This window comes from Mytilus galloprovincialis, chromosome 2 (genome assembly GCF_965363235.1).
Source record: "Mytilus galloprovincialis chromosome 2, xbMytGall1.hap1.1, whole genome shotgun sequence".
In the NCBI taxonomy this organism is placed as follows: Eukaryota; Metazoa; Mollusca; class Bivalvia; order Mytilida; family Mytilidae; genus Mytilus; species Mytilus galloprovincialis.
The window spans coordinates 51,612,539-51,684,627 of record NC_134839.1 but is presented as its reverse complement, the minus strand read 5'-3'; the positions used below and the strand labels follow the sequence as shown (position 1 = coordinate 51,684,627).

The following is a 72,089-nucleotide window of genomic DNA, read 5'->3' as shown; positions in this document are numbered from 1 at the left end:
GCGGGGAAAAATTTAGGCTTAATTCATGCTAAATTGTGACTTTATACTTGCTAAAATAATAAATTTGATTTAGTCGCATGAAAAAATATAAAGCGTTCCCTTCTAAGGTTTCTACATAACGCGCAATCTTCTTTTCCAAGGGGTAGCCAATAAAGTATCAATGTATAACGGAACCAAGTCTTTGTGTCAAAATGTCTATATTGGTTGCTAAGGACAATAAACAACAAAACTAACATATATTGTCATACTAAAGGTTGTTTCTCCCTTAGAATTGTATCTATAACATAAATATCAATAGTTTTGTGGTATGTTTGTCTAAAAAAAAGCAATTATTTGCTTTGTCAAATGCCATAAGGATTAACATTTTTTTTCCCAATTCCACTTTAAATGGTTTTCTGTTTTCTACTATTTAAAACGAGCATTTTCGCCTGCTAGTTTTGAAAATCGGTTCAGAAATAAATATTTTATGAAGGTTAGCAGTTGACACTGAAATGCAACAAAAAAGTGATTTTATGAAACATGCCATGTCAAAGTGCATTTTCTCCTTTTTTAGTCAATTTTCTAAAACTATACCTTCTAACCCTGTCTTTTCTTGTTTAAAAACTTAAATTAACCTTAACAGTAGACAACATTTACAAGTTAAAGCTATTTTAAAGCTCTAGAATGTCAATTTTGTTGTGTATTACCATACCAAAGCCTTGGTTAAAATTTAGTAAATACTGAATTTATTGATAACAGCGGGGAAAAATTTAGGCTTAATTCATGCTAAATTGTGACTTTATACTTGCTAAAATAATAAATTTGATTTAGTCGCATGAAAAAATATAAAGCGTTCCCTTCTAAGGTTTCTACATAACGCGCAATCTTCTTTTCCAAGGGGTAGCCAATAAAGTATCAATGTATAACGGAACCAAGTCTTTGTGTCAAAATGTCTATATTGGTTGCTAAGGACAATAAACAACAAAACTAACATATATTGTCATACTAAAGGTTGTTTCTCCCTTAGAATTGTATCTATAACATAAATATCAATAGTTTTGTGGTATGTTTGTCTAAAAAAAAGCAATTATTTGCTTTGTCAAATGCCATAAGGATTAACATTTTTTTTCCCAATTCCACTTTAAATGGTTTTCTGTTTTCTACTATTTAAAACGAGCATTTTCGCCTGCTAGTTTTGAAAATCGGTTCAGAAATAAATATTTTATGAAGGTTAGCAGTTGACACTGAAATGCAACAAAAAAGTGATTTTATGAAACATGCCATGTCAAAGTGCATTTTCTCCTTTTTTAGTCAATTTTCTAAAACTATACCTTCTAACCCTGTCTTTTCTTGTTTAAAAACTTAAATTAACCTTAACAGTAGACAACATTTACAAGTTAAAGCTATTTTAAAGCTCTAGAATGTCAATTTTGTTGTGTATTACCATACCAAAGCCTTGGTTAAAATTTAGTAAATACTGAATTTATTGATAACAGCGGGGAAAAATTTAGGCTTAATTCATGCTAAATTGTGACTTTATACTTGCTAAAATAATAAATTTGATTTAGTCGCATGAAAAAATATAAAGCGTTCCCTTCTAAGGTTTCTACATAACGCGCAATCTTCTTTTCCAAGGGGTAGCCAATAAAGTATCAATGTATAACGGAACCAAGTCTTTGTGTCAAAATGTCTATATTGGTTGCTAAGGACAATAAACAACAAAACTAACATATATTGTCATACTAAAGGTTGTTTCTCCCTTAGAATTGTATCTATAACATAAATATCAATATTTTTGTGGTATGTTTGTCTAAAAAAAAGCAATTATTTGCTTTGTCAAATGCCATAAGGTAGCAATACACAGTTAGGAAAAAAACTTAAAATTGACACTCATAATTTTTAAACACCCTCTTTCCCCTCCTGTCTTACAAAGAAGGCTTTATATGTGTGTTATGCATGTATATACTTGCAGAAAGAAAATCTTCCATAGATTTGATTTCTTATGGTCATAAAGGTGAAATATAATCCCTTTTGGGTGTAACCATGGCAACAATCTGCATTTCTTAGATACAAAATAAAGCAAAAAAGGGGGGTGAACATGTCACAAAAGTCTCCAAAATTTGGTCTAAAGGAAAATTTCAATGAATTACAGTCACTGTGATACCTTTTCTGAATCCATAGGTTTATATTGATCAAGTGGTCCAAAAAAAATCATATGCTTTCCTGCTCGTTTTTCCATAAAATTGAATTGAAAAGATCGAGCGCAAAATCTTTGTTGATAAACACTACAATAATTTATGGACCTATGAACGGTACGGATAGGAAAATACGGACTGTCAATCATAGAAATGGCCTATAAAACATGTTAAAATCAATCTAAATGTTCATATAAACCCACTAAGAAGGCTATATTATTCTTCAATTATCTAAAAATCAATTTTATTGTACAAAAACTTTCATATTTAAAAAATTCACAGGGACCATAATGCGAAACTTAACTTCTAACTGTGTATTGCTACCTTAAGGATTAACACTTTTTTTCCCAATTCCACTTTAAATGGTTTTCTGTTTTCTACTAGTTAAAACGAGCATTTTCGCCTGCTAGTTTTGAAAATCGGTTCAGAAATAAATATTTTATGAAGGTTAGCAGTTGACACTGAAATGCAACAAAAAAGTGATTTTATGAAACATGCCATGTCAAAGTGCATTTTCTCCTTTTTTAGTCAATTTTCTAAAACTATACCTTCTAACCCTGTCTTTTCTTGTTTAAAAACTTAAATTAACCTTAACAGTAGACAACATTTACAAGTTAAAGCTATTTTAAAGCTCTAGAATGTCAATTTTGTTGTGTATTACCATACCAAAGCCTTGGTTAAAATTTAGTAAATACTGAATTTATTGATAACAGCGGGGAAAAATTTAGGCTTAATTCATGCTAAATTGTGACTTTATACTTGCTAAAATAATAAATTTGATTTAGTCGCATGAAAAAATATAAAGCGTTCCCTTCTAAGGTTTCTACATAACGCGCAATCTTCTTTTCCAAGGGGTAGCCAATAAAGTATCAATGTATAACGGAACCAAGTCTTTGTGTCAAAATGTCTATATTGGTTGCTAAGGACAATAAACAACAAAACTAACATATATTGTCATACTAAAGGTTGTTTCTCCCTTAGAATTGTATCTATAACATAAATATCAATAGTTTTGTGGTATGTTTGTCTAAAAAAAAGCAATTATTTGCTTTGTCAAATGCCATAAGGTAGCAATACACAGTTAGGAAAAAAACTTAAAATTGACACTCATAATTTTTAAACACCCTCTTTCCCCTCCTGTCTTACAAAGAAGGCTTTATATGTGTGTTATGCATGTATATACTTGCAGAAAGAAAATCTTCCATAGATTTGATTTCTTATGGTCATAAAGGTGAAATATAATCCCTTTTGGGTGTAACCATGGCAACAATCTGCATTTCTTAGATACAAAATATAGCAAAAAAGGGGGGTGAACATGTCACAAAAGTCTCCAAAATTTGGTCTAAAGGAAAATTTCAATGAATTACAGTGATACCTTTTCTGAATCCATAGGTTTATATTGATCAAGTGGTCCAAAAAAAATCATATGCTTTCCTGCTCGTTTTTCCATAAAATTGAATTGAAAAGATCGAGCGCAAAATCTTTGTTGATAAACACTACAATAATTTATGGACCTATGAACGGTACGGATAGGAAAATACGGACTGTCAATCATAGAAATGGCCTATAAAACATGTTAAAATCAATCTAAATGTTCATATAAACCCACTAAGAAGGCTATATTATTCTTCAATTATCTAAAAATCAATTTTATTGTACAAAAACTTTCATATTTAAAAAATTCACAGGGACCATAATGCGAAACTTAACTTCTAACTGTGTATTGCTACCTTAAGGATTAACACTTTTTTTCCCAATTCCACTTTAAATGGTTTTCTGTTTTCTACTAGTTAAAACGAGCATTTTCGCCTGCTAGTTTTGAAAATCGGTTCAGAAATAAATATTTTATGAAGGTTAGCAGTTGACACTGAAATGCAACAAAAAAGTGATTTTATGAAACATGCCATGTCAAAGTGCATTTTCTCCTTTTTTAGTCAATTTTCTAAAACTATACCTTCTAACCCTGTCTTTTCTTGTTTAAAAACTTAAATTAACCTTAACAGTAGACAACATTTACAAGTTAAAGCTATTTTAAAGCTCTAGAATGTCAATTTTGTTGTGTATTACCATACCAAAGCCTTGGTTAAAATTTAGTAAATACTGAATTTATTGATAACAGCGGGGAAAAATTTAGGCTTAATTCATGCTAAATTGTGACTTTATACTTGCTAAAATAATAAATTTGATTTAGTCGCATGAAAAAATATAAAGCGTTCCCTTCTAAGGTTTCTACATAACGCGCAATCTTCTTTTCCAAGGGGTAGCCAATAAAGTATCAATGTATAACGGAACCAAGTCTTTGTGTCAAAATGTCTATATTGGTTGCTAAGGACAATAAACAACAAAACTAACATATATTGTCATACTAAAGGTTGTTTCTCCCTTAGAATTGTATCTATAACATAAATATCAATAGTTTTGTGGTATGTTTGTCTAAAAAAAGCAATTATTTGCTTTGTCAAATGCCATAAGGTAGCAATACACAGTTAGGAAAAAAACTTAAAATTGACACTCATAATTTTTAAACACCCTCTTTCCCCTCCTGTCTTACAAAGAAGGCTTTATATGTGTGTTATGCATGTATATACTTGCAGAAAGAAAATCTTCCATAGATTTGATTTCTTATGGTCATAAAGGTGAAATATAATCCCTTTTGGGTGTAACCATGGCAACAATCTGCATTTCTTAGATACAAAATATAGCAAAAAAGGGGGGTGAACATGTCACAAAAGTCTCCAAAATTTGGTCTAAAGGAAAATTTCAATGAATTACAGTGATACCTTTTCTGAATCCATAGGTTTATATTGATCAAGTGGTCCAAAAAAAATCATATGCTTTCCTGCTCGTTTTTCCATAAAATTGAATTGAAAAGATCGAGCGCAAAATCTTTGTTGATAAACACTACAATAATTTATGGACCTATGAACGGTACGGATAGGAAAATACGGACTGTCAATCATAGAAATGGCCTATAAAACATGTTAAAATCAATCTAAATGTTCATATAAACCCACTAAGAAGGCTATATTATTCTTCAATTATCTAAAAATCAATTTTATTGTACAAAAACTTTCATATTTAAAAAATTCACAGGGACCATAATGCGAAACTTAACTTCTAACTGTGTATTGCTACCTTAAGGATTAACACTTTTTTTCCCAATTCCACTTTAAATGGTTTTCTGTTTTCTACTAGTTAAAACGAGCATTTTCGCCTGCTAGTTTTGAAAATCGGTTCAGAAATAAATATTTTATGAAGGTTAGCAGTTGACACTGAAATGCAACAAAAAAGTGATTTTATGAAACATGCCATGTCAAAGTGCATTTTCTCCTTTTTTAGTCAATTTTCTAAAACTATACCTTCTAACCCTGTCTTTTCTTGTTTAAAAACTTAAATTAACCTTAACAGTAGACAACATTTACAAGTTAAAGCTATTTTAAAGCTCTAGAATGTCAATTTTGTTGTGTATTACCATACCAAAGCCTTGGTTAAAATTTAGTAAATACTGAATTTATTGATAACAGCGGGGAAAAATTTAGGCTTAATTCATGCTAAATTGTGACTTTATACTTGCTAAAATAATAAATTTGATTTAGTCGCATGAAAAAATATAAAGCGTTCCCTTCTAAGGTTTCTACATAACGCGCAATCTTCTTTTCCAACAGGGTAGCCAATAAAGTATCAATGTATAACGGAACCAAGTCTTTGTGTCAAAATGTCTATATTGGTTGCTAAGGACAATAAACAACAAAACTAACATATATTGTCATACTAAAGGTTGTTTCTCCCTTAGAATTGTATCTATAACATAAATATCAATAGTTTTGTGGTATGTTTGTCTAAAAAAAAGCAATTATTTGCTTTGTCAAATGCCTAAGGATTAACACTTTTTTTCCCAATTCCACTTTAAATGGTTTTCTGTTTTCTACTAGTTAAAACGAGCATTTTCGCCTGCTAGTTTTGAAAATCGGTTCAGAAATAAATATTTTATGAAGGTTAGCAGTTGACACTGAAATGCAACAAAAAAGTGATTTTATGAAACATGCCATGTCAAAGTGCATTTTCTCCTTTTTCAGTCAATTTTCTAAAACTATACCTTCTAACCCTGTCTTTTCTTGTTTAAAAACTTAAATTAACCTTAACAGTAGACAACATTTACAAGTTAAAGCTATTTTAAAGCTCTAGAATGTCAATTTTGTTGTGTATTACCATACCAAAGCCTTGGTTAAAATTTAGTAAATACTGAATTTATTGATAACAGCGGGGAAAAATTTAGGCTTAATTCATGCTAAATTGTGACTTTATACTTGCTAAAATAATAAATTTGATTTAGTCGCATGAAAAAATATAAAGCGTTCCCTTCTAAGGTTTCTACATAACGCGCAATCTTCTTTTCCAAGGGGTAGCCAATAAAGTATCAATGTATAACGGAACCAAGTCTTTGTGTCAAAATGTCTATATTGGTTGCTAAGGACAATAAACAACAAAACTAACATATATTGTCATACTAAAGGTTGTTTCTCCCTTAGAATTGTATCTATAACATAAATATCAATAGTTTTGTGGTATGTTTGTCTAAAAAAAAGCAATTATTTGCTTTGTCGAATGCCTAAGGATTAACACTTTTTTTCCCAATTCCACTTTAAATGGTTTTCTGTTTTCTACTAGTTAAAACGAGCATTTTCGCCTGCTAGTTTTGAAAATCGGTTCAGAAATAAATATTTTATGAAGGTTAGCAGTTGACACTGAAATGCAACAAAAAAGTGATTTTATGAAACATGCCATGTCAAAGTGCATTTTCTCCTTTTTCAGTCAATTTTCTAAAACTATACCTTCTAACCCTGTCTTTTCTTGTTTAAAAACTTAAATTAACCTTAACAGTAGACAACATTTACAAGTTAAAGCTATTTTAAAGCTCTAGAATGTCAATTTTGTTGTGTATTACCATACCAAAGCCTTGGTTAAAATTTAGTAAATACTGAATTTATTGATAACAGCGGGGAAAAATTTAGGCTTAATTCATGCTAAATTGTGACTTTATACTTGCTAAAATAATAAATTTGATTTAGTCGCATGAAAAAATATAAAGCGTTCCCTTCTAAGGTTTCTACATAACGCGCAATCTTCTTTTCCAAGGGGTAGCCAATAAAGTATCAATGTATAACGGAACCAAGTCTTTGTGTCAAAATGTCTATATTGGTTGCTAAGGACAATAAACAACAAAACTAACATATATTGTCATACTAAAGGTTGTTTCTCCCTTAGAATTGTATCTATAACATAAATATCAATAGTTTTGTGGTATGTTTGTCTAAAAAAAAGCAATTATTTGCTTTGTCAAATGCCATAAGGTAGCAATACACAGTTAGGAAAAAAACTTAAAATTGACACTCATAATTTTTAAACACCCTCTTTCCCCTCCTGTCTTACAAAGAAGGCTTTATATGTGTGTTATGCATGTATATACTTGCAGAAAGAAAATCTTCCATAGATTTGATTTCTTATGGTCATAAAGGTGAAATATAATCCCTTTTGGGTGTAACCATGGCAACAATCTGCATTTCTTAGATACAAAATATAGCAAAAAAGGGGGGTGAACATGTCACAAAAGTCTCCAAAATTTGGTCTAAAGGAAAATTTCAATGAATTACAGTGATACCTTTTCTGAATCCATAGGTTTATATTGATCAAGTGGTCCAAAAAAAATCATATGCTTTCCTGCTCGTTTTTCCATAAAATTGAATTGAAAAGATCGAGCGCAAAATCTTTGTTGATAAACACTACAATAATTTATGGACCTATGAACGGTACGGATAGGAAAATACGGACTGTCAATCATAGAAATGGCCTATAAAACATGTTAAAATCAATCTAAATGTTCATATAAACCCACTAAGAAGGCTATATTATTCTTCAATTATCTAAAAATCAATTTTATTGTACAAAAACTTTCATATTTAAAAAATTCACAGGGACCATAATGCGAAACTTAACTTCTAACTGTGTATTGCTACCTTAAGGATTAACACTTTTTTTCCCAATTCCACTTTAAATGGTTTTCTGTTTTCTACTAGTTAAAACGAGCATTTTCGCCTGCTAGTTTTGAAAATCGGTTCAGAAATAAATATTTTATGAAGGTTAGCAGTTGACACTGAAATGCAACAAAAAAGTGATTTTATGAAACATGCCATGTCAAAGTGCATTTTCTCCTTTTTTAGTCAATTTTCTAAAACTATACCTTCTAACCCTGTCTTTTCTTGTTTAAAAACTTAAATTAACCTTAACAGTAGACAACATTTACAAGTTAAAGCTATTTTAAAGCTCTAGAATGTCAATTTTGTTGTGTATTACCATACCAAAGCCTTGGTTAAAATTTAGTAAATACTGAATTTATTGATAACAGCGGGGAAAAATTTAGGCTTAATTCATGCTAAATTGTGACTTTATACTTGCTAAAATAATAAATTTGATTTAGTCGCATGAAAAAATATAAAGCGTTCCCTTCTAAGGTTTCTACATAACGCGCAATCTTCTTTTCCAAGGGGTAGCCAATAAAGTATCAATGTATAACGGAACCAAGTCTTTGTGTCAAAATGTCTATATTGGTTGCTAAGGACAATAAACAACAAAACTAACATATATTGTCATACTAAAGGTTGTTTCTCCCTTAGAATTGTATCTATAACATAAATATCAATAGTTTTGTGGTATGTTTGTCTAAAAAAAGCAATTATTTGCTTTGTCAAATGCCATAAGGATTAACACTTTTTTTCCCAATTCCACTTTAAATGGTTTTCTGTTTTCTACTAGTTAAAACGAGCGTTTTCGCCTGCTAGTTTTGAAAATCGGTTCAGAAATAAATATTTTATGAAGGTTAGCAGTTGACACTGAAATGCAACAAAAAAGTGATTTTATGAAACATGCCATGTCAAAGTGCATTTTCTCCTTTTTTAGTCAATTTTCTAAAACTATACCTTCTAACCCTGTCTTTTCTTGTTTAAAAACTTAAATTAACCTTAACAGTAGACAACATTTACAAGTTAAAGCTATTTTAAAGCTCTAGAATGTCAATTTTGTTGTGTATTACCATACCAAAGCCTTGGTTAAAATTTAGTAAATACTGAATTTATTGATAACAGCGGGGAAAAATTTAGGCTTAATTCATGCTAAATTGTGACTTTATACTTGCTAAAATAATAAATTTGATTTAGTCGCATGAAAAAATATAAAGCGTTCCCTTCTAAGGTTTCTACATAACGCGCAATCTTCTTTTCCAAGGGGTAGCCAATAAAGTATCAATGTATAACGGAACCAAGTCTTTGTGTCAAAATGTCTATATTGGTTGCTAAGGACAATAAACAACAAAACTAACATATATTGTCATACTAAAGGTTGTTTCTCCCTTAGAATTGTATCTATAACATAAATATCAATAGTTTTGTGGTATGTTTGTCTAAAAAAAAGCAATTATTTGCTTTGTCAAATGCCTAAGGATTAACACTTTTTTTCCCAATTCCACTTTAAATGGTTTTCTGTTTTCTACTAGTTAAAACGAGCATTTTCGCCTGCTAGTTTTGAAAATCGGTTCAGAAATAAATATTTTATGAAGGTTAGCAGTTGACACTGAAATGCAACAAAAAAGTGATTTTATGAAACATGCCATGTCAAAGTGCATTTTCTCCTTTTTTAGTCAATTTTCTAAAACTATACCTTCTAACCCTGTCTTTTCTTGTTTAAAAACTTAAATTAACCTTAACAGTACACAACATTTACAAGTTAAAGCTATTTTAAAGCTCTAGAATGTCAATTTTGTTGTGTATTACCATACCAAAGCCTTGGTTAAAATTTAGTAAATACTGAATTTATTGATAACAGCGGGGAAAAAATTAGGCTTAATTCATGCTAAATTGTGACTTTATACTTGCTAAAATAATAAATTTGATTTAGTCGCATGAAAAAATATAAAGCGTTCCCTTCTAAGGTTTCTACATAACGCGCAATCTTCTTTTCCAAGGGGTAGCCAATAAAGTATCAATGTATAACGGAACCAAGTCTTTGTGTCAAAATGTCTATATTGGTTGCTAAGGACAATAAACAACAAAACTAACATATATTGTCATACTAAAGGTTGTTTCTCCCTTAGAATTGTATCTATAACATAAATATCAATAGTTTTGTGGTATGTTTGTCTAAAAAAAAGCAATTATTTGCTTTGTCAAATGCCATAAGGTAGCAATACACAGTTAGGAAAAAAACTTAAAATTGACACTCATAATTTTTAAACACCCTCTTTCCCCTCCTGTCTTACAAAGAAGGCTTTATATGTGTGTTATGCATGTATATACTTGCAGAAAGAAAATCTTCCATAGATTTGATTTCTTATGGTCATAAAGGTGAAATATAATCCCTTTTGGGTGTAACCATGGCAACAATCTGCATTTCTTAGATACAAAATATAGCAAAAAAGGGGGGTGAACATGTCACAAAAGTCTCCAAAATTTGGTCTAAAGGAAAATTTCAATGAATTACAGTGATACCTTTTCTGAATCCATAGGTTTATATTGATCAAGTGGTCCAAAAAAAATCATATGCTTTCCTGCTCGTTTTTCCATAAAATTGAATTGAAAAGATCGAGCGCAAAATCTTTGTTGATAAACACTACAATAATTTATGGACCTATGAACGGTACGGATAGGAAAATACGGACTGTCAATCATAGAAATGGCCTATAAAACATGTTAAAATCAATCTAAATGTTCATATAAACCCACTAAGAAGGCTATATTATTCTTCAATTATCTAAAAATCAATTTTATTGTACAAAAACTTTCATATTTAAAAAATTCACAGGGACCATAATGCGAAACTTAACTTCTAACTGTGTATTGCTACCTTAAGGATTAACACTTTTTTTCCCAATTCCACTTTAAATGGTTTTCTGTTTTCTACTAGTTAAAACGAGCATTTTCGCCTGCTAGTTTTGAAAATCGGTTCAGAAATAAATATTTTATGAAGGTTAGCAGTTGACACTGAAATGCAACAAAAAAGTGATTTTATGAAACATGCCATGTCAAAGTGCATTTACTCCTTTTTTAGTCAATTTTCTAAAACTATACCTTCTAACCCTGTCTTTTCTTGTTTAAAAACTTAAATTAACCTTAACAGTAGACAACATTTACAAGTTAAAGCTATTTTAAAGCTCTAGAATGTCAATTTTGTTGTGTATTACCATACCAAAGCCTTGGTTAAAATTTAGTAAATACTGAATTTATTGATAACAGCGGGGAAAAATTTAGGCTTAATTCATGCTAAATTGTGACTTTATACTTGCTAAAATAATAAATTTGATTTAGTCGCATGAAAAAATATAAAGCGTTCCCTTCTAAGGTTTCTACATAACGCGCAATCTTCTTTTCCAAGGGGTAGCCAATAAAGTATCAATGTATAACGGAACCAAGTCTTTGTGTCAAAATGTCTATATTGGTTGCTAAGGACAATAAACAACAAAACTAACATATATTGTCATACTAAAGGTTGTTTCTCCCTTAGAATTGTATCTATAACATAAATATCAATAGTTTTGTGGTATGTTTGTCTAAAAAAAAAAGCAATTATTTGCTTTGTCAAATGCCATAAGGTAGCAATACACAGTTAGGAAAAAAACTTAAAATTGACACTCATAATTTTTAAACACCCTCTTTCCCCTCCTGTCTTACAAAGAAGGCTTTATATGTGTGTTATGCATGTATATACTTGCAGAAAGAAAATCTTCCATAGATTTGATTTCTTATGGTCATAAAGGTGAAATATAATCCCTTTTGGGTGTAACCATGGCAACAATCTGCATTTCTTAGATACAAAATATAGCAAAAAAGGGGGGTGAACATGTCACAAAAGTCTCCAAAATTTGGTCTAAAGGAAAATTTCAATGAATTACAGTGATACCTTTTCTGAATCCATAGGTTTATATTGATCAAGTGGTCCAAAAAAAATCATATGCTTTCCTGCTCGTTTTTCCATAAAATTGAATTGAAAAGATCGAGCGCAAAATCTTTGTTGATAAACACTACAATAATTTATGGACCTATGAACGGTACGGATAGGAAAATACGGACTGTCAATCATAGAAATGGCCTATAAAACATGTTAAAATCAATCTAAATGTTCATATAAACCCACTAAGAAGGCTATATTATTCTTCAATTATCTAAAAATCAATTTTATTGTACAAAAACTTTCATATTTAAAAAATTCACAGGGACCATAATGCGAAACTTAACTTCTAACTGTGTATTGCTACCTTAAGGATTAACACTTTTTTTCCCAATTCCACTTTAAATGGTTTTCTGTTTTCTACTAGTTAAAACGAGCATTTTCGCCTGCTAGTTTTGAAAATCGGTTCAGAAATAAATATTTTATGAAGGTTAGCAGTTGACACTGAAATGCAACAAAAAAGTGATTTTATGAAACATGCCATGTCAAAGTGCATTTTCTCCTTTTTTAGTCAATTTTCTAAAACTATACCTTCTAACCCTGTCTTTTCTTGTTTAAAAACTTAAATCAACCTTAACAGTAGACAACATTTACAAGTTAAAGCTATTTTAAAGCTCTAGAATGTCAATTTTGTTGTGTATTACCATACCAAAGCCTTGGTTAAAATTTAGTAAATACTGAATTTATTGATAACAGCGGGGAAAAATTTAGGCTTAATTCATGCTAAATTGTGACTTTATACTTGCTAAAATAATAAATTTGATTTAGTCGCATGAAAAAATATAAAGCGTTCCCTTCTAAGGTTTCTACATAACGCGCAATCTTCTTTTCCAAGGGGTAGCCAATAAAGTATCAATGTATAACGGAACCAAGTCTTTGTGTCAAAATGTCTATATTGGTTGCTAAGGACAATAAACAACAAAACTAACATATATTGTCATACTAAAGGTTGTTTCTCCCTTAGAATTGTATCTATAACATAAATATCAATAGTTTTGTGGTATGTTTGTCTAAAAAAAAGCAATTATTTGCTTTGTCAAATGCCTAAGGATTAACACTTTTTTTCCCAATTCCACTTTAAATGGTTTTCTGTTTTCTACTAGTTAAAACGAGCATTTTCGCCTGCTAGTTTTGAAAATCGGTTCAGAAATAAATATTTTATGAAGGTTAGCAGTTGACACTGAAATGCAACAAAAAAGTGATTTTATGAAACATGCCATGTCAAAGTGCATTTTCTCCTTTTTCAGTCAATTTTCTAAAACTATACCTTCTAACCCTGTCTTTTCTTGTTTAAAAACTTAAATTAACCTTAACAGTAGACAACATTTACAAGTTAAAGCTATTTTAAAGCTCTAGAATGTCAATTTTGTTGTGTATTACCATACCAAAGCCTTGGTTAAAATTTAGTAAATACTGAATTTATTGATAACAGCGGGGAAAAATTTAGGCTTAATTCATGCTAAATTGTGACTTTATACTTGCTAAAATAATAAATTTGATTTAGTCGCATGAAAAAATATAAAGCGTTCCCTTCTAAGGTTTCTACATAACGCGCAATCTTCTTTTCCAAGGGGTAGCCAATAAAGTATCAATGTATAACGGAACCAAGTCTTTGTGTCAAAATGTCTATATTGGTTGCTAAGGACAATAAACAACAAAACTAACATATATTGTCATACTAAAGGTTGTTTCTCCCTTAGAATTGTATCTATAACATAAATATCAATAGTTTTGTGGTATGTTTGTCTAAAAAAAAGCAATTATTTGCTTTGTCAAATGCCATAAGGTAGCAATACACAGTTAGGAAAAAAACTTAAAATTGACACTCATAATTTTTAAACACCCTCTTTCCCCTCCTGTCTTACAAAGAAGGCTTTATATGTGTGTTATGCATGTATATACTTGCAGAAAGAAAATCTTCCATAGATTTGATTTCTTATGGTCATAAAGGTGAAATATAATCCCTTTTGGGTGTAACCATGGCAACAATCTGCATTTCTTAGATACAAAATATAGCAAAAAAGGGGGGTGAACATGTCACAAAAGTCTCCAAAATTTGGTCTAAAGGAAAATTTCAATGAATTACAGTGATACCTTTTCTGAATCCATAGGTTTATATTGATCAAGTGGTCCAAAAAAAATCATATGCTTTCCTGCTCGTTTTTCCATAAAATTGAATTGAAAAGATCGAGCGCAAAATCTTTGTTGATAAACACTACAATAATTTATGGACCTATGAACGGTACGGATAGGAAAATACGGACTGTCAATCATAGAAATGGCCTATAAAACATGTTAAAATCAATCTAAATGTTCATATAAACCCACTAAGAAGGCTATATTATTCTTCAATTATCTAAAAATCAATTTTATTGTACAAAAACTTTCATATTTAAAAAATTCACAGGGACCATAATGCGAAACTTAACTTCTAACTGTGTATTGCTACCTTAAGGATTAACACTTTTTTTCCCAATTCCACTTTAAATGGTTTTCTGTTTTCTACTAGTTAAAACGAGCATTTTCGCCTGCTAGTTTTGAAAATCGGTTCAGAAATAAATATTTTATGAAGGTTAGCAGTTGACACTGAAATGCAACAAAAAAGTGATTTTATGAAACATGCCATGTCAAAGTGCATTTTCTCCTTTTTTAGTCAATTTTCTAAAACTATACCTTCTAACCCTGTCTTTTCTTGTTTAAAAACTTAAATTAACCTTAACAGTAGACAACATTTACAAGTTAAAGCTATTTTAAAGCTCTAGAATGTCAATTTTGTTGTGTATTACCATACCAAAGCCTTGGTTAAAATTTAGTAAATACTGAATTTATTGATAACAGCGGGGAAAAATTTAGGCTTAATTCATGCTAAATTGTGACTTTATACTTGCTAAAATAATAAATTTGATTTAGTCGCATGAAAAAATATAAAGCGTTCCCTTCTAAGGTTTCTACATAACGCGCAATCTTCTTTTCCAAGGGGTAGCCAATAAAGTATCAATGTATAACGGAACCAAGTCTTTGTGTCAAAATGTCTATATTGGTTGCTAAGGACAATAAACAACAAAACTAACATATATTGTCATACTAAAGGTTGTTTCTCCCTTAGAATTGTATCTATAACATAAATATCAATAGTTTTGTGGTATGTTTGTCTAAAAAAAGCAATTATTTGCTTTGTCAAATGCCATAAGGTAGCAATACACAGTTAGGAAAAAAACTTAAAATTGACACTCATAATTTTTAAACACCCTCTTTCCCCTCCTGTCTTACAAAGAAAGCTTTATATGTGTGTTATGCATGTATATACTTGCAGAAAGAAAATCTTCCATAGATTTGATTTCTTATGGTCATAAAGGTGAAATATAATCCCTTTTGGGTGTAACCATGGCAACAATCTGCATTTCTTAGATACAAAATATAGCAAAAAAGGGGGGTGAACATGTCACAAAAGTCTCCAAAATTTGGTCTAAAGGAAAATTTCAATGAATTACAGTGATACCTTTTCTGAATCCATAGGTTTATATTGATCAAGTGGTCCAAAAAAAATCATATGCTTTCCTGCTCGTTTTTCCATAAAATTGAATTGAAAAGATCGAGCGCAAAATCTTTGTTGATAAACACTACAATAATTTATGGACCTATGAACGGTACGGATAGGAAAATACGGACTGTCAATCATAGAAATGGCCTATAAAACATGTTAAAATCAATCTAAATGTTCATATAAACCCACTAAGAAGGCTATATTATTCTTCAATTATCTAAAAATCAATTTTATTGTACAAAAACTTTCATATTTAAAAAATTCACAGGGACCATAATGCGAAACTTAACTTCTAACTGTGTATTGCTACCTTAAGGATTAACACTTTTTTTCCCAATTCCACTTTAAATGGTTTTCTGTTTTCTACTAGTTAAAACGAGCGTTTTCGCCTGCTAGTTTTGAAAATCGGTTCAGAAATAAATATTTTATGAAGGTTAGCAGTTGACACTGAAATGCAACAAAAAAGTGATTTTATGAAACATGCCATGTCAAAGTGCATTTTCTCCTTTTTTAGTCAATTTTCTAAAACTATACCTTCTAACCCTGTCTTTTCTTGTTTAAAAACTTAAATTAACCTTAACAGTAGACAACATTTACAAGTTAAAGCTATTTTAAAGCTCTAGAATGTCAATTTTGTTGTGTATTACCATACCAAAGCCTTGGTTAAAATTTAGTAAATACTGAATTTATTGATAACAGCGGGGAAAAATTTAGGCTTAATTCATGCTAAATTGTGACTTTATACTTGCTAAAATAATAAATTTGATTTAGTCGCATGAAAAAATATAAAGCGTTCCCTTCTAAGGTTTCTACATAACGCGCAATCTTCTTTTCCAAGGGGTAGCCAATAAAGTATCAATGTATAACGGAACCAAGTCTTTGTGTCAAAATGTCTATATTGGTTGCTAAGGACAATAAACAACAAAACTAACATATATTGTCATACTAAAGGTTGTTTCTCCCTTAGAATTGTATCTATAACATAAATATCAATAGTTTTGTAGTATGTTTGTCTAAAAAAAAGCAATTATTTGCTTTGTCAAATGCCATAAGGTAGCAATACACAGTTAGGAAAAAAACTTAAAATTGACACTCATAATTTTTAAACACCCTCTTTCCCCTCCTGTCTTACAAAGAAGGCTTTATATGTGTGTTATGCATGTATATACTTGCAGAAAGAAAATCTTCCATAGATTTGATTTCTTATGGTCATAAAGGTGAAATATAATCCCTTTTGGGTGTAACCATGGCAACAATCTGCATTTCTTAGATACAAAATATAGCAAAAAAGGGGGGTGAACATGTCACAAAAGTCTCCAAAATTTGGTCTAAAGGAAAATTTCAATGAATTACAGTGATACCTTTTCTGAATCCATAGGTTTATATTGATCAAGTGGTCCAAAAAAAATCATATGCTTTCCTGCTCGTTTTTCCATAAAATTGAATTGAAAAGATCGAGCGCAAAATCTTTGTTGATAAACACTACAATAATTTATGGACCTATGAACGGTACGGATAGGAAAATACGGACTGTCAATCATAGAAATGGCCTATAAAACATGTTAAAATCAATCTAAATGTTCATATAAACCCACTAAGAAGGCTATATTATTCTTCAATTATCTAAAAATCAATTTTATTGTACAAAAACTTTCATATTTAAAAAATTCACAGGGACCATAATGCGAAACTTAACTTCTAACTGTGTATTGCTACCTAAGGACCAAAACTACAGTAACCCGATGTAGTCGTAATTGCGTGTCGATATTTCGTCAATCGTACGGTTGTTTTATCCGACTATTTAACTAACTTGATACGGAAAATTTTATTCTTTTTTTTTAAATAACCAGGATCTGTTATTTTTAGACTGATAATATAGGAATTAGTGAAAAAGTCAAAATTTCAAAACATAAATAAGTGAAACTTGAATTGTTTTCGGAAATCTAATTAGTTCATAATTCTTTTATGTAATAAACTTTATTCAAATAAATTAGGATCTTCGTTCCACTGATCACCCGCATGGCTAAAGGTATTACTCCCAAAGGTATTGGAGGGGGTGTGAGGTGACACGTCCAGGTATTCAAGCGATTTCCTGTCGAGTTTGCAAATTCATGCATCGTTTCACTTCTTAGTGTATTGATAAGTGTACACGGCCGATAACTTATAACTTTCCATTTTGAACTATTAGGTGTATAATATACATCTCTATCTTGCGTGTCCGAAAGTGATATTACTAAACTCATACGCTTGTTTATGAATAACATTTCTGGTGAAAAGAAATTTATTTATAAAATATAAATAGTACCAAACAAGAATGTGTCCTCAGTACACGAATGCCCCACTCGCACTTTCATTTTCTATGATCAGTGGACCGTGACATTGGGATAAAAACTCTAATTTGGCATTAAAATTAGAAAGATCATATCATAGGGAACATGTGTAATAATTTTGAAGTTGATTGGACTTCAACTTCATCAAAAACTACCTTGACCAAAAACTTTAACCTGAAGCGGGACAGACGGACGAACGGACAGACGGACGCACAGACCAGAAAACATAATGCCCCTCTACTATCGTAGGTGGGGCATAAAAAAAACCCAGATTTGATGAAAATAAAAATCTACATACGTATTTTTTCCAAGTGTAAATTTGGTAAAATGTAATATATACTCGTTGTCAATGGTGAAGGCCAGAAATATTGATTTAAAAAAATGTACGCACTTGTCGACCATTCGTATATACGCCTGGATTATAAGTTACGGAACTATAGCGCAAATTAAAATATATACATGTATACATAGAACATAAGAAAGAAACATAATCTACATTTTGCGTAAATTGGGGTAAAAGTTTTGTAAAATGACAAGTTCACGTATGCCAACAGTATGTAATCATCAAATGTCGATAGACTATTGTATACCAAAAGAAGAAGAAGAAGAGATTTAAATACTGGTCGATATATAACTTTATTTGGCTCATCGAAGTTATGGACATTTATATATCAATTAGATTGTTCTCGAAAAAAGGAAGAAATTCGCCATCATTACAATTGTTCCGACATGCATGTAATATATATACGCAACTGTAAGTACACTAATACCGAGGGATGTGAATATTTTCCAGGAAAACTATAGAGTATCAAAGTTTCAAATCAATTTCGGGATTTATTTTCTCTCTTGATATTCAATGACAGCAATTTGCAGAATAAACTGCTTGTCCGCTTTACTGGTATTCTTGCCAGTTGAAACAGACTTATAATTACATTAAAAAATAGGGAAAGATGACATTTAATTCGTTCATTTTTTTTTTATACATCGTTGGTCAAATAGCTAAAGTATTATATATAGTTACGGTGTGAGACGAAGAGTATTTTAAGAAGGACATTCCCGATTATGTAGAAATTTTGTTGATGTTTTTCACACTTGAAAAGCATATCTGTTCGTAATTTGTTGATTCCATTCCAATAAGATCCTTTAATTTCCTGTCAATTTTTTAAAACATCTTTTTTCAAATATCTGAAGTATTCATGTGTTGTGAGATTTAAAATATTTTGATGAGCACATTAATTCCTAAATAGGTAATTAAAGATCACTTTGGATTGACTAAAATATATAATTGCAACTGTTAATGATCTGTTTGAAATATTTAAGGCTGCCGATCCTAATTTGAAATAGTACAATTTTTAGTTCATAAACTCGTGTTTAGAAGGCTATTTTTATTTATAAATACTTCAATTAAAATAATTCAGTATTTTATCGTTACTAAAGTATTCAAAAGTCATAATTCATTAAAAGTGATCTTATGCAAAATATAAAAATATACAACAGTTATCCAGTTATTGTGCGATCTTATTAATCCCGTTAATTAATTTTAATTATTTTTTTTTACATTCATGTGTCTGAAACTTTGTCTGACTCCCGTTTACAATTGATACGAAATGTTCTTCACACCTGAAATGCCAGTGAACCGTGACGCCTAGATTTCACTGAATGAGGATCAAAAGATTAGAATTACATAATGCTAATCTTTTAATTACCTTGAGTTAAACTACGCATTCCACATTCTTTAGGTGTCACAAAACAATACACATTTTATTGTTTCCACCGTACAAGCAAGTGAAAATGACTGCTGGAATGAAGCAAAAAGGTCAGAATACAAACATGTATTTTTAATACACTATCGATCATGTCAGTTTCATATTTTTGTTTAAAGTATTTTTAGAAAAAAAAAATCATATAAATGTTCTATTGTATGATCTACTTTTATTATTAAAATTCGTTTTAAAAAATCCACACGATCTAATTTTAAAAGTTGCATGGCTATCACTTATTTTTCGTTGGTTAATAGCTACACCAAAAGTCGTCGATGCGCTTTAAATCGCGTTATTAGATGGTTAACGAACAAGACTTAAATGAGATATTTTCACATCCGGCATGCATCAAAGACTTAAACTACGTCACATAAGTCAGGAAGTTTCAAAAAATAAAATTAATAATTCCCAAGTTTCTTTTTTATTAGATTTAATATCAAAATAAAACTTGGTGAATATGTTTTTTATGGTATTATGAACATAATAAGATGAAAAGTGAAAAATCGCGAATTATCCCTTTAAATTTAAGATGAACATATTTAAAGGATAAATAAAAAATCGCGGACTTTCCCTTTAATACATGTATTTACTATGCTTCCAAAGATTCAAAACTGTATATTCAAAAAGTGAGACAAAATAAGCATGCCTAGCAACAATAAAAAAAAAAAGATAAATGATCAATCAGAAAAAAATTCTCAAGAAAATGCATGAAAAATCTTGCAATATATATATTTTGACTTTCAAGACTGGAGAATTAGTAGTAAACATGCTCAATAGAAAACGCAATTACACGCCGAAAAACGAATCCGTAGGTAAGCTTACATACTCAGGTGTATGTATTCAACACAAGGCGACATAAGATATTACACACGTGGAGTCGGGGAATCTCTAAAAGTAATCAAATGAGGCCAATAACATTTTTGGGGTAATTTGTTCATTTTTTTCTATTTTGGGGATTGCAAAACAAAAGGATTGAGAAGTATTTTTTTTGGGGGGGGGGGATTATAGGTATGAGATGCGGTTCCTCGTGACTATAGCCATCCAGGTGTAAAATTGATACACAAATAGATAACTATAAAATATAGTTCATAAACAGAGCGTGCAAGAGATTGAAAAGCGGCAGTTGAGTTTCATTTGCATGAAATTGTACCTTTTAACATAATTATTAATGTTGTATAACTTAAAACAGGTTTTGTTATTCAGCTTGTTGATATTGAATTAAATTCAACTATGCTGTTTTAGTAATGCGATTCATGTAAACTGTCGACTAATGTTAATAGACTTTCATTATTGTAAGGCGATTCATTTCTTTTGTACATGAGATGCATTGTCACAGAAGGAAATTAATTAATTTACATCATATAAAGTCTTAATTTAGCGGACTCTCTAACAAAATTCATGAAGTCAGAAGGATTGATTATATATATGCATTCTTTGTGAGTGAAAGTCTGAGGTAATATATCAATAATTCCGTAAAAATAGCGTTTATTGCTAATATTGTCAATTCTATTGTCTCTAATAATTTGTCCAGATCCAGATCTACAATGTATATGTAGGATGAAATTTCTCCTTCCCTATGTCACCCCATCATTGAATACATATCTTGGACAGTTAAGGCAATCCACATCCCCGAAAAAGCAAAGTTTTCGGTTTCGGTCTAAATCTACGTCACATACTAATAAAACGTCATCAGAGCAATACACCAGTTTCACATTTAATTGCGCATGTCTAATTTAATTAGCCGAACTATGAAATCACGCGATAACTCCCGATAGCTCATCAACTGGGGGCTAACGGTTAATAACTTGAAGCAGTGACCATACAGAAAAACATCATCTGATTAAGTGTTTGCGTTTACATGTCCAAGCAACATGAGCATCATTTGAATCAAAATATAAAAATTATATTGACGAGACAACTTTATTAACAATGACACATTAATTTATTTTTAGAACGGACTACTGCTGTGTTGTTAATATAAGAAGGCATCTAAACCGTGGTTTGGTGATGATTGTAAAGAAGCCAGGAAAAAATATAAATCATCAAAAAGAAAGTTGAGAAGAAATCGATCTCAACTTCAGGAGGCCGAAACTAAATCATTAGAAAAAATATATAAGAGGGCTATGGATAAAAGTAAGAGAAAACATAGGGAAAAAAATTAGAAATAAAATAAATAATTTGAAATCAACTAACCCAAAAGAATATTGAAAAATTTTGAATAGTGGAAAAAAACAGAAAAGCCCTAATATGAACATATTGTTAGATTATTTTAAAACATTAAATGCTGGTAGCGCAAATGAAGACTGTGAAAATGTAAACAACTAAAACGATATAGATAAATTAAACATGTCATTAAATGTACCCATAACTGTAGATGAAATTGAAAAAGCAGTTAAAAATCTGAAAAATAATAATGCCTCTATTGACGATATTATTATAAATGAGTATTTAAAGCATTCATTTCATATTTTATCTAGTATATTAGTAAAGCTGTTTAATATTATATTTGACAGTGGCATTATTCCCGAGATTTGGTTATTGGGAAATATAGCAGTATATAAAAACAAGGGTGACAAATTGGATCTCAAAAACTTTAAGCCTATCACTATTATTAGCTGCTTTGGCAAATTATTTACCTCTGTTTTGAACACCAGATTAAACAAATTTTCTGATGATTATCAGATTATTTGTGAAAATCAGTCAGGGTTTAGGAATGGATACAGTACTACAGATAATTTATTTGTTATTTACATGTTATTTAGTTTAATGAAAAGTAAAAAGAAAAAAATGTATTGTGCCTTTATAGACTTTGCTCAAGCATTTGATAGTGTATGGAGAAATGGATTGTTTCAGAAATTGCTTGGAAACGAAATTAACGGAAAAATTTATAACGTTATATTCAATATGTATAGTAGTATTAAATCAAGAATTGTATATAATGGACAATCATCAGATTATTTTCCTTGTAATATTGGTGTAAGACAAGGAGAAAATCTCTCGCCTTTTTTATTCTCCTTATATTTGAATGATTTAGAATCTTTTTTACAAATACATGATGTTTTGAGACTTAGCAGTTTATCTGAAGAAATTGAGAATGAGATGAATATTTATATTAAACTGTTTGCTTTATTATATGCAGATGATACAGTTCTATTTGCTGAATCAGCTGAATCTCTTCAATCTCAACTTAATACATTTAGTAAATATTGTAAACTTTGGAAACTTAGTGTAAATTCTAGTAAAACGAAAATTATTATTTTTTTCTGGTGGACGTTTATCTCACAATCCTCATTTTTATTTTGATATTATTGAATTAGATGTTTTCAAAGAAATACCATATTTGGGATTGACTTTTTCAAGGACAGGTAGCTTTGCAAATACTAAAAAGATATTAGCTACTAAGGCATACCGTGCCATGTACGATGTACTTAAAAAGGGAAGAGTTCAAAACCTTTCGGTGAGATGTCAGTCTGATTTGTTCGATAAGATAGTGAAGCCGATTTTACTTTATGGGTGTGAAATTTGGGGGTTCAGTAATATGGATATTATAGAGAGAGTACATTTGAAATTTTGCAAGATACTACTGAACTTGAAGAAGTCAACTCCAAGCTTTATGGTATATGGTGAACTTGGTGTGTATCCCATGGTAGTCTATGTTAAACTACGTATGGTGAATTATTGGTGTAGAATTGTCCACGGCAAAGAAAATAAGTTGTCACACATTTTGTATAACTTTATGTTTTTAAAATATTCACAGAATAATTGTAAGTCTGAATGGGTTATGTTTATAAAAAATATTCTTGATACATGTGGTTATAGTAATATCTGGTTAGCACAAACTGGCTTTAGCACAAAATGGCTGAGTAATAGTTTAAAACAGAAGCTATTTGATCAATTTCAACAGAACTGGCGTTCAGATATATGTAATTCGTCAAAAGGTTTATCATATAGATTATATAAGGATAAGTTTGAATTCGAAAAATATTTAGATATATTATCGGATAGAGATAGGGTTACATTTTGTAGATTTAGAACTGGTAATCATGGATTACCAATTGAAACTGGAAGATGGATAGGTTTAGATAGAGAAATGACATATTGTAATTTATGTCAATGTCAAGAATTAGGTGATAAATTTCACTTTCTTTTGAATTGTAGATCCCTGGACGACTCAAGAAAATTGTTTTTGGATAACTGTTATTGTAACAGAGTAAATATAATTAAATTTTGTAAATTATTCCAAACAACACATAGAAATAAGTTAAAAAATATATGCAAATTTATAAAGGTTATAAATCCAGTAGCAGGTCTTCCTGGTTAGCCTTTGTCTATTTGTTTTTCTATTATAATAACTTTTTGTATATATAAATATATTTATATAAATAGTAATTGTAACATTCCTATCTTGTCATGTGCACACTTCATTTTGTATACTATGTATTATTATTTCATTCTTTGTACCAATGTGTATACAGTGGTTTTAAAGAATAAAATTGTCTTGTCTTGTCTTGTTAAGGGCATACGATACAGTTACAGGGGAGGTAATGACGTTGCTAACGTATTAAATTGTTATTTTCGCGACGTCAAACTATGACTTGTTGGGAAAAGATTCAGTTTTCGACTGATTTTTATCATTCAAACTTATTTAACTTGAAAACGAGTTCATGGACCCCTCTTTTTAAAATGCCATTTGGTTTGATTACGCGAGAAGATTATGTGTGCCAATTTTCATGAAAACGTAAATAGTGCAATTTTTTTAAATTTGATAAATATACAGCAAAAAATAATGTTTTTTTCTACATTCATGAACATTTGATAAATCTGAGATATTTCTGAATATAAAATGTGAACATTTTTAGAATACTTATAAAATACAGAAATTACAAATTATTTAACAAATTTTAAAAAACAATTTGTGTTTATCGTTTAAAACAAAAAAAAAAGTTATGTCTTTCTTTCGAAAGAGAAAATACGGCCACAATTCCGAATTTTGAGCACATATACATAATTTCAACCTTATTTTACTCAAAAAGTAGCACATGAAGGTATATTTTTTATTACATATTTGATTTAATCAGGTAAAAAATAGTCTATATACAGATTTTATCAAAATGTAAATACGGGATCATTGACAATACTGTATCGTATGCCCTTAATTGCAGTAATATATGATCTGATATGCCGCCTGGCACCTTTAATTGGCACGTATTCACGCTGAGGTCGTTCACATTACGGGAAGACTAAATTAGATAAATATCATAAATTAAGAAGTCAAATTAACACCTTAGCCATGTGGAATCCTCGTATTACCTTGTACAATCTCACCAGGTGACATGATATAAAAACGTACCCTTTTCTATCACGACATACATTAACTGAAAAAGGGCGACCATTTGATAAATTTATTCAACTTTTGTACACAATTATTTCCTGCATTTAGTGTTGCAGATTCTTCTTTTCCATTCTACTGTGGCTATAATTATTTATTTTTAACTCCCTACTTGAATATTACTTTTCTACCCCCCCCCCCCCCCTGAAAATCAAATAGTCAGGAGGTCATTCAGCAATATGATCTTACTTTACGGCAAAACGTGGTAAAAACACAGGATATGATATATTCAATTACTTTTAATGCGGCATAAAAAATGATAAACTTTAAGTTGAAAATATGTAGAAAATTACACTGGCCGCTGGCAATGAATCTCTGCTTAGACGAAGTCGATCGATCATGAACGTAGCTTTGAAATTAAAATGGTACTGAATGCATTGTATTATAGTCTGATGTTTGAAAATTAAAGATAAGCCTGTATTTCTGATACGTATTTTAAAACTGCCTTATATCTCAATTCATTATCATGACCGTCTCAAACATACTGAGGCAGAAAAATTTGAAACAAACGAACATACAAATAAGAAGATGTGGTATGAGTGCCAATGAGACAACTCTCAATCTAGGTCACAATGTATACAAAGTTAACAATTATAGTTCAAATTACGGTCTTCTACACGGAGCCAGGGCCCTGTCTACTACATGTCAATTAACAGGAAAGTGTTCTATTTTATGTTATATGTATGCTAAACAGGATAAAACGCCTGATGACTCATTTTTTTTCTGTTGGTATTATGAAAGCATTTTATAAGAGCTATCTTCTCACATTCTATTTTGAAATTCTATCATTTATTTTACCTTCAAATATTTATATAATGATACCTTAAAAATGTTCTCTGTATAATCCATACAAAATATTTCATATTTTCACAGCTTGTAGCTTGAAAATAAACTCGGTGACCTATCATTGTGTTTTTATATTTTTATGATATCGCAATATATACTACATCTTAACTTTGACAAAGTATATAAGGAAATATTCTATCAATTTTCGTTTATACTTCCATACTACCATTAGTGGAAATTTCGATTATTTAGTAGTGCGGTCGGTAACTTGTCCTTGTATCCATAACATTTCACGCAAAAGTCACCATAACGAAAACCTGGGTTTTTTTTATAGAAAATTTAAGTTCGAGTCTATGATACATATATGTAGGCCTTTTATATACCTACATGGAGTTATTTTCTTTCAGAACGATAGGTCATGCATTCGAAGAATCAACCCGGATGATACAATGTTTCAATGAAATACATGTATGCTTCAAGGCATAAAATAATGACCTGTGTAAGGTAATTATTTTCCTTGTAAAAATTCAAACTATAATTTACTCCAACATTTAATTCGTTTGATACTAGCAGAGACATATAATACATATATGTCTCTGATACTAGTAGTTTGTTGTTGCCAATTGGGGAATTTATTTTTTAAAGTTCCATCTTTGACAGGTTTAACAAAACAATCGTCATTGGTGCGCATTTTAACTTTAGAAACAAATAATGTAATGTTTTGTCAATTTTTCGCTACAATAAAGGGAAATTATCACATATGTGAGATGAATTTTAATGTAAAACTTTTCATAACACTTTTCAAACAAGCCAGATTTAACACATTCGTGTGTAGGATTTTGAAAATCTTATTGTTTCACACTGAATAGTTATAGGTTAAACAATACTTGGTCATGTTTTATGAAGATGTAAGCCCAATGCGAAGCCGAGGGCTTAAATCTTCATAAAACATGACTAAGTATTGTCTGACCAATTTAGAACATATTCACACTTTAGAGTGACCTTTCAAAATTATCCTTTCCCATTGTAATGTTCAAACCCAGTTAAGAGTTCACTTTTCATAATGAACTAAATGTAAAACATAGGTAATCATCATTTCAATGGATGGAAGAATGAAAAAGCTCGGACATAGTTTTTGAGGACTGAATGGATAAATTGTTTTTCTTCTGCTTAAGGTAAAATTTAATACTTATGTACATGTATCTTGAAAAAAAAAAATATTTTAAAAAGCAGAAATTTGACTTTTTTTTATAAATATAAAACTCTCTGTATAAATATTTAAATTCAGACCACTCAACATTAAATGCTTACTTTTTATTGATAAATTTACATGTATTTGTACATGTGTTTCTCCGAAAAAAATCTTTGCTTTATATAGCAGCAGTCTGGCAATGTTTTCTTGAAAGAAAAAATAGATTCTTTCAAATGTCAGGTATATAAATTAAATAAGTATTATTTTACCTACATCCTTACCCAAAATTGCTTTTGTATATTCTATATATGTGTACCGTTAGAAAATGCATGAAAATTTGCAAAATTCAAAATGTTTTGTTTAACTTTTGCTCTTTCATCTTTAAACAGTAGGCTCTTTTCCCATGGAAAATGCCTCAGGGGATTGTACACTTCGTTAGTGCAGTTATTAAGAGTTGATCTCTTTCATAATTAACTGACAATGAAAAGTCATTCATGTATAGCATGTCATAGTGCATCGAAAACCATGTACTATGACAATTAGAGGGGGAAAACTTACTTTTCATTGGACGAGAAGGGGTGAGTATTTTCTAAGAAATCATACTGTGACCTACATGTATTGATATTCGTTTTCGTGTTACGTTTACCTGTACATGTACATGTATCACGATTTCGTGCTCTTTTCGTGTTAGTTCTTAACTTTTTATAAACTGGAATCCGCTTGTATTACGGGGAGGGGCATGGGCATATGACGTCAGCGCCTTAGCGCCTTGCGTTTTTGTGGTGCCTCAAACAGCTCTCTCTCTACTACTACCAGCTTAGACTTTTTACATCTATATATACATTTTACTCTATCAAATGATCAACTGATAAAATATCTTTTATTAAATAACAGCCACATACCTCATAATGGGGTCGGGGGAGTATAGAATTAGTTAGATATAGGAAGATGTGCAATCTTGATTCTCTTTTAAAAAAAAATGTATTATTGCCATTCAAATGAAAATTATTTGGAATAGTTCATTTGTTAAACATCGTTGAAAAAATAATCACTTTTCCGCGATAAAAATGCCATTACAAATAGAAAGGAAAAAAAACATAGCTACCCGTTCCATAAACTCAGTTGGTACATTAAATTACTTACAATGAGACTTGTATTTTTCATACTCCGTATAGTACTGCAACTGACATCGAAAAAGACGCTTAGTTAACGAGTTTAATAGTCCGGAATAACACACGGCTGCAAATTGTTTTAAATGATAAAATAATATCTATAATTAAATTTCCGTCTGGTCGTAAAAAGTTTCTATGGTCACATTTTTGTATTTTATCCGTTTAATGGGGGTACCCGTCAATTTACGGTTTTGGGTAGTTACCTTAAAATCCAAAAAGATATTTTTTGGTTAAATTTCCCGCTATTTTCGTAAATATTTTCGATGCACATATATATCATCTCGGATCATCGGAATGATGAAGACATAAATATAATACCATCCACAAGCTTAAAGTTGGCTGTTTTTTAGATACAAATTTAACGCGTTTTTGTTTGAAAACGAGAAAGCATATGATTGAAAAACAGTGTTTGACATTTAAGAGGACAAAACATATTATTGCGATACTGCATGCAAATTTTGTTGGGCAAATTTCAAACAATTTTGTTAAAAACTCAAAAATAAAAATATCTTTTGTACCTTTTTTAATTACGGAAATTTCTTATCCGTCAATCAGCTCCACCATATATTTTTTCCTTTACAATGAATTTGATAGTTTCGATGTGATTATGTAGTTTTTATGAGTTTGTAGGATAAGTTAATTTGTTTGAGTGATTTGAATATATATATAGTAGTTCTTTCGTGTATTTTCTGTAAATAAGTTATATTTTTGTTAATCAAATTTTGACTTTAATTTTATAAAAGTTAACCAAATCCTTCGAATAAGAGGTTATTCCAGATAGTTTCTATAGTTGATATTGTTTGAAAATACATTGTATTAACCTCAGAGCAATTAATATGCATTGATAAATGGTGTGTGTGTGTGTGGGGGGGGGGGTGTGGGGGGGGGGGGGGGGTTCTATTGAAGTTTCGCAGAGATTTGGTGTGTGACAAGGTGATGCTACAACCAACTTCTCTTAATATTCTGCTTTCCTTGGGCGAATCATCAGTGATGTTATGAAACTTGCACCAGAAGGCAAAATTGTTGCGTCTTTAAATTACATTGATTGATTGATTGTTGGTTGCTTAACGTCCAGTTGCAAATATTTCATGCATGTTCAGGACGAGAACAAGTTAACAATAAAAACAATACGTAGGTCTTGTCATAATAGAGGTCATTCGGGATGAAGGTCGGGAAAATTTGGACTGTCACTGGAAAATGATGGTATATTGGATTGGGACAGACATTTTGCATTGCAACAGACCACCTACGGACCTCTCAAAGAGTTGTTGCAAGGGTTCTTAACGTGCAAAACACGTGACACTCTCTTTACACGAGGCATAAGATTTAACGTCACCATCCTGACCAGACGTGACGGCGAACTTGATACATCTTGCACAGCCAAACGGACGCCCCACTTCGTTTTACTGCCGGCCAGGAGAAGACCAAGAGACTATATTTCGTTTCCCAAGTCAACCTTGGGGAACTTTGAATTAGAAACAACAGAAATCCATACATGTGATCAAACTGATCCACATGTATTCTCACAACCTGACACTTTTATACGATCTCGAGCTCAGTTTCTTCCTTGTAGTTTGGATATGAAAACAGGTTTTTTATGTAAAAACCTTTCAAAAAAACCCAGAAAACTACACAAAACTGATTCCTCTAAACGTGTTGACAGTCTTTTAAGTTGTGCTAATTAATGTGAGTAATCATTTATCTATGTATTACCAAGTACTTATTGAAGTCAACTCCTGTGCAATAGGTAAAACAGTGACTGAAAAATTAGAATTTGAACTTGATGTCAGTTCATTGATAACGATTGTTAGTGATGATCTGTTCTTCCATAAGAAAAAGCTTTTGTCATGTAGCACATACTCGACATATACCGATCACTTTTACCCAAGATTGTCTCTGATGCCTACCAAACTGCCAAACTCAAGAACTAACTAGATATTGTGACACCTTACAATTCAGACACAGTGGGGCCAAGGGATGTGAAATATAGATTTTAGCTCTGAACTCAATATAGGGAATGCCATATCTGCTGCAGGAAAATTGAAGTCTATGTTAAGACTTTCAGAATAACATCAAGGTGTGTCTAAAAATATCAAGGATACATTAAAAGAGGAACAGTTACTTCACCCTGCCGCCAGAGCTCTTATGAGCCATGTCCTCGTTTTGGGTATTTCTATGGAAAATATGCCCGCATATCTTCTTCATAGATATAGGAAGATGTGGTATTAGTGCCAATGATACAACACACCATCCAAGTCCCAATTTATAAAAGTAAACCATTATAGGTCACGATACGGTCTTGAACACGGATCCTAGGCTCTTAAGTTCATTTGTTAGTTTATTGATGAAAACTATCACATAGGCGCTTCTGAACCGTATATTGTCAAGATAACAAAAATTAGTAAATGTATGGCTATTGCAAAATCAATCGTTTCTGTAGCTTCAATCGCCCCATTACATTTGAAATTGGCCGTTCAGATATATCATGAATATGCATATGGGAATATGGGTCACAAACATTGATCGAAACTTTGTACTCACATGGCTTTTGTGTTTCCTATGCATAGGTAAGACTATACCTGACGAGTTTGACCGATTCAAGACGGTATTTACGATCCAGATGGCATTTGTACTAAAAAACTGTGTTTGCTTTGAACACAATCTGTCCTGCGCCGAATTTGTTCTTGTAAAAAAAGGGAAGGGTTTTGTAATGCTGAATCCGTATATGATGACTAAGAGATTGATTCATGTCCCTATTTAATGAAGACTTTTGAAGGCTAATTGTGTGTCGCTTTAAAAAGTTATATAAGGGTCATGACTGACTTTGAATTACAACATTAGCAAATTGGCATTACACTGTATACTTTTTCATCCTTGTCTTAACAAATTGATGAGTAATCTTTTTTACCAGGATTATTTAACTAAGACAATGTTCATGCACCAAACTGATTTTGTTTTACACTCATCAAAATTCAAGGCAAGTATAGCACTTATGATTTTTTTTAAACTTCGCATTCGCCTCGGGTGACTATGGTAATTTTTGTGTTATAACTGATCTGTCCAGACTTTGCCAATACACAATATGTATTTATCTATAACTAGATACTAATTTTCACAAATTTACCTTTTAGATGCAAACTTAAAAACACTGTTTTTGAGCTTGAATTTTGTTTTTTTTCAAAGATAGAAAAAATATTGAAAAAAAATTGATAAACTGGTGTTTTATAGTTTAGAAAATAATTCTGTAACATTCTGTAGTGAAACACTATACACAATAGGAAAGTTTACGGATGTGAAAAGGTCAAGGCCACTTCTTCTTTTGCCGCATGTCATATATGGAAAAAAAATCAGAAGATTCCAAATCAACGCCATTTTGTAATGGCAGCTGTTCATATAAGTAGTCAAATTTGTCATTTTAACATCGTTTATAGCATAGGCTTAAGATTGAATCGTTTCTGTAGCATTCTATTGAATAAATATCAGAAATTTTCTCCTTTTTACAGAGGATGACCTTGAGGTCACTCCGATGTATTGTTATCGCTTAAATTTCCGTCATTCATAAATTATAGTCAAATTAGTTTTGGGTTTTCAACACCAGTGAAAAAAGTGCATTTTCATACCTGCGATTTCTGTTCTCCGGTTGTACGATGTTTCAACAAAATATGGAATCATTTCAGTTGTTGATTAAGTTGTGAAAACTTGACTGAATTATATCTTGATAAATACGATTTTATATACATGTAATTTTTTTGTGTTTCAGAAAGAGGTCAGGTGCTCTTGTTCATTCATAAAATTATCATTCATTCATAAATTCATCGTAATCTAAAAATAGCGGTCTCACTAATAACGACAAGAAGAATTTTAGCGACAAGAAGCGTCAAGAACGGACAAGAAGAATAAATTAAGCGACAAGAAGACTATAAATTTAGCGACATGAAAACTTCTCGTATCGCATGAGGATGACACATATGAAATGAACAATTATGTGTGGGACTTAGTTTTAAGAAATGATGTCAAAGTAACACTATGAAAATATTTTTAGTAAGCTGAAATATATATTTATTTTTTACATGTTTATGTCTTGTAAGTTATTTTATTTCTGTCCCATTTTTCAACATTAGCGTCTCGAAAGGTGAAATGTTTTAACTGAATGGTTAATTTAAATTAATTATGAAAATTGTTAAAATTAAATAAATAAAAGTAATTATTGCCCAGTTACAAACACTACCAGGGGATAATCCCTAATTACCCCCAACTTTAGCCTGGTAAACTTGTTGTCTCCTTGTGAAATATAAAACATATTAAAAATGATTTCCTGCTTTAGTCTTTTATTGATATAAAGTCAAAACCTTCTTGCTTTTCACTAGACAACCATGTCCTGTCAGGTTTAATTCTTATATATGTAGATGAATTTCAAAATAAAATCCCCAAAACATTAACATGGCAGCAATTGCTTTTACAGCCTTTAAGGCTTTGATTTTTTTTACAGAAGAGTGTCCACCATGCACTTGCACTGCACTATAATAATAGTAGAATAGAATTATCATATACAAATAGATGAAAATTATATATACATGCAATCGTAATATTAATAATATATATAACAACAAACCAGTATATTCTCTACGACTATTATTATATAAGTATAATAGTCCAAGGTATACGGATTTGTTGCACTATAATTTAATAGTTATTACGGTGAGGTTGAATTTCCTGTCATTTATTCATCATCCAAGCACGAACTTCTATCAGAAAAAAATATCTCTGTAAATTAACCCAAGTTTCAGGTATAGAGATGTGATCTGTTTCTGTGACATGCGCTTTTGACCATCCACAAGAACCTGCGGTCATCCGATGTTCAGTACTTCAGTACTTTGATTGTCCTTGTGGTTGAAATATTGATATTTTTAGGTCTGACTTTTGACCTCAATTTCACATAAATGTGACCACTTTGGATTTTTACGACCAAACTTTTATTATTGTACACGTTTTCCTCTTTCCATCGATATATAATTTAGGTGTGTGTTCTTCCGGACAACTAACGTTTCAAAAAATGAACTCTGGTTGCAGTACTAGTAATCGGGTGGTAACAATTTATTTGTGGCTTTCTTCATGCAGTTTAAGTAATATTTTTATTGTGTTTGGATAATGAATTATAACGTTAATATCTAGATTAATTAGTGAGTTTTATTTCACATTCTAAATGAGTCGTAGGGCTTATTGAAACCCGAACGCATCAGAAAAGAATATCCCACTTTAGTGTGGTTGGTAAAATAGGATGCTAATTCTGCAAATCTTTGCAGAAAATAATATTTTTTTGACGGTATATAAGGGACCTTTTAGAACTTAGTATCACTATACGTTATGGATTTTTCATTGTCGAGGCCTGCAAAATGACATATGGTTGCTTTCATCTGTCATTTGGCTCTAGTGGATAGTTGTCTCGTTTGCAATCATACCACATCTTTCATTATGAAAGGAGTGACTGATGCAAAATAATGTTTATCCAATTCTTGAACCAATGCATGTATATATCATAAACTTAGTCTTCTGTGCACGAATTTATAATTTTTTACGCATCCATATCCATATAATCGTCAAAAAATATTTCTCGCGGTCTGTTATGATGTGAAAATATGGTAGCTTTGTCGTGTTTTGAAGCCGTAGTTTACCGATTGTCACCTTTATAGTAAACAAAGAAGCATGGATATTGAGCACGTGTATAACATTTTCAACAAGATAAAAGTTTATTTAAATGACAGATACATGCATATTGCGATCACCGGATTTTTACGGGAAAGGTCACGCTAAGATTACTGCATACGGAAAACATATCGGCGAATTGTTAACTGGAAGCAAATAATTAAAAAAAATAAACTTCTAAGTTGGGACAAAATGTAAAATTTTCTTTGAGAAAAAAGTATATTTACATAAGTTTTATAATAAAAACTAGTCATTAAATGATTTAGTAAAAAAAAAATTTGCATCCTTTTTTTTTTAATTTGAAGTTTCATATGATTTTAATTTTATTCTCTATATAAACAGTCAAACTATTTATTCTGAATATATAAATAAAGTTTAATGATTAATGATATCTTAAAATCAAATGATCTCCAGCATACACCACGAGAGAGAGATGTGTATTATCGGATGATTTGTTATTGTGTTACTAAATATCAGAGTTTTGATGTAGCCCCCTGTCACGTATGATATCGTTAATTATCGCGGGATTTAAACTCTAACGCGCATAGGATTTCGAGATCAGCGTTGATAAGTCGCTTATGTGAAACTGGTCTATTTGCCTTATGCTTGTAGTTTCAAGGTGTGGGTGGCTGGCTTTTTGCGTGAACCCCCTGAGGTGTTCACGCTTATATATTGGCGAGTTTTGGATGTGTCTATGTGCCACTCAATATCTCTCAGCCGGAAGTCGGAATAAAATTCTCGGAACGTCTCGAAAGTTTTCGATCATTTGTACAAGTAGTTATCTACGTCTTTGATACGGTCCCATTGGGCTAGCTAGGTTACCGCGTGACATTGTATATTTCAAAAATCAAAGTAAATTGAAAGTAAAACAATAAAGAAGCAGTTAAAAAAACTTTTAAATATTAGAGCCTATTTGCCTTTTCACAAAACAAATGTGTTTATAACAGTGTGAATGTTTCTTAAATATCAAGTATAATGATAACGCAATTATATAATTCATGCTTTGAGACGGTCCCTCTACTCGTTGTGTTTGTATTATTAATAAACATAGTAATCGTTTATTGACATACAATGACCCATAATAAACTGATTATTTCTGAACGTTTAACATTTGAGATTTAGTATTTCAATCATAGCATGAGAAAATGTCGGAAAGCATGAGGGAAAATTAGGAAAACGATATTTCTGTTAAAGAGAATTATCTAAGGTCGGATACACAGTGGTCGGAGAGCAGACAGATAATCAAACACTAGTTAAAGGATTTTTCTGTACAACAAAACGAGCAAAAATATCTAATTTCATTAATAAATACTACTATACTAAGAGAATATTCATTGTTAAGGTTAAACTGAGACTGAATTTATTCCTAATAATTATAGAATATAATCAAAATTGTAATTGTATACGTGCATTATGTCTCACATGTTTGATCAGTCATTATACATTTATGAAAATTATTTGTAACGTATGAGGATTTTAAAATCATTGCATCTCACAAAAAACGTAATTAATGTTTTACAATAATCATAACAAAATTGATTATTATCATATATCATATTATCATAATGTCAATTATTTTATACTGTTTTAGTAGGGATTTATAAGTCACTCAAATTTTTGAAACCAAATACCGTTATTTATGACATTTCAATAATAAAAAAAGCGACAATATATATGTGTTTCCTTTAGAATTTAATTACAAATTTTGATATGCCCTTTTTTTTTGGATGCCGAATCGATGTACACGCAGCTGCGTGTTGGCGTATAGGGAGGAGCTACGCGCCTGTCACTGCTTTTACTTTGTATAGCAATATATTCATAATCGTTTAAAAGAGATTCATTTGATAAATAAAATGTCCATCCGTAAATACTTGACATTTGTGTTTATTGATATTATATGCAAGCTTTTTTCGGAAAAATAAGTTCAACCTTATAGCATCGAAATATTTGTACTATGATACGGTTTTGAAAAATGTATGCATTGTGTTGACCAGCTATCATACACGTCTTGATTCATTCACATTACACACCCTGTTCATACGCACACTATCGGTTTGCGTTCACAACAATTACGGATAAAATGTCAATGAATCTGGAGTCAAAACACTTGAGGTAGGTAGTTTGACATCCGAATTCAACTATTAGATTAATATAATTATGTGATGATGCAAATGCGTATTCTTATCCAGAGTATCAGTGCATATGCTTTCTATTTACTATTTCTTTCGCCAAAATACCACGTTCAGGCATAAATATTAATTTCACTCGCGAATGCGAATTTTAGCTTTTCTGGATCTAAATTCAGGACGCGGTTGTAAGAGCTTGACATGTGATTTCCAACCACGATCATCTTTACTTACGGTATTCTGACCTCTAGCTGTTTCTCTTTTTTTTTTTGAGTAACTGTCCTTTAACAAAGTTTGAAATTTTTGAAATGCCAAGGAGTTTCTATCAAAGGAATAGATTACTTCACTTTGAACTTTATTTGGCTTCTTTTTTATTTTTTCCTTTTTTTTTTTTAACTATATTTCATACGAACGTCACTGATGATTCTTTGTAGACTAAACTTGCGTCCGGCGTACAACATGTTAATCCTGGTATCTTTTCATATCTACATGCCTTTTTATATAAATTGGTTCGTTTGAGAGTATGTTTAAAAATGTTTAAATGAAACTTTTGAAAATAAGATATTCTTCAAAACCAAGTTTCTCTGTAGAATATTTGGATTGATTTAAGAAAATCAAGAAATTCTTAAAATTTGAAATGTTTTATGAGACCAAAATAAGTCTCTCTATAAGAGGTCCAAAAGAAACTGGTGTGTTACTCTCAAGAAAATATACGAATCATTCTTAAAAGTTGCATGCCACAGGGTTTCACTTCACATGGAAAATTTATCTATACAACATCTACCATGAGTACAGACAAATTCAATAACGAGTTGATAATATTAACTAAACTCAACATAAAGATATGATAGATAAAATAAATGCATCCAGGTTATATAACAAACTGAGTGCTTAAATTTATATTGTAATTGGTTTGTGCAATTTGCATTATACATCCGGTTTGTACAAACTGGGATTTCCAATATGTTTATGAAAAAATGATGTTCAATCCCAAGTAACAAATGAAATAGTCGATCTTTCTTTAAAATGTATATTAAAATAGAAGCTGTATATAATTATAACATTTCTATTCACAACCATCCAGCATTATTTTCAACTGACTTGTGCAAGAATGTTACACACTATTACATATTTTTAATAAAGGTAGTTTAACTTCATCACTATCTTCTTCTATTCACAGTCAATTATTTCAATTCAAATGGAAAGAAAAATTCAGCAATAATCTGTTGGTGACCAGTCAGCGGTCTTAGGTTCACGTATTGCTTTTCTTTTTTTTTTTTAAAGAAAGCAACTTGTTTGTTTGTATAAATGTTTGCTTAAGCATTTTGATTAAGTTGAGAAAACATTTATACTAACAAAGACCGCGCTGAAGTACGTTCATTATTCTTTTTTCATTATTCAAAATTCAATAATGAATAATGAAATAGTTCATAATTCACTATTCAACGTTTAGTGATGAATAATGAATGATGAAATAGTTCATTATTCACTATTCAACATTTAGTGATGAATACACTCTTTGAAATTTTTATCTTTATTTATTTGTTTAGTTTTGGAGGTTAAACTAGTGGGTTTCCATAATTATTTTTAACAACAATTCCGTGTTTTAATGTACTGTATGGACGACCTGAATACCAAAACATACAGTATATAAAAATTAAAATACTGTAGTACAGTGACTTTTTTTTTTAATTTTCACTGGACCTTTTCTATTCTTCATCCCCTGATTAAATATTGTGCCGCAACATTAGAGGGGTTACGGAGGACCTAAATGATACGCATGAAAATTACGTAATAGCATATTGATAGAAAAACAAAATGGTTATAATTAATATGTGCCGCAACGCCCATTAGAGGGGTTACGGAGGACCTAAGTGTCGAAAAAAATATGCGTAAACATTAAGGTTTTGAATGAAGTATAAGGTATAACCCTCTAATGGTCCGAGACCACAATTGTCGTCCCTTGATTATGAATATAGTCCCTAGTGTTGACAGTGGGTTACTTGCCATTAATTTGTATACCCCTTCGAAATTTATTTCTCCATGTTTAATGCCTCAAATTGCAAATAGGGGGGTGAAATTACACTGTAAAAAAATTTGGGTCCAGAATTTTAAAGGAAAGTAGTGATTTGGTCCAGCTGAAAAAGGTTGAAAATTAGCACTTCGGAAGCTGTCAAAAGATTCCAAGACGCCCTAAACATAAAATTGTCCATACTTTGAGTTAGAGCCGATGAAGTTTTCTATAATTTTGATATAATTTGTCCCAAAAGTAGTACAACACACTGTAAAAGTTTCTTTGAGAAAGCGCAGGTGGGATTTTTTAAATTTTCATTTATGTTCTAAAAGAAATGCACTACGAAATAATTGTGTTCTCGGACCTAATGGGCATTGCGGCACATATTGATTATAACCATTTTGTTCCTCTATCAATAAGCTTTCAAATGGTGTATAAAGTTTTCGGTAATTAGGGACTGAAGGGTCGCAGCAGACCTTTCCATTATTCAAAATAAACCATTTCTTAATGTTCACGCGTATTTCGACATTTAAGCCTCCGTAACTCTTCTAATAGGCGTTGTAGAACATATTGACTTATATACCTGTTGTTCCTCTATTGATAAGCTTTCGAATGACGTACATTTGTACATGTATAAGGTATATCTGTAATTAGTGGCTGAAGGGTCGCAGCAGTCCATTTCATTATTCAAAATATCCATTCCATTCTATTATTCAAAATATCCATTCCATTATTCAAAATTGGCTATTTCTTAATTTTCACGCGTATTTTGGCATTTAGATTCTCCGTGACCCTTCTAATTGGCATTGAGGCACATATTGATTATATATATAATAACCATTTTGTTCCTCTTTCAATAAGCTTTCAAATGGTGTACAAAGTTTTCCGTAATTAGGGGCTGAAGGGTCTCAGCAATCCATTTCATTATTCAAAATAAACTATTTCTTAATGTTCACACGTGTTTCGAGATTTAAGTCCTCCGTAACTCCTCTAATAGGCGTTGCGGAACATATTGACTATATACATTTTGTTCCTCTATTGATAAGCCTTCGAATGACGTATAAGGTATATCTGTAATTGGGGTTGAAGGGTCGCAGCAGTCCATTTCATTAATCGGAATTGGCTATTATTTCTTAAGTTTCACGCGTTTTTTGGCATTTAGAATGGGCACTGCGACACAATCGACAAGTTATATCTATAATCAGGGCATGAAGATTAGCAAAAGTCCAGTGAAAAGTAAAAGAAAAAGACAATAGATATAGGAAGATGTGTTGTGAGTGCCCATGATACAACTCTCCAACCAAGTCACAATATAAAAGTAAACCATTATAGGTCAAGGTAAAGTCTTCAACACGGAGCCTTGGTTCACACCGAACAGCAAGCTATAAATGGCCCCAAAAAATAACTAGTGTAAAACCATTCAAACGGAATACCCAACGGTCTAATCTATATAAAAAAAACGAGAAACGAGAAACACTTATGAACCACATAAACAAACGACAACCACTGTCTGAACATCAGATTCCTGACTTAAGAAGGTGCAAACAATGCAATTGCTGCGGGATTAAACGGTTTAATGACACCAAACCTTCTCCCTTATCTGAAAAATAGTGTAACATCACAACATAGAAATACACACTATAAAATATCAATTGGAATGGCTTAACTCAATCAAAAACGTAGTAACACAAATTAACACACAATGAACGAATAAATTTGATCTATGATCCAATCTAAATACAAAGTAAATAAAAATAAGGGATGAATAATGAAAGTAAAAGTATTATACCGCTGTGAAATGTTAAACAATTTCAGAAAAACATCAACTTTGAAAAAAATTACGTCATGTTATACACAGGTAAATGAAAATAATTGTGTTGTTAAGTATACTTCTTCTTCTGTCTGTATAATCTTCCGTTTAGGAATACCAAGACATTTCTTGAATTATCAATAAAACTAATCTAAAACTTGGTACATGTGGGGTGAATATCAACAATAAAACTATAAAATTTGTGCTCGATAAAACTTTATGTTCTTCATGTACAGGTTCCGGAACCGTATAAAAGGAGAAAGGAAATAATTTAGATGTTCATTGTACGAAGAAGTACAAATGTGTAGTAATTCCAAACAATCAGAGCTGGTATATAGACCAAATACATGTTAACATTACATAACAGAAAAACTATTTAACGTCACGGACAGTCAAAGAAGACATGACTTGTCAAAAAAAAATGTATCGACAGGCAGTAAGATAGTTTAACTTAGGAGTTTACCTCTTAATAGATAAAAATGAACATGTGTGTGTGTCTTCAGTGGGATTTCCAGTGACACTAGAACAATAGAAAAGTCACTTTTCTTATGAAAGAGATAGAAAAGGTCTACGAACAGGAGAGACAATTTACGCATAAAACCCGATATGCATAGGGATGAATATCTCTTAAAACACAAAACCATTATATAACTTTTATACAACCACTATAAATAAAGTATATGTTAAAGCTAAATGTGTTAATATATGATTTTTTTTATTGCCAAACATGCTGTTAATTGAACAACCTATTGTTCAACATAGGGGTGTGTAAAAAACTGCCAGATTTGACTGCATATTTTTCTTTTTTTTTGAAAAAAATATATATCAAACCTTAATAATGTAGCTTTCTGGGTATCCAATTTTTAACGTGTTCCGAAATGTAGTTTCGTCACAAGAATTTTTCAAAGTTGTGTCATTTTGTCTATATGAATGTCGGTAAATTCGTATGATCGAGCACACCGACAAGTATATCGTTGGGACAACTCGATATAATGTAATCAATATACGTGAAAGATTACCTAATGTGAAGTTTATCAAAATCATCATAACATAATTGATCAACACATTATGTTTGAACAACATGAGTCCTACAATATAAGATTTAAAGGTGCATATCATTTACATTCAACGTTTTTATTGGATTTTTTTACTACAATGTAACCTCGAGGTTCAACGTTGATAGTAAAAAAAAATCCCAGAAATTTTTTGAATGATATTGTAAATGATATGAACCTTCGAATTCTTATAACATCGGAATAGAAAATATGTGATCCGAATTAACCATGCACGTGTGCTACAGAAGATTATGAACTTGTATGATGTACAGGGGGTAAGGGTTTTTCTTAAACAATATTATGATCCCAAATTTGATGAATTTTGTTGGCAATACTTTAATATACACACTACATATAGCAAAGTATATATTAAATCTCAATGTATTATAATTAGGAAAAATGTTTGACTCGGTAAAAAAAATCTCCCCCCTCCCCCCGTATTGCATGTAATGGTTTAAACCTAAAGGATTCGCACTAACTGCCTAAAAGGGGTCCGCTCCAGTCTTGAATCAGTGATTTTGTTTATCATAAACAAAATATTGTCTCACACTGAAAGGGTCAGCCGGTCAACATGCACAGCCCGGATTGTCAAAACAACTAAGATTTACAAAAACGATTACAAACAAAAACCATCAGTTGGACAATCTTACTGGAATCTGATTATCTCTACTGATAAATAATGCAACACTAATGACACATTTAAGTTTTGGAATGATTTTATTCACAAAGAATGTTTCTCTTTGGTATACATTTCTATGCTCTTGTCTTTTCAGAGTTTATATTGGAAATTAAAAATTGCTGCATGAAAGACACTAGCTCCACATTCCTATGCATATGATTTTATATGTACGAGAATATATCATTCCATAAAATATCCGTTTGATATCCTTTCAATGCATGACACTGTCTAGTGGTTTTTCTGCCACAATTACAAGGAAAACCTGGCTAAACTTGTGCTAAATCAAACACTTGAATCTGACATCGCTATTGATGTTAAGCAATTATTTAAAGGGCCATCCGGAACTGTTGGGTTTTATGACAGTCTTCCTTCCATACACACCATCGCTGCAAAATAATTTGAACATTCAATTAGATGATTATAATATTATTTGGCAATCCAAAGAGAACCTGAAAACATCAGACCACAATAAACAGAGACCCCAAAAAAAGCCAATTTTACTTTACAATGAAATTGAAAAAGGAGTTAGTTACATGTCAAATCATCTTTTGGCTGTCGACAAAAAATAAATAAAATCTAAATTTCGTAGCATTTTACCACCCCCCCTTTTTTAACTGAATTTGTTCAAGGTATGGTGGTTTTACCCCTTTTCAGATTTCAGTATGTCGTGTTGTATATCTTTTATAAATTAGATGAATTTCTAGCAAGTTTCTACGATATTCTTTATCATTTGACAAAATACTATGCATCTGAATTAAATTGTTTACTATTTGAAAAAGCGCGCCTTCTTTTACTTTAATTTACTTCCCTTTATTTCACATAGCAACAAATATTAAAAACTGCCACATTTGACTGCATATCAATTTTTTTCCCAAAAAAAATACATGTCAAGCAGTATAATTAACTTTACAAATTGGGAGAAAATCAAGATGTTCCGACTATAGGTTAGTATTAAAAAAAAATAATGAAAGGTTGGCATGATTCCAGGTTTGAACCCTGAAGACACTTAAAACCGAAAATTCACTTATTTACCTATCATATGAAGATACGATGATGTGATAAACTTAACAATTAATAATTTACCTGGTGCATTATCATATTCACATTACGTTGATACGTCTCAGTTCGTCTGTGTTAGCTCATTTCAAGCTCGTAAACAATGTACACCATTTTCCGCTGTTCTTTACCGATTACCTCTAGTCAGAAGAGCCCACTGTTTACAGGGGCGATAATATTTTGTCACCGGTTCACGCACTGAGTGGGATTTCCAGTGACACTAGAACAATAGAAAAGTCACTCTTCTTATGAAAGAGATAGAAAAGGTCTACGAACAGGAGAGACAATTTACGCATAAAACCCGATATGCATAGGGATGAATATCTCTTAAAACACAAAACCATTATATAACTTTTATACAACCACTATAAATAAAGTATATGTTAAAGCTAAATGTGTTAATATATGATTTTTTTATTGCCAAACATGCTGTTAATTGAACAACCTATTGTTCAACATAGGGATGTGTAAAAAACTGCCAGATTTGACTGCATATTTTTCTTTTTTTTTGAAAAAAATATATATCAAACCTTAATAATGTAGCTTTCTGGGTATCCAATTTTTAACGTGTTCCGAAATGTAGCTTCGTCACAAGAATTTTTCAAAGTTGTGTCATTTTGTCTATATGAATGTCGGTAAATTCGTATGATCGAGCACACCGACAAGTATATCGTTGGGACAACTCGATATAATGTAATCAATATACGTGAAAGATTACCTAATGTGAAGTTTATCAAAATCATCATAACATAATTGATCAACACATTATGTTTGAACAACATGAGTCCTACAATATAAGATTTAAAGGTGCATATCATTTACATTCAACGTTTTTATTGGATTTTTTTACTACAATGTAACCTCGAGGTTCAACGTTGATAGTAAAAAAAAATCCCAGAAATTTTTTGAATGATATTGTAAATGATATGAACCTTCGAATTCTTATAACATCGGAATAGAAAATATGTGATCCGAATTAACCATGCACGTGTGCTACAGAAGATTATGAACTTTTATGATGTACAGGGGGTAAGGGTTTTTCTTAAACAATATTATGATCCCAAATTTGATGAATTTTGTTGGCAATACTTTAATATACACACTACATATAGCAAAGTATATATTAAATCTCAATGTATTAAAATTAGGAAAAATGTTTGACTCGGTAAAAAAAATCTCCCCCCTCCCCCCGTATTGCATGTAATGGTTTAAACCTAAAGGATTCGCACTAACTGCCTAAAAGGGGTCCGCTCCAGTCTTGAATCAGTGATTTTGTTTATCATAAACAAAATATTGTCTCACACTGAAAGGGTCAGCCGGGCAACATGCACAGCCCGGATTGTCAAAACAACTAAGATTTACAAAAACGATTACAAACAAAAACCATCAGTTGGACAATCTTACTGGAATCTGATTATCTCTACTGATAAATAATGCAACACTAATGACACATTTAAGTTTTGGAATGATTTTATTCACAAAGAATGTTTCTCTTTGGTATACATTTCTATGCTCTTGTCTTTTCAGAGTTTATATTGGAAATTAAAAATTGCTGCATGAAAGACACTAGCTCCACATTCCTATGCATATGATTTTATATGTACGAGAATCATTCCATAAAATATCCGTTTGATATCCTTTCAATGCATGACACTGTCTAGTGGTTTTTCTGCCACAATTACAAGGAAAACCTGGCTAAACTTGTGCTAAATCAAACACTTGAATCTTACATCGCTATTGATGTTAAGCAATTATTTAAAGGGCCATCCGGAACTGTTGGGTTTTATGACAGTCTTCCTTCCATACACACCATCGCTGCAAAATAATTTGAACATTCAATTAGATGATTATAATATTATTTGGCAATCCAAAGAGAACCTGAAAACATCAGACCACAATAAACAGAGACCCCAAAAAAAGCCAATTTTACTTTACAATGAAATTGAAAAAGTAGTTAGTTACATGTCAAATCATCTTTTGGCTGTCGACAAAAAATAAATAAAATCTAAATTTCGTAGCATTTTACCACCCCCCCCCCCTTTTTTAACTGAATTTGTTCAAGGTATGGTGGTTTTACCCCTTTTCAGATTTCAGTATGTCATGTTGTATATCTTTTATAAATTAGATGAATTTCTAGCAAGTTTCTACGATATTCTTTATCATTTGACAAAATACTATGCATCTGAATTAAATTGTTTACTATTTGAAAAAGCGCGCCTTCTTTTACTTTAATTTACTTCCCTTTATTTCACATAGCAACAAATATTAAAAACTGCCACATTTGACTGCATATCAATTTTTTTCCCCAAAAAAATACATGTCAAGCAGTATAATTAACTTTACAAATTGGGAGAAAATCAAGATGTTCCGACTATAGGTTAGTATTAAAAAAAAATAATGAAAGGTTGGCATGATTCCAGGTTTGAACCCTGAAGACACTTAAAACCGAAAATTCACTTATTTACCTATCATATGAAGATACGATGATGTGATAAACTTAACAATTAATAATTTACCTGGTGCATTATCATATTCACATTACGTTGACACGTCTCAGTTCGTCTGTGTTAGCTCATTTCAAGCTCGTAAACAATGTACACCATTTTCCGCTGTTCTTTACCGATTACCTCTAGTCAGAAGAGCCCACTGTTTACAGGGGCGATAATATTTTGTCACCGGTTCACGCACTGAGTGGGATTTCCAGTGACACTAGAACAATAGAAAAGTCACTCTTCTTATGAAAGAGATAGAAAAGGTCTACGAACAGGAGAGACAATTTACGCATAAAACCCGATATGCATAGGGATGAATATCTCTTAAAACACAAAACCATTATATAACTTTTATACAACCACTATAAATAAAGTATATGTTAAAGCTAAATGTGTTAATATATGATTTTTTTATTGCCAAACATGCTGTTAATTGAACAACCTATTGTTCAACATAGGGATGTGTAAAAAACTGCCAGATTTGACTGCATATTTTTCTTTTTTTTTGAAAAAAATATATATCAAACCTTAATAATGTAGCTTTCTGGGTATCCAATTTTTAACGTGTTCCGAAATGTAGCTTCGTCACAAGAATTTTTCAAAGTTGTGTCATTTTGTCTATATGAATGTCGGTAAATTCGTATGATCGAGCACACCGACAAGTATATCGTTGGGACAACTCGATATAATGTAATCAATATACGTGAAAGATTACCTAATGTGAAGTTTATCAAAATCATCATAACATAATTGATCAACACATTATGTTTGAACAACATGAGTCCTACAATATAAGATTTAAAGGTGCATATCATTTACATTCAACGTTTTTATTGGATTTTTTTACTACAATGTAACCTCGAGGTTCAACGTTGATAGTAAAAAAAAATCCCAGAAATTTTTTGAATGATATTGTAAATGATATGAACCTTCGAATTCTTATAACATCGGAATAGAAAATATGTGATCCGAATTAACCATGCACGTGTGCTACAGAAGATTATGAACTTTTATGATGTACAGGGGGTAAGGGTTTTTCTTAAACAATATTATGATCCCAAATTTGATGAATTTTGTTGGCAATACTTTAATATACACACTACATATAGCAAAGTATATATTAAATCTCAATGTATTAAAATTAGGAAAAATGTTTGACTCGGTAAAAAAAATCTCCCCCCTCCCCCCGTATTGCATGTAATGGTTTAAACCTAAAGGATTCGCACTAACTGCCTAAAAGGGGTCCGCTCCAGTCTTGAATCAGTGATTTTGTTTATCATAAACAAAATATTGTCTCACACTGAAAGGGTCAGCCGGGCAACATGCACAGCCCGGATTGTCAAAACAACTAAGATTTACAAAAACGATTACAAACAAAAACCATCAGTTGGACAATCTTACTGGAATCTGATTATCTCTACTGATAAATAATGCAACACTAATGACACATTTAAGTTTTGGAATGATTTTATTCACAAAGAATGTTTCTCTTTGGTATACATTTCTATGCTCTTGTCTTTTCAGAGTTTATATTGGAAATTAAAAATTGCTGCATGAAAGACACTAGCTCCACATTCCTATGCATATGATTTTATATGTACGAGAATCATTCCATAAAATATCCGTTTGATATCCTTTCAATGCATGACACTGTCTAGTGGTTTTTCTGCCACAATTACAAGGAAAACCTGGCTAAACTTGTGCTAAATCAAACACTTGAATCTTACATCGCTATTGATGTTAAGCAATTATTTAAAGGGCCATCCGGAACTGTTGGGTTTTATGACAGTCTTCCTTCCATACACACCATCGCTGCAAAATAATTTGAACATTCAATTAGATGATTATAATATTATTTGGCAATCCAAAGAGAACCTGAAAACATCAGACCACAATAAACAGAGACCCCAAAAAAAGCCAATTTTACTTTACAATGAAATTGAAAAAGTAGTTAGTTACATGTCAAATCATCTTTTGGCTGTCGACAAAAAATAAATAAAATCTAAATTTCGTAGCATTTTACCACCCCCCCCTTTTTTAACTGAATTTGTTCAAGGTATGGTGGTTTTACCCCTTTTCAGATTTCAGTATGTCATGTTGTATATCTTTTATAAATTAGATGAATTTCTAGCAAGTTTCTACGATATTCTTTATCATTTGACAAAATACTATGCATCTGAATTAAATTGTTTACTATTTGAAAAAGCGCGCCTTCTTTTACTTTAATTTACTTCCCTTTATTTCACATAGCAACAAATATTAAAAACTGCCACATTTGACTGCATATCAATTTTTTTTCCCAAAAAAAATATATGTCAAGCAGTATAATTAACTTTACAAATTGGGAGAAAATCAAGATGTTCCGACTATAGGTTAGTATTAAAAAAAAATAATGAAAGGTTGGCATGATTCCAGGTTTGAACCCTGAAGACACTTAAAACCGAAAATTCACTTATTTACCTATCATATGAAGATACGATGATGTGATAAACTTAACAATTAATAATTTACCTGGTGCATTATCATATTCACATTACGTTGACACGTCTCAGTTCGTCCTTGTTAGCTCATTTCAAGCTCGTAAACAATGTACACCATTTTCCGCTGTTCTTTACCGATTACCTCTAGTCAGAAGAGCCCACTGTTTACAGGGGCGATAATATTTTGTCACCGGTTCACGCACTGAGTGGGATTTCCAGTGACACTAGAACAATAGAAAAGTCACTCTTCTTATGAAAGAGATAGAAAAGGTCTACGAACAGGAGAGACAATTTACGCATAAAACCCGATATGCATAGGGATGAATATCTCTTAAAACACAAAACCATTATATAACTTTTATACAACCACTATAAATAAAGTATATGTTAAAGCTAAATGTGTTAATATATGATTTTTTTATTGCCAAACATGCTGTTAATTGAACAACCTATTGTTCAACATAGGGGTGTGTAAAAAACTGCCAGATTTGACTGCATATTTTTCTTTTTTTTTGAAAAAAATATATATCAAACCTTAATAATGTAGTTTTCTGGGTATCCAATTTTTAACGTGTTCCGAAATGTAGTTTCGTCACAAGAATTTTTCAAAGTTGTGTCATTTTGTCTATATGAATGTCGGTAAATTCGTATGATCGAGCACACCGACAAGTATATCGTTGGGACAACTCGATATAATGTAATCAATATACGTGAAAGATTACCTAATGTGAAGTTTATCAAAATCATCATAACATAATTGATCAACACATTATGTTTGAACAACATGAGTCCTACAATATAAGATTTAAAGGTGCATATCATTTACATTCAACGTTTTTATTGGATTTTTTTACTACAATGTAACCTCGAGGTTCAACGTTGATAGTAAAAAAAAATCCCAGAAATTTTTTGAATGATATTGTAAATGATATGAACCTTCGAATTCTTATAACATCGGAATAGAAAATATGTGATCCGAATTAACCATGCACGTGTGCTACAGAAGATTATGAACTTTTATGATGTACAGGGGGTAAGGGTTTTTCTTAAACAATATTATGATCCCAAATTTGATGAATTTTGTTGGCAATACTTTAATATACACACTACATATAGCAAAGTATATATTAAATCTCAATGTATTATAATTAGGAAAAATGTTTGACTCGGTAAAAAAAATCTCCCCCCTCCCCCCGTATTGCATGTAATGGTTTAAACCTAAAGGATTCGCACTAACTGCCTAAAAGGGGTCCGCTCCAGTCTTGAATCAGTGATTTTGTTTATCATAAACAAAATATTGTCTCACACTGAAAGGGTCAGCCGGGCAACATGCACAGCCCGGATTGTCAAAACAACTAAGATTTACAAAAACGATTACAAACAAAAACCATCAGTTGGACAATCTTACTGGAATCTGATTATCTCTACTGATAAATAATGCAACACTAATGACACATTTAAGTTTTATAATGATTTTATTCACAAAGAATGTTTCTCTTTGGTATACATGTCTATGCTCTTGTCTTTTCAGAGTTTATATTGGAAATTAAAAATTGCTGCATGAAAGACACTAGCTCCACATTCCTATGCATATGATTTTATATGTACGAGAATCATTCCATAAAATATCCGTTTGATATCCTTTCAATGCATGACACTGTCTAGTGGTTTTTCTGCCACAATTACAAGGAAAACCTGGCTAAACTTGTGCTAAATCAAACACTTGAATCTTACATCGCTATTGATGTTAAGCAATTATTTAAAGGGCCATCCGGAACTGTTGGGTTTTATGACAGTCTTCCTTCCATACACACCATCGCTGCAAAATAATTTGAACATTCAATTAGATGATTATAATATTATTTGGCAATCCAAAGAGAACCTGAAAACATCAGACCAAAATAAACAGAGACCCCAAAAAAAGCCAATTTTACTTTACAATGAAATTGAAAAAGTAGTTAGTTACATGTCAAATCATTTTTTGGCTGTCGACAAAAAATAAATAAAATCTAAATTTCGTAGCATTTTACCACCCCCCCTTTTTTAACTGAATTTGTTCAAGGTATGGTGGTTTTACCCCTTTTCAGATTTCAGTATGTCATGTTGTATATCTTTTATAAATTAGATGAATTTCTAGCAAGTTTCTACGATATTCTTTATCATTTGACAAAATACTATGCATCTGAATTAAATTGTTTACTATTTGAAAAAGCGCGCCTTCTTTTACTTTAATTTACTTCCCTTTATTTCACATAGCAACAAATATTAAAAACTGCCACATTTGACTGCATATCAATTTTTTTTCCCAAAAAAAATACATGTCAAGCAGTATAATTAACTTTACAAATTGGGAGAAAATCAAGATGTTCCGACTATAGGTTAGTATTAAAAAAAAATAATGAAAGGTTGGCATGATTCCAGGTTTGAACCCTGAAGACACTTAAAACCGAAAATTCACTTATTTACCTATCATATGAAGATACGATGATGTGATAAACTTAACAATTAATAATTTACCTGGTGCATTATCATATTCACATTACGTTGACACGTCTCAGTTCGTCTGTGTTAGCTCATTTCAAGCTCGTAAACAATGTACACCATTTTCCGCTGTTCTTTACCGATTACCTCTAGTCAGAAGAGCCCACTGTTTACAGGGGCGATAATATTTTGTCACCGGTTCACGCACTGCTTTATATATCGTATTTCAATTCATATATATATATATGTTTTGGTATTCAGGTGACGTCCAAACATTAATTAAAACAAGGAATTTCTGGTAAAAATAGTTAGGGAAACCCGCTAGTTTATCCTCCGAAACTAAACAAATAAATAAAGATAAAAATTTCAAATAGTGTTTTGATTTATTTTTCTTATATGAAGTTAAAAATTTGTTAATTAACACCAAAAATGACGAATTCAGAAATACGGGATAAAGTTTCACAGTCGAAAAATAAATTTTCTATTTCATTATTCAGTTTTCAACTTGAATACTGAAATATAAACTATTTCATTATTCATTATTCATAACTTAACATTGAATAGTGAATAATGAAAAATGAGTAATGGACGCGGTCAAACAACCACAAAGCAAGCAAGCCAACCAAAGCTTTAAACTACAAGCATTTGGAAAATATCTTAAATTACAAGAATCCAAGGATATATTTTGAATAGAGTTTATTATTTCATGTTTAAATGGTCCGGGGTATAACCGCCGAACAGATAATTCCGGACGCTAATCGCAAAGCGATATTGGAGATAGACCGTCCTAATATTTCCACCAAAGACTAATTGTCGTACTGTTCTTAAGTATTAGATGTTTATGAAAACAAAGTTTACTGCCCCTGACAGCTTTATATATTATGTATATTAAGTGAACACCATGTGACTATTTTAAATAGACAGGTCGACCTCGAAATACTGGATTTCTAAAAAATCTAAGTTGCAATCAGGCGCTGCCGATGAGTGGGTTTCTCTACCTCCAGTAAGTTCTGTTTCACGCAAAACAAATACAAAATTCAGGTTGTTTTAATCTTCAATATGAAATGTTAGAAATGTCAAATAGTTTTAGTAGCTAACAAAAAATAAATAAAAGATAGATGTTTCAATAGAAACAGTTAATTTTGTTATCGGTGTTTACTAACGAACGGTACAGACCTTTGACAAAAACACGCAACGAACGTACTGATTTTTTTTTTTTGACAAACGGTACGCAACGCACAACATCCGGAAGCAACAATACGTTGGTTATACCCGTGTGTATTTAAGTAAGCATCTACGACTAGCTTGCATTTCAACTTGTAAATATCATCAATATTTCAGTCCTTAAAAGAATATTTTCAGTTGTTTCATGTCGAATTATCATATAAAACAACAATGAAAATTCATCGCACCTCCAAATATTCAACATCAGAAATGATCGCGCATTTATAGTAAATATTAATCGCATTTAGTAATCAATATTATGGATTCAGCTTCTTTAATTACACTTTTTTGGACTTTAATCCTGTTATTAATCATTAAAAAGTTATATTCTAATGAAATTGTGTTAAAACATACTTTCAAATCAATTATATTGTATTTTTAAAAAGTAAACAAACGCAGTTTTTCTCATTATCCTTTATTCTACAAAAGATATACTCGCATACGACAGTGAAAATGAACTATCTGGATTCACACTTTATACACACTAAGTTAATTGAAAGCAATGGTGGATAGTTGTGAATAGAAAAGTGTATTTATACAGCTACTATTTGAATATACATTTTAAAGCTCGACTTTTTTATTTATTACTTGGGAATGTACATCATTTTTTTCCATAACCTTTTTGCAAATCCCAGTTTCTACAAACCGGATGTCTAATGCAAATTGAACAAATCAATCGCAGTATAAATTTCAGCACTCAGTTTGCTTTACAATTCGGATGCATTGATTTTATCTATCATATCTTCATATTTTGCTTCCTCGGGATGCTTTCAATTATTCTCAACTCTCGTTACTGAAGCTGTCTTTGCTCATGGTAGATATTGTATAGACATTTCCATATGAATAGAAACCCTGTGGCATGCATCTTATAAGAAGGTTTCGTATATTTTTCCTGAGAGTAACACACTAGCTTCATTTGGACCTCTTATATAGCGACTTATTAAAGACTCATAAAACATCTCAAATTTTAAGAATTTCCTGATTTTACTTAAATCAATCCAAATATTCTACAAAAAACTTGGTTTTGATGAATATCTTATTTTCAGAAGTTTTAGGAATACCTGAACATACTCTCAAAAGAACCAATTTATATAAAAAGATGTTTATTCCTGTCTATAATAATATTCAAGATAGCAAAAACTGCAAAATGTCCTTAAATTTACTAATTCAGGGGCAGCAACCCAACAACGGGTTGTACGATTTGTCTGAAAATTTCAGGGCAGATAGATCTTGACCTAATAGTTTATTTTACCCCCATGTCAGATTTGCTCTAAATGCTTTGATTTTAGAGTTATAAGCCAAAATCTACATTTTATCCCTATGTTCTATTTTTAGCCATGGCGGCCATCTTGGTTGGTTGGCAGGGTCACGCCACACATTTTTTAAACAAGATACCCCAAATGATGATTGTGGTCAAGTTTGGATTTATTTGGTCCAGTAGCTTCAGAGAAGATTTTTGTAAAAGGTTACTAAGATTTACGAAAAATGGTTAAAATTGACTATAAAGGGCAATAACTCCTAAAGGGGTCAACTGACCATTTCGGTCATGTTGACTTATTTGTTAAATCTTACTTTGCTGAACATTATTGCTGTTTACAGTTTATCTCTATCTATAATAATATTCAAGATAATAACCAAAAACAGTAAAATTTCCTTAAAATTACCAATTTAGGGGCAGCAACCCAAAAACGGGTTGTACGATTTGTCTGAAAATTTCAGGGTAGATAGATCTTCACCTGATAAACAATTTTTACCACATGTCAGATTTGCTCCAAATGCTTTGGTTTTTGAGTTATAAGCCAAAAACTGCATTTTACCCCTATGTTCTATTTTTAACCATGGCGGCCATCTTGGTTGGTTGGCCGGATCACCGGACACATTTATTAAACTAGATACCCCAATGATGATTGTGGCCAAGTTTGGATTAATTTGGCCCAGTAGTTTCAGAGAAGATTCTCGTAAAAGTTCACGACGACGGACGACGGACACCGGACGCTAAGTGATGGGAAAAACTCACTTGGCCCTTCGGGCCAGGTGAGCTAAAAAAGGAATTACATAGTGTACGCCAGACACGAGTTAAGGCTACAGTGAATCATCAGTGACGCTCCAATAAAAAAGTTAAAAAGGCAAATAAAGTACGAAGTTAAGTAATCTATTCCTTGGGTAGAAAATCCTTAGCATTTCGAAAATGTCAAAGTGACTCAAAAAAGAAAACAAAAGGAAAACAGCTAGAGGTCAGAATACCGTGAGTAATTATGACCGTGCTTGAAAGTCACATGCCAAGCTCTAACTGCCGTATCATGAATGTAGAAAAGAAAAGCAAAAATTCGGTTTCAAGAGTAAAATTAATATTTATGCATGCACATGGTACATGAATTAGGATGTCAAACTACCTACCTCAAGTGTTTTGACTCCGAATTCGTTGACATTTTATCCGGAATTTTTGTGAACGTAAACCGATATTGTGCGTGTGAACGGGGTGATGTATAATGTGAATGAGTCAAGACGTGTAGGATAGCTGTTCAACATAATTAATACAATTTTCAAAATCGTACCATAGTATAAATTTTTAAATGCTATAAAGTTGCACTATTAAAACAAACAAACAAAAACTTAAAATTTTATGATTTACATACTAGGCGAGTGACATTTTCAGAAAAGAAGCTTAGTTAGTGACTTTAATGCACCCACCTAACACACAGCTGAATTTTTTATATGTTATAGTATGATATCTGAACTTCCTTTTTTGGTCGGTCGTAAAAAAATCGTACGGTGCCATTTTTGTAAAAATTGAATTAAAATCGAGAAATAATTCCAAATTGAAAAATGAGCAACAGTGTTGAAGCGAGAAAAATTAACATGTAGCGTCATTTTCTGTTGTCACAATGCAAAATTTATGTACGTTTAACATGTCAATGTATAAAAAAAAACTTTTCAAAAATAAAAGAATTGATTTTTTGCGAGAAAAAAAAAAAGATTTTTGTAACAATTTTAGATTTTTTTTTATAAAAATGGTGCCAATTTTCATTTTTTTTCATTTCTTAGATATTTTCGGCTTGAAACCCAAATAAAGGATGTTCGTATAATTCAAAAGTTCATTACTTGTTTAATACATATCGTTATCACTGTATTATTCTGGATTTTATACATTTTTACACACTGTATGTTGACATGCTATGAATACTTTAATATATGGGGATATCTATTCATTCAGTTGACAATTTTGAATTCTTTGTAGATATTTGAAATACAATAAATGTTCTACCTCAGGGATTATTATTACCTAATTTAAAGCCGTATTTTTTATAGGATAATGTGTTTTTAAATATTCTTCAAAGTTTTACTTGGTTCGAGCGTCACCGATGAGTCTTATGTCGACGAAACGCGTGTCTAATGTAAACAATCGATCATATGCCTGATATCTTTCAAATTGATTTGTTATTCATTATGGATGTCGTTAGTTGCTATTATGATTTTTGCTTTTGTTTGTAGTTTTGAGCATGAATCAAGCTTTTGGGTATCTAATTAAAATTGTTTTAGAACCTTTATAGCTTATTATACAGTGTTATCTCTTGCATCTTGTCAAGGCCATACGATAAGCTATAGTTGTTTACATCAAAGCATTTAGTCTCTGGTATACAGAGATCATAGTGTACTTATAATCATACGTATCAAAGGTACCGGGCTTATAATGTGATATCATCAGGCTTCTTATTCTAAATACGGATTAACAATTTAAGAGGCGTAATGTCAGAGGGTCAACGATGACCTGACACTTCGTTGTATTCTAGACATAAAACACCTGTGTGCTGTTTACGAGTTCTTTAACCTGTGGGAATTATGGTTGGCGATGCACCATGTTTATTGTGCATGTATAGTTTCTTTTATTAAATATATGTACCTTTACCAGCAGTTCATGCTCTTGCAGGTTCTATAGCTCATCATCTATCTTTGTTCCTAGGAAAACTCTCTTTTAACGCTTTCGAAATCACCAATAGATGGCGTGTCTATCATAAATTAAACAAAATTCATATTGGCACGCAGATCGGCGCTACAAGAAAACTCTAAGGTGTCCGAAACCAAAAATAAGTAGGCATAAGTCTAATCAAGACGATTTGAGCAAGCTACATAATATCAGACTTCAAACCAATACGATTGCCATCGTGTCACGCCTACCACCAAGTGCATCATCATTCAAGCTACATGTTCTGAAAGCTGGCAAACAAAGACATGGCGTCATAACAAACAAATACGGCAGTAGGTTTACCCAAGTATGAGTACGGATGACAAAATAGGTCTTAATACTTCATACTTTCTTCAGGATTTGATAAATTTGTTCTTCTGAAGGAAAAATATATGCATTAGGGAACTTGTACATGTACTGAAATCATTGTAAGCATCTGTTACATATAATTGTATTAGTAACAGCGAAGTATCAGGAATTGTTCCAGTAAAGCAAAAGCCTCACAGGCTCAGTTTTAAAATATGAATTTCGACTGTCTTATATTGTTAAAAAATCACAAATAGAAAATAGCATTATTTGTTATAAATAAGATTTATTTTGTTTCTTTTAAATAAATAGATTATTTAGAGAAACTCCTCCAGAATGACAAAAAAACTATATAGGTTTAGCCGAACTATATCCCGCAAATTCATATTAGTTGATAAATATCTATATACATATATATATCTAAGTTTTGAATTAAAGCTTGCATTTTTAACTGCAAACGTTTTGACTGCACAAACGTGAGTGAAAAAAAATGCAGTCGTAATAAAAAAACACGTTAAGAAATTACAGTGTTTGTAAAGTATATAATCCCAAATGTCAAAATAAAGGTCACCGTGGGACCTAACTTTAGTTTGTAAATCACCGCATTCTAATTTTGCATCTGGGGTCAATTTCACAACAAATCTTACGACTAAAGCTGGTCGTAAGTCATGAATAGATCAGTTTACCTACGATTAATCTTGTCTTTAAGTTTTTTTGTGAAAACGACTTCTGTATCTGAAGTTTAGTAAGCCTTAGTTTTGCTGTCGCGGACAGGATTCCATTATGATTGGATCCATATCATAGTGACCTGATTTTAGTTTATGACCATCCCCTATTATATGATGTATATGCATACTTAGTTTGGAAAACCCAGGTTCAACGGTTCAAAAGATATGAACCGGACACAAACCAGACAAGAACGAATCAAACAATGTTTGAAAACTTGACGGCTCAAATGTCAACGCCAATGTCAAAATGAACTGATTTAATTTATGAAGAACCACTTGCCATCCCATAATACATCTCTGAACTAAGTGTGTTTAACATCAGTTCTATAGTTCAAGGCAATGCATTTTGTATTTGAAATCATTGGTTTTTGTATGAACTGTATATCTGTATACATGTATAAGTTACCTGATGTAATTCGACACGGGCCGCAAACAAGTGGGGACTGACGGACGGACAGACTTAAAATGTGATTTATATATCCTCTTCAACTTTGCTTGTGGTTGTATTAAACATGTAAGAAAGTGATTTCCGATCTTGACACGGTTTGTAGGTTGTTAACAAACAGGAGACTATTGTCACTGTTGATGTGACAAAGACGTCTACTTTTTACTCTCTTTATTGCGTTGTTTTTTCTCCCTTTTACTCGTCCAACTTACAAATATTTCATCATGTTTTTTTTTATTTTGCATGGCACACAATCAATTATAGTAAATATTAACACATTTAAGGTCAAATATTTGTTATTATACGTCGTTTTTGTAGAAAGTACCGTTTTACCTATAGCAGAGTGAAAACGTCAAAATGACGTCAATTATCGTCAAACCATGAACGATATGCAACTTAAAATCAGAGAGACGTTATCATAGTATCGTGTAAAGTAAAATTTGAATTAACTATATTACCGGCTGCTTCAAATAAGACAATAATACTACAAAAGTGTTATTCTTTCAATTTTTTTATGAATGACCTTTGACCCCAATTTCAAAAAAAAATTGCACCATATTTCACTTTTACAACCGGAAAAAATGGAATCTACACATTTTTTTCTTTCGAATGATATATAATATAGCTGTGTGTTAGAAAGGTGCATTAAAAATATTTTTTAGGTCTGAATGTCACTCGCCTATACATCCTTGTAAGTGATTTTTTTCCGAAAATTCAGAATATAATATCAATAAACACAAACGTCAAATATTTACGGATGGACATTTTATTTATCAAAATCAATCACTTTTCTAACTCTAACATTCCACTTTATGTATATATTGCTATACAAATTATAAGCAGAGACTTATAATTATAAAAAAAGAAGATGTGGTGTGATTGATAAGACAACTATTCACAAGAGACCAAAAGACACAAAAATTAACAACTTAGTCTATATAAATCTATACTAAAACAGTATAAAATAATTAACATTATGATAGTAATATAATTTTGTTATGATTATTGTAAAATATTAATTATGTTTTTTTGTGGGATTCAAGGATTTAAAATCCTTGTGAATAGAAACCATGCAAGTAAACATTTTGTTCATTCACGTTTGAAATTTAGATATTTAGCTAATGTTGGGTACGCATCCCTGCTCATTTGTGCTATATCTTTATTCTCATAAAGCCAATGCATTACATCGGTACAGAGATAACAAATACAACAATAAATATTTACAATATGTACAAAACAAGCGAGAGAGGTTACAAAAGTTACAAGCCAGGAGTACAAACACAAGTATTTATATTTTTTATAAAAGAACAGAGCTTCTTCAGAACTGATTTTTGTCTTCTATTTGACATAAGTTCAGAGAATTTAACTGTATTTGGTCGTTTTGTAAAATATGCAGTTAAAAACTCTCTTCGTTTTTGATGAAAAAAATTGCATTCAAATATATAATGATATTCGTCACCTATCTGTCGATTGTTACATAGACTGCAAAAGCGGATTTCTCTGATCACGTTTTGCCATCTTCCTGTTTCAATCGGTAACTTAGTATTAGTCGTTCGAAATCGACAAAAAACAATAGCGTCTTTGAAGTTCAAAATATTAAAATATTCCTCGAATTCCAAGTTTTTCTTAAAAGATTTGTAGTTTATACCTTTTGGCGAATTTTGAATGAGGGAATTCCAGTTCTGAAGATATTGATCTAGCAATCTCTGCTTTAAAACAGTTTTCAACCATTCTTTATTAACAAAATTTTGTGTTTCCCATATGTATGAGAAATCACAATCTTGAAATATTTTTTGTACAAACAAGATCCATTTTATCTGGTTATTATGGTGATCGTTCATATGACGAGAAAGTTGATATAATATGAAGGAAAACTTTGCTTGATTCCCGGATATCAAATCCAGAATAGTAATGTTCGAACTTTAATATCTATTTTGATCGGATGACGACCTAGTTCCCCGTAAACCATATAATTTGGCGTTGAGGATTTCCAAGTTAAAAGAATTTTACAAAATTTTAAATGAATCTGTTCCAGAATATCATTATTACTAAAGCCCCATACTTCGCACCCATACAATAGGATGGGCTTGATCATTTTGTCAAAAAGATGAAACTGACATTTTACAGATAGCTGATACATCCTTCCCATTTTCAGGACTTCGTACATGGCTTTTAATGCCTTATAGGATAAGTATTTTTTAGTCATATTAAAATTTCCTATTTTGGTAAAAACAATATCCAAATAGTTAAACTTTTTTACTATCTCAATGTTTATGTCATTATAAGTAAATTGGAGATTTTTTGGCAAACGTCCCAAACCAAACACTGGGGTTTTAGTTTTGTCAACGTTTACTTTCAGTTTCCAAACCTTGCAAAAGTCATGAAAGGCATTGAGTTGCATCTGAAGATCCTGTGCTGTTTCGGCCAACAGCACCGTGTCATCTGCGTATAATATGATATAAAACTTTAGATATATTTCTAATTCCCTTTCAAGGTCTTCTGATATGGATTTAAGTCCAGTAATATTATTACTGACTAAGAAATCTTCTAATTCGAAAAATCGTTTAACAATAAAGAAAATAGGAAAGGTGATAAGTTTTCTCCTTGTCGTACGCCGTTGTCACAAGCAAAGTATTTTACAATTAAAAACCAATTGTTCAGAGAACCATTGATGGTCTTTCCACCAGTAATGATTTTTTTTGGATATGAAAATACTAAAATTTGGTTTTAAATATCAATTTCAGCGTCAAATGACAACTTATTGTACGCTGATTCCAAAAATATAAGGTTTCTATACAAAAAGATATAAATAAGGGAGATAATTTTCTACTTCCGGTACTGTCTTATAGTTCACTTAACGCTGATTCCAAAAATATATGGTTTTACATACTTTTACAATAATTTATTAAAAAAAATAGCTACTTCCGGTTTACAAAAGGTCACTTCCGGTTACCTTTTTCAACGTCATATTGTTTGCAACCTTATGCAAAAAGTCTAATCGCTTTAACATGAATACATATGAGGTAAAAACAAAGGTCAAAATCTAGAACGTTAAATTAACATATGACCTTGAGCTCAATTTCAAGGTCATAAACCAAGGACCTCAAATCAAAAGACTCTAGGTCTTTACTTTATATTGTTAATGAGTTATATTACCATACAATTGATATTAGATATAAAAGGGGGAAAAACTCGCATCAAATGTTTACGTACCCTTTCGACTAAAATTTATGTGTAACTACATGTTGCGACTAACTATTGTGTGAAAATATTTCTGAAAATTAGAGATAAAAAGCCAAAATCCAAATTTTGAACATGACCTTGACCTTTGACCTTGACCTCATTTTCATTTTTTTGAACCAAGGACCTCAAATCAAAAGACCCTAGACCTCTATCACTTATGGTTTTCCAGTTAGAAATACATTTCACTTATATCAAACAAAAAAGGGGAAATAACTCTCATATGGAGTCTCCGGATAGCTTCGGTCAAAATTGATCAAATCATCCTGAGGATATAACGAGCAATTTGGTAAAATAAATTTGTCGGTTTCTTATGCGGTTGCGAATATTAAGCGATAACAAGAAAAACAGTGTTCGGGGAGATAACTCTTACATTGAAAAGATTTTGGTTACGCGGTGTCACTTACGAAAGCGTAATAACTGTTCGATATCATATACCATATATCTAAGCGACATCTTGCGAAACAAAAAAACTGCGAAGGAAAGAAAATAAGGCGGAAGAAAAAAAAATAATAATCAGAAGAAAACCAATAGGTCTTTCCACGGAAAAGTGGAAAGACCTAATTATTATATGATATACGAGATTTAATATCACAGTACATATTAAATGTAACCTTATACATCTTACCATTTATATTATTTAATAACATTAAATAAAACAAACCATCTCGCCATACAGTGTCAAAAGCCTTCTCAAAATCTATAAAGGCACAATATAATTTCTTTTTCTTACATTTCAATAATTCAAAAAAAAAGAATACAAGGTAAACATATTATCTGTAGTAGAATATTTTTGACGAAAACCACTTTGATTTTCTTGTATTATGATAAACTCTTCTGAAAAATCATTTAGTCTTTTATTCAAAACTGCAATAAACAATTTTCCCAGACAGCTAATTGGTCTATCACTTTTTGGATCTTTGGAGTTTTTATAAATTGGTTTAATTGTACCTATAAACCAGCTATGTGGAATAAAACCTTTATCAAAGATAATATTAAAAAATTTCTCATAAATGCATAGAAACTCATTTGATGTGGATTTTATGTATTCGTTTATAATTTTGTCTTCACCACAAGCTTTGTCATTTTTCAGTTTTTTGATAGAATGGAGAATTTCATCTTTTGAAAAAGGCGAATTTATATGTTCATTCAGCTGTTCACATTGCATGGGACTGATCCCTGGAAGTTTCACATTTTGGTCATCTTCCGGTGCAGCGTTTAAATTTTTTAAAGAATCGTGTAATTTTCCGATGTCAATATCGGGTTGTTTCTTTCTTTCATTCTGATTTAAAATTTTCAAATATTCTTTCGGATTTTTGCCACGCAAATTTTGAATTTTATCCGAAAGATCTTTTTTAAAGTTTCTAAATTTGTTATCGAGAATGTGTTTATAAGCTTTTTCGGTATTTAGCATGTCTGAAATGATTTTTAGAATGATTTTTGGACTTAAAACGTCTTTTTAATTTCCTGTAATTTTGACATGCAAGTTTACATTCCTCATCAAACCAGGGTTTATTCTTATTTCCAAAATCTCCCCTTTTCTTATTCTGTTTCACAGTACTAGTACCAAAAGTTGTTTGCCCAGACTTGTTAAAAATATTACACAGATCATCCATAAGTGAATTAATCATGTTCTTATTCACTACAGTCAAATCAGTATTTGTAAGTTTGTATACTAATTCTGCTATTTTTTCTACATCAATATTATTTTGAAAAACATTTATCTTTTCAGAATTCCATCTATTTATCTTCGTAAATGTATTATTTTTACTAAAATAATCAACATTTTCTGCACGGTCAATTGCCAAGTTTTTATCACAAAAAAAAGTAATAGAGAGTGGGTTATGAACATCTGATAATAACTAACTTGAATCTAAAACTTCAAAGTCCTTAAACGTTTTCAAAAGTTCAGTACTGCTTATACAATAATCTACTACACTGGCATTATGACAAGTAAATCGCCCGATATTTTGATCCTTTCCCAGTCTTCCATTTAGTATAAAAACCCCGTTGCCTTTGCAAAAATTTAACAGCATATTGCCATATCTATTTTTACCTTTATGCATACTTTCCCGCTCCATGGGAATAGAGAGAGCTTCTAGAGCATTAATAAGATTTTCGATAAAGTCAGACAAGTTATTATCACCATGTTCATCTTCATTTATAAGTACAATATCATCATCACAACCTGTCCTGGCATTAAAGTCCCCTAAGAGGGATATATTATTTGAAATGTTCGAAAAGCGTGGTGATACCCTCGGGGAAATAAATCTCCACCAGCAGTGGCATCGACCCAGTGGTTGTAAATAAACTCATCATAGATACCAGGACTAAATTTTGTACATACGCCAGACGCGCGTTTCGTCTACAAAAGACTCATCAGTGACGCTCGAATCCAAAAAAAGTTAAAAAGGCCAAATAGAGTACGAAGTTGAAGAGCATTGAGGACCAATGTTCCTAAAAGTTTTGCCAAATCCAGCTAAGGTATTCTATGCCTGAGGTAGAAAAGCCTTAGTATTTCAAAAATTCTAAATTTTGTAAACAGTTAATTTATAAATATAACCATATCAATGATAATTCATGTCAGTACAAAAAACGTGACTACTGGGCTGGTGATACCCTCGGGGAAATAAATCTCCACCAGCAGTGGCATCGACCCAGTGGTTGTAAATAAACTCATCATAGATACCAGGACTAGATTTTGTACCTACACCAGACGCGCGTTTCGTCTACAAAAGACTCATCAGTGACGCTCGAATCCAAAAAAGTTAAAAAGGCCAAATAGAGTACGAAGTTGAAGATAAAATTGAGAATGGAAATGGGGAATGTGCCAAACAGAACATTGAGGACCAATATTCCTAAAAGTTTTGCCAAATCCAGCTAAGGTATTCTATGCCTGAGGTAGAAAAGCCTTAGTATTTCAAAAATTCTAAATTTTGTAAACAGTTAATTCATAAATATAACCATACCAATGATAATTCATGTCAGCACAACATGCACAAAAAGTGCTTGCTACTGGGCTGGTGATACCCTCGGGGAAATAAATTTCCACCAGCGGTTGCATCGACCCAGTAAAATATCGTTTTCTTAAATTTCTTCATGCTTTCCGACATTTTCCATGCAGTAATTAAGATACAAAACATATTAAATGATAAACGTCCAGAAATAATAAGTTTGTTCATAGATATTATATATCAATAAACTATTCCCAGGTTTATTGTCATAATGCACAAAAGCACGCTGTATTAAATACTATATATATACACAACGCGTACAGGGACCGTCTCAAAGCATGAATTATATAATTGCTATATCATAATACTGATATTTAATAAACATTCACATGATAATAAAACATAATTATTATAATTATGTTTTGTCAAGAGGCAGATAGGTTCTAACATATATATGATTTTTTTTACTGCAACCTAGTCTTTATTGTTTTACTTTCCAATCTACAAATAAATTTGATTGTTGAAATATACAATGTCACGTGGTAGCCTATCCATAGAGGGACCGTATCAAAGACAAAGATAACTACTAGCCTGGGATCCTGGCTCACTACTCGGCAGTAGACCTATCGACGAAGTATTATATTGGGTCAGGATGCCAGGCTAGGATAACAACCTGACGTGTATATAAATGACCAAAAATTTTCGAGACGTTCCGAGAATCAACTTTCCGAGGATATCGAATGGGCCTTAGACACTCTCAAAACTCACCAATATATAACAACAAAAACCTCAGGGGGTTCACGCAAAAAACCTGAAGCTTCGCCTGCTTGCACTTTTTTTTAATTTATCAAATTTCGAGATGAAGAATTTCATTACTCAGGGCATACATCATTTTTTAACTTTAAGCCAAAAGAAAACTTTAAGAAGAATTTTTTTTCCAAGAATCGTTGTTTAAATTCAACAATGGAGAAAGTCAGATTGAAACATTTCATTCTTTTTTTGTTCATAGAAAATAAAGAGATGTAGAATGATTGTCAATGAGCAAATATTCATCAAAGTTTAAATGAAGTGGGTTTAAGCAATTTTAGGAAACTATAATACCATAAGGTATTTGTTTACCTTAACTATTGTGTCTGTATTTATATTGTATGTTTCTCTGTAAACTTGTATCTAGTTTTTAGAGAATAAAGTATCTATTCATTTCTTAATTTGGCGTATAAATATTCGCATTCGCTTAAATCAGTAATTCGGTTTTCACACATATATATCCAGATTTGGCGCCTTTTCTCTTGTCGAGAAAAACTTACTGATCAGATCGACACGTATACTGACCTTGGTAATATGAGTGAACCTGAACCGGAATCGCCTATTCGAATTCAACGCAGTGAAGAACGTGAAGGGTCTACTCGATTTTCACCTGAGGATGCCTTATCGCTGTTCACCCAGAGCCTTGATTTGACATTGAGAAAGCACAAAGAAGAGCTATTCAAGGAGATTGACACAAGAATTGGTGCTAAAGAAGCTGAAAGTGTACCTCCGGTTAAACAGACTCCTAAATTCAGGTACGACGGTAATGAAAAACAATTTAATTTTAACGGAGAACGTTTAACAGAACTTGAAAAGACCCTAAAACTCATAGAGAAAGACTCTCCGGCTTTAGCCATTCAATATCTAGCAAAGAGCATAAAGGCTCTAAAGGAAAGAAATAAGCTTCTTCGCATAGCCGACAAGTACGGGTGGGACGTAGTAGACGAATATATAGACGACCCTATTACAGAGGGGACCGACGACGCAACTATGTTAAGACAAGCCGATTACCGGGCCAAAGCTAAAAGACGTGACAAAATAAGGACCCGTCCTGCTCCTTATATTCCAGAACCAGAGAGTTCCCAAATTCCTCAAGATGAGCCTTTTCGTAACACTTCATCAGCATCTACAAGAGAAGTATCTAGAAACTACAAATACCCGGCTGCACAAGGATCACAAACCCGCACAGGACCTCGCACCGGTATCTACAACCAGAATGAGTACTTCACCAGTTCACCACCAACAGACAGGTGTTATTACTGCAATGGCGAGGGTCACTGGGCCTACCACTGCCCAAAGAGACGTAGGTTCCAACCAGCCGAGACCAGTGGTTCTTCAGCGGCAAAGTGATGAAACAGTTAAGTACAATTTATCTCCTTTTATAAGTCACGATCAAGATTTTGAATTTGAGTGCTCCTCAGCCAGCTCGTTTGGAGTAGATAATTTACGGAGAAATTTAGACTTTAGGAAAAATACTTTAAATGCTAATAATTTTGTTCTTAATGTTGTCGAATTTGGATACCTGATACCTTTTTACAAATTGCTTCCGTCAGCTTTTTTAAAGAACAACACTTCAGCTATAAAATACACATCTTGAGTTGTTGAGTTGTCAATTATAGAATTATTGTCAACAGGTGTGATTAGTGAGGTGAAAGATCACATTCCTTTTATCGTTAATCCGTTATCGGTGTCAGTTAACAACTCAGGTAAAAAGCGATTGATTTTGGACTTGAGGCACGTTAATAAGTTTAATGAAAAAAGGAAATTTAAATACAAAGGTGTAACCGAGGCTTTGCAATTTGTATCAAATCCAGGATTTCTGATAAAATTTGATTTAAAGTGTGGTTATCATCATATTAATATACACGAAGATTAGGTTTTTGTTGGGTTTTCCCAACCGGCACTCGGTATTTCGTTTTTAGATGTTTACCGTTTGGTTTATCTACAGCTGGTCACGTGTTTTCTAAAGTGTTGAGGCCACTAGTTAAGCACTGGAGATCACACGGTTATCGTATGATCATATATTTAGATGACGGTTGGGGGATTGAGTCCTCTTTTGAGGATTGTGTGAAGCTTTCTAAGGTCGTAAAGCATGATTTATTGTCAGCAGGTTTTTTCCTGAATCATGGAAAAAGTATTTAGGACCCCACAAAAGTTTTAATTTGGCTTGGGTTCCGTTGGCATTTGGACACTTTTAATTTGGAGATACCTGAAGATAAGATTAAGCGTTTCAAAGCTACTATAGACGATATTTTTAGCAATATCAATAATGTAACCGCTAGACAATTAGCAAGAGTTACTGGCAAGATTATTTCTTTCATTCCCAGTTTTGGAAACATTTTCAGAATAATGTCCAGGAATATGCTCATTCTTATCGCCGCTAGCGATTATTGGAATTTTCATATTCAGTTAACCGACGAAGCAATTGTTGAATTAAATTTTTGGAAGAATAATTGCACTTCACTTCCCAGGAAATCTCTCTTACCCGTTTCATTTCTGCCAGATACAATTGTCTTTACTGATGCAAGCGGCTTCGCTTGTGCGGGGTTTGCTGTTCAAACGTCAAATAAAATTGTACATAAAATGTGGACTCCCGACGAGGCGAAGAAAAGCTCTATATACAGAGAACTTTCATCAGTATTTATAACCCTATTTTCCTTATTGCCCGATTTTCAAAATCGTTTGGTGAAAATTTATACAGACAATCAAAATGTAGTTAAAATTGTGCGGGCTGGGAGCATGAGATCAGAATTACAAGAAATCGCTTTGAAAATTTTTAATCTGTGCATTCGCAATTGCATATCCCTTGAAGTAGAATGGGTTCCCCGGGAACTTAACACCACTGCAGATTTTTACAGTAAAATGTTTGATTTTAATGACTGGTACGTGAATGATGTGTATATCAAGTATTTTAATTCTTTATGGGGTCCGTTCGATTGTGATATTTTTGCCGACTATAACAATCACAAATTACCTAATTTCTTTTCGGCGTATTGGTGTCCAGATACAAGTGGTGTTGAAGCACTCGGGTTTTCGTGGAATACTTATAACTGTTGGTTAGTTCCTCCTGTTCACCTTGTAGGTAGAGCATTAAATCATATGTTAATTTGTAAAGGAAAGGGTACTATCGTTGTTCCGAAATGGACTTCGTCATGTTTTTGGCCTATATTGTGGTCATCATCAAACAACCAATACAAATCTTTTGTAAAGGATTTTGTAGAGTATGTTAAACCATCTGGATTTTTTTGTCAAGGTTCGGATAAAAACAGTATTTTCATTAATTCTCCATTAACTTTCAACGTTATCGTATTAAAGATCGATTGTAGTTAAATCCGTAAGTATATCACTTAATATACATTTATATATTCATTTATTTTTTATTATTTATTTTTTTTATTATTTTTGTTGTTGTCGGTGTTATACTAGTAGTTTGAGACAATAATTACTTTGCGACACGCACTTGTTTGAGCATACTTAGAATTGGAGTTGCATTTAATATGCATTTTTTAAGAGACGAAATCGTTTATACCGTTTTTTGCACTTAAGTCCCGTTTGGGCAAAACCTTGGTTTATTTAGTATATTCTATTTTATTTCAGATATAAGTCCCGATTGGGCCCTCTCGTATGCATATATGAGTCCCGTCTTGGGCATTATTTTGATTTATTTTGTATTTGTTCTTTAATGAAGAGATAAGCCCCGTTTGGGCCCTCTAACATTTTAACACAAGTCCCGTTTGGGCATTGCATTGTTTTATTTTGGAGAGATAAGTCCCGATTGGGTATTTAGCAGGCATACACCGAAGTCTCGTTTGAGCATTATTACGTTTTATTTTGTTCGTTTCGATTCGACAGAGATAAGTCCCGCTTGGGCCTCTAGCACGCATCACATATGTCCCGATCGGGCGTCAAGTTATTTTAGCATGTATTGTTAAATTTTACAAAGAAGATAATCCCGTTTTGGTACTCCCAAAATACCATTTAGTTTTAATGTTGTTCTATTTTATCTTAACACATTTAGTCTGTTAGTATATTGAAAAATCAAAATTGAGAGTAATCTTTTACATTTATATAGTGCTTCGCAAAATGATTTTTTAAATCAAATTAATTTCATTTAAATTTATTTTTCAGTTTAAATTCAAACATCAAATTGGGAATCCTTAAAGCATTTTTCTAATCCTGACTTGAAAGCTCTAACAGTTTCTTTATGTTCAGTAGTAACTGCTTCAAAAAGCGAAAATACTTTGAAAAAATATAAAGGATATTTCAAAAGATTCAAATTCTGGTGCTTAAAGTACAATCTACCGTTTTTGCCTACCACTGTTTGTACAGTTGCTATTTATCTTAACTATTTGATTCAATCTGGAGTTTCCACTGCCGTTTTAAACGCAGCGTACTATTCAATTAAGTGGGAACATGATCTGAATTTATATGACAGTATATTAAATGACAAATTACTAGACATGGTATTAGAAGGTGGTATAAGATTGTTATCTAAACCTTTGAAAAGGAAAGAACCCATCACCCCTACGATTTTGAAGAATGTTATTGCAAAATTCGACAAAAATGACAATTTGCCAGGGTTGAGAATCTTTGATATGATGTTGATAGGGTTTTCCGGGTTTTTAAGATACGATGAGTTGGCACACATCCGATCTTCTGATTTAACGTTCAACGATTCCCATCAACAATTAAACATTCAAAAAAGTAAGACTGATAGATATCGACAGGGTAACACTATTTTGATTTCTAGAACTGGTACAGACCTTTGTCCAGTTTCTATGCTACAGAAATATTTTCGCGTTGCAAGTTTGCCAGTTGGAAGTGACGAATACATCTTTAGAGCTCTGTCATGCTTCAAATCTATTGATAAGCATAAACTAGCTTGCAAGAATAGGCCTCTATCTTACACTCGAACTAGAGAAATTATTTTAAATGCGCTTTCCGAAATAGGCTTAAATAGTTCCTTATTTGGCTTACATAGTTTAAGGAGCGGTGGTGCTACAGCAGCTGCTAGTAATTCTGTTCCCGACAGGCTTTTGAATGCTCACGGTAGATGGAAGACAGACAAAGCCAAAGATGGTTACATAAAAGAAAATTTAGAAAATAGACTTAAAATTTCTCAACATTTGGGATTATAATTATGTAATTGGAACATCCAGGCTTCCATCCTTTGTTTTTGTCGATCAGTACAATTTCTCATCCCAAATTGCTTTTTGTTTTATTTATGCATTATTAAGACAATTTTTATGTTCGTATGAGTATAGCGAAGAAGAATATAAATTCATTTCTTAATTTGGCGTATAAATATTCGCATTCGCTTAAATCAGTAATTCGGTTTTCACACATATATATCCAGATTTCGCGCCTTTTCTCTTGTCGAGAAAAACTTACTGATCAGATCGACACGTATATTTTGCATTCATGATATGTAATTGCAGTTATCTCTTTTTCTGATTTAACATTTTTATATTTGTAGATTTCCTACCATTTTTCGGAGATCCAGAGACCATGATTTACATGACCAGAGTTGTCACAATTTATTTTTATTAAACTGATCAGTACAATTTCGAATTCTCATCCCAGATTGCTTTTTGTTTTATTTATGTATTATTAAGACAATTTTTATGTTCGTATGAGTATAGCGAAGAAGAACATAAATCTATCTATCTATCTACTATCAAGAATGAGGCAAATCCATACCGTAAAGCATGTAAAGTATGCTATGTTTTTAAGTACTCTTTATTACATTTAAAATATATAAGGCAATTAATTAATTGGTCGTTCTTTTTTTTTAAATTGCTGGTCTATTGACTCCTCAAGGGGGGGGGGGGGAATTCAATACTTTATTGATAGGGGTGCCGCTGAAATTCTGTTATCCCACCCTTTTCATATAATTTATATCTTAAAAATGTATACCTTTTCATATTGCTTGGGTTTCATGTGGTGTATAATGTGGTGTATAATGTACGAATGGAATACCAAAGTGTCAAAAGAGAAAATTTGGTTGATAAAAAAAAACAAACGAGAACAACGAGAAAGATGACAGACGAAGACGTTATGGGAACTTTTATTGAATTTATCATATATTTCTGTTAGTTTTCCCGACCTGTTTACATATTTTAAGGCCTGAAAAGGTGACCTATTCCAGCGGCACGTCCTATCACCTTGTATATAGGAAGTACCCCCCCCCCCCCAAAAAAAAACAACCGCCCTGAGACTGACTCAATTACGTATATCCTAAATATCTTGCTCTTATACTGTATATAGTGAGATAAGATAATTGCATCCGAAATCGCATTATGTAATAATTACTTTGATCAATTCTATTGGTACCCTTTATTTATAGGTAGGCAGTCCGCTGTGACGTGAAAGTCTTCGCTTAGTATACCACGGCTTCATTTACACACACAGAGCGCTGACTCTTTATATTTTTACAAAATCACTTAAAATTTGCCCTTGTATGATAATTCACCATTTTTTGAAGTCGTGTCAAACTGTCACTAGTATCCAATCAAGTAAAATTACTATCGAACACAGATTGACATACGGTGATGCTTGAAATAATGTAATTTATAAAATAATACACAATAATGTATCTATTGTCCAAATAAGGTCATGATATCTTCAAAAACAAAAACGGTGGAGCATGTCGAAAATAACCAATAAAAGGGAGAGAACTTCTAAAGCCGATAATGAAATCCTGCACAGCCTCATCTTGTTATACTGCATGATGAGGTCTATCGATGGTCCAAATTTGGTCTTGATTATTTCCATAGAAACAAGGGGAGGGCATGTCAAAAAAAAAAAGTTTGAATAAAAAGAAAACGGATTTTTTTTTTAGAAAAACAATAACTTAAAGGTCTTTCCACACGTAGGGGAAAGACCTTAATAACATTGCCGTAGTTTTATGATACTGCTAAATAAACACCAAAGAGCCGTGTATTCTAATGTCGAAATTGTGAATTGTTGATTCAAAATATTGTTGATTTCGACAACGAGGTATGAAATTGTGGAGAAAAAGTTGAGGATAATAACAAAAGAAGTAGTACCATATCAGTCTAATAAGCAAACTGAAAAAAATGTTAGTCTTATATGTAGATGATCTTGTGTATTTAAGAATCATGAAACTTACTTTACTGGGCTGTTGTTTTCTGAAATAAAGTAAGCAATAGCATGATAATTGTTTAGATGCATCATTTTTCAAATAGCTGATTTTACCGCAATAAAATATTTTAGATCTCAATTGACACTTGCTATTATTTCTTAATCATGATTTTAGATATCATTGTGGGTTGTTTTCAATGCTCTTTATCTCTTATTCAAAAAGGCCACCATGAGGTGGGTTGATCGTTATGAGATATCTGTTTCACAGATGACAACGGATATGTTTCAAATTGTCGAAACTACTATCCTTTCCCCTTTTCCCTGAATCAAACTTACCGAATAATTATCACCAGTTTTGTACTAACATGAGAAATATGAAGGGTGCCAAATGTGGAGCTGGATCTGCGTACCATTCCGGAGCACCGGAAATCACCCGCAGTGTTTGGTTGTGTTCGTGTTGACAGTCTTTAGTTTTATATGTTGTGTTTAGTGTACTGTTGTTTGTCTTTCTTTTTTTTTTTGCCATGACGTTATCAGTTTATTTTCGACTTATGAGTTCGAATGTGCCTTTGGTATCTTTCTTGAACTGTTACGCACCAAATCTCCTATCCTCCTTAAATTTATCAGAAACTTAACATTGCTTAAAATTCTGTTCGCAGTTATGCTTTGCTGCATGATACCTTGTCGATGCAAGTAATGTTCGTCTCCTGGAGTGGAAATTACTTTTGATTTTAATCTTGTTAGCCTGTCCGTATCTGTGTTACGAAATTCAAACAATAATTATTATGACACCATTTGCTTTCTCTTGTTTAAATTTCGTCTCATGATTTATTATAACTGTTGAGCTGTTAAAGCTAAGTTATTCTTGATTTATCTTAATTGCAAAATTATAAATTCTTATTGCACGTATTTTATTTATTTCCCTTTTTGTCGTATTTTTGTGTGTAGAGTTTCCGGTATTTTATTTTTTTACTTTAACCGAAAGCAAGGCTATTGACGTTTGTATTTGATATATTTTAGGTAGCAATAAACAGTTAGGAAAATTTTTAAAAATTTGCCCTTATAGATTTTACCATCCCCT

The 72,089-nt window shown here is 31.7% G+C and overlaps 3 long non-coding RNA genes across 3 annotated transcripts; all 3 read right to left on the bottom strand.

The window, feature by feature from the left end:
• Positions 1 to 44,360: 44,360 nt before the first annotated feature.
• On the bottom strand, positions 44,361 to 45,479 carry LOC143063806 (uncharacterized). Its single transcript, XR_012975104.1, has 2 exons — positions 45,300 to 45,479; positions 44,361 to 44,598 (listed from the first exon to the last, which is right to left on the bottom strand). It is a non-coding gene; the product is annotated as an uncharacterized LOC143063806 (long non-coding RNA).
• A 1,370-nt stretch (positions 45,480 to 46,849) lies between these two features.
• On the bottom strand, positions 46,850 to 47,973 carry LOC143063805 (uncharacterized). Its single transcript, XR_012975103.1, has 2 exons — positions 47,787 to 47,973; positions 46,850 to 47,087 (listed from the first exon to the last, which is right to left on the bottom strand). It is a non-coding gene; the product is annotated as an uncharacterized LOC143063805 (long non-coding RNA).
• A 1,363-nt stretch (positions 47,974 to 49,336) lies between these two features.
• On the bottom strand, positions 49,337 to 50,448 carry LOC143062286 (uncharacterized). The gene is made up of 2 exons (XR_012974661.1): positions 50,273 to 50,448; positions 49,337 to 49,574 (listed from the first exon to the last, which is right to left on the bottom strand). It is a non-coding gene; the product is annotated as an uncharacterized LOC143062286 (long non-coding RNA).
• Between the last annotated feature and the right edge of the window lie 21,641 nt (positions 50,449 to 72,089).